General features: G+C 41.9%; 8 protein-coding genes across 12 annotated transcripts; 6 read left to right on the plus strand and 2 right to left on the minus strand.

The window, feature by feature from the left end:
• On the plus strand, positions 5,237-8,299 carry LOC8074828. The gene is made up of 3 exons (XM_002441731.2): positions 5,237-5,710; positions 5,947-7,117; positions 7,737-8,299. Exons 1-2 carry the CDS (start codon positions 5,638-5,640, stop codon positions 6,294-6,296), a joined length of 423 nt encoding a protein of 140 aa, XP_002441776.1. The 5' UTR covers positions 5,237-5,637; the 3' UTR covers positions 6,297-7,117; positions 7,737-8,299.
• Positions 6,688-8,299, plus strand: LOC110429589. Its single transcript, XM_021445733.1, has 2 exons — positions 6,688-7,058; positions 7,774-8,299. Exons 1-2 carry the CDS (start codon positions 6,698-6,700, stop codon positions 7,923-7,925), a joined length of 513 nt encoding a protein of 170 aa, XP_021301408.1. The 5' UTR covers positions 6,688-6,697; the 3' UTR covers positions 7,926-8,299.
• Positions 12,374-18,996, plus strand: LOC8074829 (cell wall protein RBR3). Of its 5 annotated transcripts, none has more exons than XM_021446297.1 (5): positions 12,374-12,779; positions 12,886-13,241; positions 14,594-14,910; positions 15,021-15,083; positions 16,079-18,996. In XM_021446297.1, exons 2-5 carry the CDS (start codon positions 12,967-12,969, stop codon positions 16,543-16,545), a joined length of 1,122 nt encoding a protein of 373 aa, XP_021301972.1. In that variant the 5' UTR covers positions 12,374-12,779; positions 12,886-12,966; the 3' UTR covers positions 16,546-18,996. The 5 variants fall into 5 exon arrangements, with proteins under 5 accessions (XP_021301972.1, XP_021301970.1, XP_021301969.1 ...); XM_021446295.1 differs by having other exon boundaries at positions 12,380-12,779; positions 14,594-14,898; XM_021446294.1 differs by having other exon boundaries at positions 12,380-12,773.
• Positions 21,079-23,612, plus strand: LOC8074830 (protein LURP-one-related 5). The gene is made up of 2 exons (XM_002441733.2): positions 21,079-21,442; positions 22,917-23,612. The coding sequence occupies exons 1-2, from the start codon at positions 21,158-21,160 to the stop codon at positions 23,424-23,426; spliced, it is 795 nt and encodes a 264-aa protein (XP_002441778.1). The 5' UTR covers positions 21,079-21,157; the 3' UTR covers positions 23,427-23,612.
• On the minus strand, positions 24,813-27,424 carry LOC8074831 (bifunctional bis(5'-adenosyl)-triphosphatase/adenylylsulfatase FHIT). The gene is made up of 4 exons (XM_021446428.1): positions 27,116-27,424; positions 25,777-25,923; positions 25,379-25,477; positions 24,813-25,293 (listed from the first exon to the last, which is right to left on the minus strand). Exons 1-4 carry the CDS (start codon positions 27,407-27,409, stop codon positions 25,177-25,179), a joined length of 657 nt encoding a protein of 218 aa, XP_021302103.1. The 5' UTR covers positions 27,410-27,424; the 3' UTR covers positions 24,813-25,176.
• On the minus strand, positions 36,109-37,190 carry LOC8067156. The gene has a single exon (XM_002442703.2). It carries the CDS (start codon positions 36,830-36,832, stop codon positions 36,320-36,322), a length of 513 nt encoding a protein of 170 aa, XP_002442748.1. The 5' UTR covers positions 36,833-37,190; the 3' UTR covers positions 36,109-36,319.
• LOC8067158 (protein LURP-one-related 8) lies at positions 42,284-43,426 on the plus strand. Its single transcript, XM_002441734.2, has one exon. It carries the CDS (start codon positions 42,425-42,427, stop codon positions 43,115-43,117), a length of 693 nt encoding a protein of 230 aa, XP_002441779.1. The 5' UTR covers positions 42,284-42,424; the 3' UTR covers positions 43,118-43,426.
• On the plus strand, positions 45,953-53,539 carry LOC8074832 (ankyrin repeat and SOCS box protein 11). Its single transcript, XM_021446678.1, has 10 exons — positions 45,953-46,094; positions 46,231-46,407; positions 48,719-48,858; positions 50,073-50,159; positions 50,295-50,420; positions 51,041-51,199; positions 51,561-51,662; positions 52,547-52,720; positions 52,811-52,890; positions 53,250-53,539. The coding sequence occupies exons 1-10, from the start codon at positions 46,010-46,012 to the stop codon at positions 53,287-53,289; spliced, it is 1,170 nt and encodes a 389-aa protein (XP_021302353.1). The 5' UTR covers positions 45,953-46,009; the 3' UTR covers positions 53,290-53,539.

Genomic DNA, 70,782 nt, shown 5'->3' on the forward strand with positions numbered 1-70,782 from the left:
ACAGTCCATTTCTAGAAGTAGCCTCTTGATACCTTGGTCCTTTGCTAGTTGCATTCCACTGCAGCACGCCAATGCTTCCGCTGCAAGCGGTTCAGACAGAACTGAAACCATTTGGTTGTGCCTCCACACGTTCTACCACCTTGATCATGAAGAACCACAAGTTGTCGTTGACCGATTCCCTTCATAGAAAGCTACTCCATTTCTAAAAAGAAAATCGTTTAGGACATGATTGTGCATACCAAGAAGTAGACGCTACTTTGCGAAAATGAGCCAAGAGCCTAGAACGACATGTTTTATGGGTACGGAGGGAGTATATCGACATTGCATTTTGTCCAGCCCGATGGAGGCCGCTCCCATGATTTCGGAGCCGACACTGAGTATGTTCCTTTCTTTCTCCGGGTGATTTAGTTGCCAGAAATCAAAAGTTGTGTCGAATGCCCACTGAACTGTTAGTCTCATTGGCAGCGATTCCTGTCCATGTCGTCTTCTATTTCTCGCCATCCACAAAGACCATAATCCGCGTAAGATCACCGCTGCAACTCTTTGTGAAAATAAGGCTGGGTCAATCAAATCCCAAGCCAAGTTACGGGGTGCAAGGTGGGATTTTTATATTGGAGATCAGCTTTGTATAACTCCAGAATGACCTCACCATTGTATATTCCAACAAATTAAAACATGTCTGATAGACTCCTCGTCTCCACAAACGTCCATGAAAAATATAGGAACGGAGAACTACTGCCACGTGACAGATTTTCACATGCGGTCGATTTTCAGAGGTCGGCAGGGTGCCCGTCTCTGCCATTTAGAGGCAGTAAAAATAGTTGAGCCAAAGATAACAGCCCAATACTCGTCCAAGAGAGGAGCTCCAGGCCTCCAGCTGCCGAATCGGAGACTGTAACTAGGGTTTTTAATTTTGGTATTACAAAAATTTCGGTCTCCACCAAAATTATTGAATTTTATGAAATTTGGCTGAAATATCGCTGACATTTTTTATAGGCTAGCACATGAAATATATTTTTTTCTAAAAAAAGTTAGATCTAAACAAATATTAGTTGATTTATGACTACACATGTATTGAGGGCCTGTTTAGTTCCTTCAGCCATGCCAAAAGATTTGGTACTAAATTTTTTGCACTAAAAGTTTTGGCATTGTGAATTTTTTATTAGGTGTTCAGATGCACCAAAAGTTTTGGCATTGTAGTACCATATCGAAAGGAAAAGAGAGGTAGCTCGCGGTCCAAGGCAATTTTGCACAGTTTTAAGCTTCAAGAGTCCCAAAAGCCAAAACTTTACAAGACCATGTTTTTGCATTCTTTGACAATGGTGTTTACATCCATTTTGTAAAAATTAGACTAAAACAACAAAACTTTTGTCAAAATAGAGGAACTAAACAGGCCCTGAATAGACGAATATGCAATATAAACAATAGAAAATATTAGTCTAGAGTTATATAGCACATGTATTAGTGTATTACAAAATTTCATATTTTTCTTTCGGCCAACTATGAAATTACAGAAATTTGTGAAATTTTGCTGAAATTTCAAACTCTAACCCTTTTTTAGATCAAGCAACTGCTCGTTTTTCATTAAGCAGAAAATAGTTTACATAAAAAGGGCGACATGGTAAGCCCAAGCTTACCAAAATCCTGACAAAGGAAAAACGAGAAAAACATGAACGAGCCACTCTCAAAAGAGTTCAAAAAACCTCCATGATCTACACTGTGCCTAGGTTTGGCGACGAAGACAGGGCGGATCACCGCTGATCCAACTCCCTCAATGGCTTGTTACCAGCCGCGATCCATAGCATCGCCTCCTCCTCAATCTTCTTGAGCAATTGCAGCGGCGTAGACGATGGTCAAAAGTTGGCGGAGTTGTATCGGTGGGAGGAAGGAGGATCGTATATATCTATTAATAAACAAGGTGGCTCGTAAAATCAGATCCGTAGTAGTGAAAGGCTACAGTTATTAATTAGATATAATTATTTTCTTGGCTCTAAAAATAGTTCTGCTTTCTTCCTTGGGCCTTCCATTAGTTTAGGACTTAAAGGTATTAAGTTAGGGGCAAAATGATGATTTTACTCCTGGACAAAAAATGAATTATTGCAATTTTTTATAATTACACAGTGCAACGTAGATGTCCACAACATACACGCACACTCACTCGTATAAATACACATATAAAAACCCTACCCCCTATAAACACATTCGAAGGACTGAGCCAACACATCTTGAAAATCACCAAGTCACCACATGTGTCTCGTTATCGACGGGAGACATCACCTACCACTGAAAGCATAACACCAATCACCTGTGCTAAGTCGAAGACTTGAATCTAGGTGGGAAGATTTCACATAAGGAACCTTTATATGTGTTTAATTTTAAGCAATATTTCACATGATTTCAGGTTGTCATAATTGCATAAATTAAACATCGAAGCATGTGAAATATTGCTCAAAATTGAACATAGACAAACTGAATTCTATACTAATTTATTTTTCACCCATGGATAAAATCGTTATTTTCCCAGACTTCGGCCTTGTTTAGTTCGCAAAAACTTTTAGTTCGGGTACTATAGCACTTTTGTTTTTATTTGACAAACATTCTCCAACCATGGAGTAACTAGACTCAAAAGATTCATCTCGCGGTTTACAAGCAAACTGTGTAATTAGTTTTTATTTTCATCTATATTTAATGCTCCATGCATATGCCGCAAGATTCGATGTGACAGAGAATCTTGAAAATTTTTGGATTTTTAAGTGAACTGAACAAGACGGTCATAAGGTCCAAAACTAACGAAAGGGTGAACTAAAAATAATACGCTCCACCTACGGCATAGGATGGGGCCCTAGACTTTTGGCGGCCTAGTGCGTCCACCCCGCTCATCCTGCCCCAGGCGCCCAGATGGCTCTCTAAAATGTTGTCTTAGTTTATTTGGCTGATAAGCCATGGTAAATAGTGGAGGACCCAACATTAGGGTCACTAGGGCTATGGCCTTAGTCTTAGCCCTTAATTATAGTGGGCAAATCATATTTTTTCTATAGCTAAGCACAATTAGCATTCATGTTTAATGCAATGGCCCTATTCTTTGGCCAATCCTCAGTCCGCCCTGATGGCAAAAAGTATTATGTTGTCTTGTTCATTTGGCTGATAAGCCATGACAAAAAGTATTTGCTGTGAAAGAAAAATCCTGCTGAATGGTAGACAGATTCAGCTAATAAGCTTAGTGTATTGGAGATATGAGAGATATGCTCATATATAAAAAGAATATTCATTGAATTGCTCTTTAAATGAAATAAAAAGATCATCGAAGAGTGTCCTCCATGTCAGACACAACAGGCAACGATTTATAATAACAAGCTCAACTGCTCAAGGATCATTCCTTTAGAACCATGTCTGTCCAATCCAAACTTGTAGAAGCTTCGAGTCTTATACTTCCCATATACTCCATCAACAGTGTTTTCTGAAAATTCTAAAACAATTTAAGAAAACACTCAAATGACATATATATCCATAGATTATTTCAATTATAGAGTTTCTCGTCAAATCGGGGCTTTTTTTAGCAAACTTTGTCAAATCGAAACATAGTTATTATGGACGGAGGGAGTATTTCTCAAAACTCACTCGCCGAGTTGCTTTGGAAGCTTTTCCTTTTTCAAATCAAATCAAATTAAATAAAAGGAAATCAGACTCTAAACCTCGATGACCAAACCAGCCACATCTAGCCCATATATGCAGCTCTAAAATTTCCAATCCGCAATTCCTCTCCTGCTCGCTGACCGGATCGGAGGAGGCATAATGGGCCGACGGATGGCCCAATTACGTACATCGGCCCAAGCTGGTTTGAGAACTCAGACGATAGTGCTCCGATCATTTTTATTATTATATTATTATTACTCCCAGGTACTTCCTCAGTCTCAAAAAGATCGTTATTATTGACTTTTAAATATTTAGTTTGACCATTCGTCTTATTACAACTTTTTATATAAATATCGTCTATTTTGATATGACTTATTTGATGATTAGAGGTACTTTAATAATAATTTATCTATTTTAGAATTTGTACAAAAAATTTGAAGAAGACGAGCAGTCAAACATGACTGGTCAAAGTAAAAAACATCGATCTTTCTAAGACGAAGGGAGTACTCACCCGTATGGACACGTACACACACTCTACTCGTAGTAAACACCTTGAAAGGTTGAGATTTAGGAAAGAACAACATACTTTTGAATCCTAGATTTAAAAGATATGAGACTTGGGCACATCACCTATAACATAGTTAAATTCCAGTGGGTGGATAGGTTCCACCACAACATTTCTCAAAAAAAAAGTTCCACCACAACAGCTGATCGATCGAGCTATGCTCAATATAGGCATACGTGAACGCAAACTATGTTATAGGTGATGTGCCCAAGTCTCAATCTGTGACGGAATAAAAGCAGATCGAAATTAGTGTCACAATCTGTGACTGACAGGAGGATGGACGGAAAAGTATCCTAATCCGTGTGTTTTTTTTTAAATTTATTTATAAGTAGAATATGTTAGGGGGCTGAATGCCGCCTTCCTCCGCCTGGTTGCTCCGAAGGATCTCCTCCGACTAGAACCTCCGCCCGGGGAACCTTCGTGTGCAGCGGTGCGGAGATTCTGGGCAAGATTAATGTTAATGCATCTCTTGTGATACCAAGTGAATGTAGGGACCAAGTCAACGGCGGAGGTCGCGAGGAGAGAAGGAAGGAACCTTCGGATCTCCTCATGATGAAGGATGGCCGAAGGCAAGACGGAGGACGCAGTAGGGACGACGAGCCTTCGGTGCACCCGGGCCGAAGAACCTTCGGTATGGACAGGTCGAGGAACCTTCGTCATATCTACGCCGAAGGTTACGCGGCCGATCGAAGGATTCAAGCTTTTAACGAACTGGAGCCCCTGGCGAGGAGAGTGTGAAGAACTCGTAGTGTGAATTTACCTAAGTGACTTGTGGTTGGTAGACTGTAACATAGGAATATGCCAGTATATATATTCCTCTACCGTCACAGAGTATTTTTGTAATAATCTTAGGTCGGTTTCCGGGTCTTATATAAAGGGATGAAACCATAATCAATAAGGAGAGAGAGCATTTAGCGCATTTTTCCAACAAAATATATAATATAATAGTACTCGCGCATGCTGCGGAGCTTTGGTTATATATCGCTCTCTATTTCTGTGCTCCTTGTTTGGTTTGGTAGGCGTGCCGTACTGTCACTACTAGAGTGCTATAGTGACATGTAATACGAAAAGTGTGAAAAAAAAGTAGTCCATTCTTATTCCATATTCCCTTTACTGAGAGGGAAATGTCAATCGCTTTCATGAACTGGCACGCACAACATTTGTTCGGTCGATCGATTGCTCAGTGGGTACACAAATTTCTTCACCTCTCCAACCTTTTTCCTATTATATAAGAAATCTCTGAAGAATTTTGCAGTTCCAGACGCTTCCTTCCTAGAGCACTCGACTTTAGTGTTGAAACGAGACCACCATCGATCTCTTGAATGTAACGCATTCTTATACCGAATCACCACGTACGATCGACTCTCCTGATTTAATTTAGCTTCTTCAAATCCTTTTCTCATCACGAAACAAAGCAAAGCAAAGCAAACTCATTTGCCATGGCTAATTGTGGTGCTCCCATCATGCTCATCTCCCTCCTCCTCCTATCCCTCTCTCTCCAACAAGCTCAAGGTACGTACCAGTACAAATCGACTGTCCATCTGGTTGCATGTGTTCTTGATCCACATGTATATTAATCCAATGAGGTCTTGTTTGGATGTAGTCGGATTCGCATCAATCCACAAGTGTTGGGTGGATTGGAGTGGAACTTAAACTAAATTTCACCCTAATCCACTCCAACACATGTGGATTGAGGTGAATCCAATAACATCCAAATAAAGCCTGACCATGAAACGAACAACAAACAGGAGGCACGCAGCTGAAGCAGTCCAACAGCAGACGACCGTCGGCATCACCGGAGGAGGAGGAGGAGGAGGAGTACGTGCCGGTGAAGAGCGTGGTGTACCGGCGGCCATCGTCGTCGTCCGTGCTGCCGGCAACGGCAACGGCGACGGAGGCGGTGTCGTCGTACGAGCCGTTCGAGCTGTGCCAGGGGTGCCGTTGCTGCTCGTCGTCCAACGCGAGCAGCTGCGTGGACACGAGCTGCTGCTACGCCATCGACTGCGACCTCCCCGGCAAGCCCTTCGGCACCTGCGCCTTCACGCCCCACACCTGCGGCTGCGGTACCGGCACCGGCAACTGCACCCAGCCGTCGTGAACTCGTGATCCATCCGTCCTTTCATTCCTCATCGACCTTCTCGTCTATCTGACAAAACTGAAGGATGCTGCTGCTGTGCTGAGTGCTGATCAGTTGGTGGACGCCCGTCCAAATGCATCGGTTTTGATGGTACAATTGTAAACTTAGCATGCTTTTGACAATTACTTCTTTTTTTATACAATCCCCCTCTGTGTGTGTAGTTTCTGTTTTTTTTTTCCAGAGATTCTCGAGTTTGGGTCTGAATTTGATTACAGGTTATATTCATTTCCACATGTGGCTTGAAATTTTTTGGTTGATATAGCGGTAATGCTTGTATCCATGCGTCCGTCTCGTGACTCTCGTCCGGACGAGCCTTATCCATTCATTTAAAGACCTAACCGTTTATTCTGATCCACTCATTTATGGACCAAGCTCGGGTCGCATGCCGACTCTCGCCCGCACCGCCCACGCTGCCTCTACTCAGATGCCCTCCATCTGCGCCACACATCTCTAGCCTCTCTACTGTCCGCTATGGCTATCCCCCGCCGGCACCGCATGCGCGCGGCCGCCTCGCACCACCACCGCATGCCCTCGGCCACTCACCTCGCCATCCCACACGTAGTTGCTCCTTGCGCTTGTGGCTCGTGCGCCTCTCACCCCTTCCATCCTGCGTGATGCTGGCTTCCTCCCTAGCCGGCGGCGGTGCCCGCGCCTATCCCGACGTCCTCCTCTCCTACCATAGCATCCTCCTTAACCACCCTGACGGCTCCTTCTCCCGTACTGGTGCTCCTTTGTCCACCTCGGTGTCTTGGCAATCGATGATTTATGAGTGTTGCAGTAGGGTAATTCATATGTTGCAGAAAGGGAGTTCTAATATTTGGATGTTGTAATCGATGATTTTTGAGTGTTGCATAAAGGGAAATTTTGGATGTTGCAATCGATGATTTTTGAGTGTTGCAACAGGGTGATTCATATATTGCAGAAAGGGAGTTCTAATATTTGAGATTTTTTCTATTGTTGCAACAAATAGTATTAATTGTTGAATCGATGATTTTTTAGTGTTGCAATAGGGTGATTTATATGTTGCAGAAAGGGAGTTCTAATGTTTGAGATTTTTTTCTATTGTTTCAACAAATAGTTTTAATTGTTGAAATTACCTTTTTTCAAATGTTGCAGTAGAGAAAGATGTTTTGATTTTTCTATGTTTCATGTGTTGATTTTGCGATGTTGCAGTATTAATGTTTGAAATGTTGTAGTACTACTCCTTGAGATGTTGCATGACATTACTTTTCTAATGTTACAGTACACTGGTTTTTTATGTTACAGTATATATTATTTGTTGTACTATATGTTTTACAATGTTACTGTGTTTATATTTCGATGTTGTACTATGCAATATATATATATATATATATATATATATATATATATATATATATTTGTAATGATGTACTTTTGAAGTGTCTCGTGCTCCACATGGATGGGGAATTGGCGGCAGGAGCAACGCGGGGCCAGGCGAGGCAGCGGCACAAGGCACAGCAGCAGCAGCACGCGGCCAGGCGCAGCAGCGACACGCGGACAGGTGCAATAGCGGCGGCAGCAGCAGCACACAACAACAGCAGCAGCAGTAGCGCGCGGTGGCAACAGTAGTAGCAGGAGTGCATGGCCAAGTGGGCGCTGCATGTGCGACAGCAGCTTGCGGGGCGAACCTGCAGGTGCTGCATGTGCGACAGCAGCATGCGGGAGGGACGTGCAAGCGCAGCATGTAACCATGCATGTAAGTGATGGAGCGAGAGAGCGCTTGGGACGGAAAAAAAAGGCAGCCACTGAGCGTCCGGACACATCTGACGCGACGGACGTCCGAGCGCTAGTTATTCCCTAGAAATAATTAACTTTAATTTTTTATAATATCAATATGCTAATATAATTAAATAACAAATTTCATGAATTCTTTTGAAGACACTAAAAATCTGTAATTCAAGTTAGTGTGGAATTAGTTATTGATATCAAGGGCTACTATGTATGATGATCCACTCGATTTTCTACATCGTTTCATTATCGGCAGCACTGGTGCATACTTGCCAGCGGCATATTTATTTAGCAATAACAAACTACTCAAGATCTAATTTCATATTGATGACTACCGACTGAATTAGATTATAATAATATGAGTTTTGTTTTTAATACATTAATAACTTGGTGGCAGAAATATTTATTTCTCGTTAGTCAAAGGTATGAAGTCCAAAGCCTATATATTTTGTTGTTTTTATTTTTTATTTTTATTATAATTATTTATCTATCTCTTTCTATATTTATTAGTTTAATGTGTGAACGTGATAAATAAGGACATATAACTAGGAAAAAAGAATCAGAAAAAAAAATCATGTGTATGTATGTCTAGTTTTGAATCCATACGAGATCTTTTCATCTACAATTTATAAACACCCTAATTTGTTTTCCGTTCACAATCAAGTTTTTATATGGCATGCAACACTTAGGCGAGGAAGAACGAAGAGATAAGAGGAGGAAGTAGAGCTTGATGTCAAATCTGATGGGCAAGAAAAATCGATTGGTAGGCTCCAAATTAAAACACCCCCGGTGCTGTGTAGACAGAGATTCTTTTTATTATCGTGCTACTTAAGAGAATAGCATAGTTGTTCTCGTTTGATGCATGCATACAACGGTCCACAGGGTGTAGTTGATCGATCTACTCTAATTTTGCATCACGATTGAGGTTGAGGAGATGGCGCTGGTGGAAGTGGGCATTTGGGCCTGCATGTCGCACAGTTTGACCTGCACTCTTGCATCCTCAAGTGGCAATTCTCTTTCCGAGACGCATCCGGACAGCAGTAGCAGGTCGTCCCGTTGACCGACAACCTTTCTCTCATCTGATGATGACGTGGAGTTGATGCTGCTGCTAGCGGTGATAGCACGTACACTCTTGGAATCCATCAGTTGATGACGGCCTACAGTATCTTTTCTTTTAAAAAAAAATTGATTGTCATATTATAGAAGCAGCAGCAGCAACAACAACAACAACAATTGTCATATATGATTGTCATATATAGTGTATACTGCTCCTCATCATATTTATGAATTAAATTAAACTATACAAAGGCGTACTTACATTGTGCTTGCACTGGTAGGGGTCCAAAAAGCATAGCAAACAAGAACATGGTCGTCGTCATCATGCTATTGCGCCTCATGTTAATTAAGATCCGAAACTCAAGGCCGGAAATGAACAACGATTGATTCAGCGAAGAATGGACTTGAACGATGGGGAGAAATTCCTGGCCTCGCCTCACCCTAGCTTAATATATATATGGTGGAACGTGCTGCATGCTGGGCACAGATTGAAAGCTGCGGATTGTATCTATTAGCTGCTATATACTCCCTTCCGTCCCCAAATAAAACAACTCCTAGAATCCGTTTAAATTTATATAGGAAAGAGTAATAATATCAATGGGATACTAATTTAATATCATAATTTTGATGGGTTTTCTATAGATTCGGTCAAAGGCTAAAAAGTTTGACTTAAGATAAATTTAGGAATCTATTTATTAGGGGGGGGGGGGGGGGTAGTTAGGCGACAACTAACATTAGCCACAATTAGCTAGCTAGTTTGGTCCAAATAGTAAAATAGTTATTAGTTATGTACTCAGCTAACAATTAGCTAAATTATTAGCTAGACATGTTTGGATCTAGGGACAGCTAACTATTATCTAACATAAGGTAGCAGCAGTCAAGCACAAGAATGATTTAGAGATCGAAGTACTTAACTAGTACTAACAATTTTGATCAAAATCTAGAGTAAACTTAGGCTTACATGCATGCATGGTCTAAGGCTAGGAGCGCCCCTATTCATGAACGGTAATGATAGGACACGGGTGTCTGTTCTATTCGGACGCCGCGCTAGCAGGGGCGGGGGCGGGTTTCTTGCGTGGAGAGTGGAAGTGGTTCCTTTCTCCTCCGTGCAAGGGCAGACAGTGTCGTGTTCTCATCTCTGCTTTATTCTTTTTTTCTTTCTCCGTACGGGACGGGTGGGGGCAGGATGTGTAAGAAGATCTAGCGTTTGGACGCTAGCACTTGGATCAAACGTCCGGACGCTAGCAGTACCGATCCACAAAACGTGCTAAGATGATTTACGGTCAACATTCCAGTAATCTTACATTGAGATACATGCATGCTAGCTGAAGAAGTACCAGAAGAAGAAGATGCAGGTGAAGAACATAAGATGCGAGCTGAGAGATCCTGGTGTCTGTCCTTTGGGCCAAGCAAGGAGAAAGGAAGGAGTAAGCGGGCTTCATTCCAGGCCTAATGCCAAGTTCACTGGGCCAGATTGGCGTTGATTGGTCCAAGTTGTAATTTTCGTTTTTTTTTTGTGTTGGAACTTGGAAGAGGAGAGTCGTTCTTGACTGGTACGAACACGAGTCCAAAACTCCAAACTACCAAATACTACTCTATCGACAATACGTAATCCAAAGACTGATATATATAAATAGGATTGCTCCACTCAATTTCTATTCGTCCTTTCACCCAAATCCTACTTTAAGATACACTAGCCTGAACACGCGCCACATGGACTAGGAAGCAGCACGCGGACATAGGGGGTGTTTCATCGCCTTTTATTTTTTTTTAAAAAAAAATCTAGATTTTAGTCTATTATTTTTTATAATAAAACTAAATATCATGTAAAATTGTTGGTAAAAATGTGACTATTCTCTATTTTGAATTTTGGCCTTAAAAGGCTAAAAAACTCAAAAGAACCTCAAGAGGCTTTAGGCCTTGTTCAGTTGGCAAAATGAAAAATTTTGTGGACAATGTAGTACTTTCGTTTGTTTGTGGCAAACATTGTTCAATTATAGACTAACTAGGCTTAAAAAATTCGTCTCACAAATTACAGACAAACTGTGTAATTAGTTATTATTTTTATGTATATTTAATATTCCATGCATGTGCTGCAAGATTCGATGTGACGAGGAACCTTGAAAACTTTTTGGATTTTTGGGTGAACTAAACAAGGCCTTAATGAGAGCAATAAATTATGTATTTTGTATGGAACTCAACATAAACATGAAAATTTTAGTATTTTACATTTCATCATTTCAAAAAAAAATAGTTTGGATTTGTATTATACGGAGAACTAAACATACCCATAGTTTCTAATAGTAACAAAAAAAGTAGATAAAAAACTAATTATGAACAACGCTAAACAGTGCGGAATAACAACGTGAACAATGCCGAACCGTGAGTGAACAGTATCGAACAGTTTTTGTTTTTTAAATACAGGTGCTAACTCTGTGGATAAGCTTTCAAAGATAAAATTAAGTTCCATATCAACGAGTAACAACGTCAAAACCTTTTATGAAAAGTAATATCATTGTGTCCGTACGGGTAACGAAGCAATTACCCCAAATCAGAATTACCTTGGCAGCCGAAATGAAGCTATGCCGTCAAGAAAAATATAATTTTCTTGGTAGTGTGGTAAACCACTAACATAATTAACGCTACACAAAAAATCCCTTTGAGCTGGCTCGACAATTTGTCTTAAAATTATTTCGATCGAACTTCTTTTTTTAATAAAATAAAAATAAGTTGATTTTAAATGACTTTTAAATGTCGACTCGACTCAGTTGAGTTATGTTAATTTCGAACATTTACAAAAACATGCCAATGTTGAGTTACTCCCTCCACCCACAAATAAATACACGTCTCGCTTTTTAAAGAGTTAAATTTTTAAAATTTAACTAAAAATATATTAAATAATATATCTATAAATAATTATATTATAAAAGTATATTTATTATTCAACCTAATGATACATATTATTATATAATAAATATTAGTATGTTTTTTATATATTTTGTCAAACTTAAAAGAATTTAACTTCTTAGAAAATAAGACGTATATTTGTTGATGGACGAAGGGAGTACATTAATTTTGAAGAAAGTTTTTATTACAACAAATTTCGAAGAAAGTTTAGAAAAACATGGCAATTTTGAAGAAACTTTTTTTTTGAAAAAAAAAGAGTATACTTGGTTCGTTATCCAGTTGAGTGTATTTTTTGTTTTTTCCTGAGGTCAAACCTGCACCCGTTCCTTATTTGGAGCCCCTTCGTTTCGTCGGCTCCACCTCCGGCTCTTTTTACGCTGCCGGCCGACGCCGACGCCGAAAGCCACCGTGCCGGCCGGAAGCGCAAAGACCTACCCCGCTCGTTGTCCAGCTCAGGCCCGAGCCCTCGCTGCCGCCGTCGTCACAACCAACGGAGCCCAAATCCATGGATGCTTCCTCTTCCTCCCCTAACCCTTATCGTCGACGTCGCCCGCGCGTCTGAGGCCAAGTCCACGGGCCGAGGTACCGCGTACCCATCCCTGCTCCCCACCAATCTTCTCCTCCGCCATGGAGATCCGCCTGGGCTGATGCCTGATTCTACATCTGACGCTCCGCGGGAAGCCCTTGCCCCACTGGTGGTCGGGGGATTGTTCTGCTTTGGTTGAGGTATTGGTAGGAATCCTCCCGTTCTACCGGGTTCTCTTACCAATCCGTGGGTTCTGTGCGACAAATTTTGTTCCTTTGCTGAAAAAACATCTGTCCGTCCGTCCGTCCGCAGGGCCTTGTGGAGGAAGATTGGGGCGAATTCCGTTGGTGTTCTTGTGGCCCTGGAGGACCTCTGACGCATCAGTAGCGAGCCATGGCTCCCTCTCCAGCGATGGACGTTGAGGAGGAGGGCGCCGGCGGTGACGCCAGGAAGGTGGTGGTGATATCCGAGGCTGCCTGCACGAAAGCTGCCCCTCCGGTGGTCCATCCTGAACCTGTGGAAGACGTGGGAGGTGGTACCACCGAATGCTCGAGCTCGTTTGGCGACACCTGTTCTGGATTTCAAGATGTGGCAGGCGATGGTGAACCAGAAGTGAATTCTGTCATGTCTGCTCGTGCCAATGGTGGCAGGCCCTGGAAGCCGCCTAGGTGAGTGTTCTGTCAGCTTGTCGTGTGCCCTGGTGCTGTTGGTGTCATTATTGTGCATGCGCTCATGGTTTGTGGAAAAATGAATTGGTGTAAGATTGTGCTAGAGCACTAGGCAGTTAGGCGCTTATGTGAGCTCTGCTGCATTCAGTTTCACTTTCACCAATAAGAGACAGAGACATGCTTCACATTTAGAATTACAGTGTTTAGTTTTCCCGCTTCCGCGCTCCTGTGATAAGATGGAAGGTTGTAGTGGGATTTCAACTGTTATACTATGTTGTAATTGGTGAATCTTCTTGTGTGTGGTAGTTACAAGAAAAGTAGGACCAAGTACAAATTATTCAGTAATGTAATGCGGAGTCTTGTATGCTTAATTAGTACCTTGTTGCTGAATTTGTCCTTTTCTGGGCCACATTTCAGTTACCATTTATTTATATATAAAAGTTAGCAGGTGATAGTAGCACCTAGATTAAAAGTCAGGTATAATTTCTGCCCAATTCTTCTAATCACGATAGAAGCAGGTGTCAATGGCCAGGAAGTTATGTGTTCTGTCCTAAGAAATGCCACACCACTTATGACTATGACTAACACAATTGGAAAAGGCAATTACCGGATACAGTCTTCTATTTGTTAGGTTTCTATTTAAAAAGACAATTAGGCAAATGATAGCTTCTTCAAAAGTATTGTAAATTTATCATGTTGGTTTTTCCACTAGGACTTTGGTTAAAGCAACCTGGTAGATTGATTACTTGATAAACAACATGTCTTCATGTGTAACATGTGTCTGTCAATCCTGTAGACTGTAGTGGACAAAAATACTAAATATCGACACAAGCACCAGTATCCTTCTGGTTAGAGAGAAAGTCCTTGGGGGTTAGTACTGCCTTTGTTTCTTTTTGGAAAAGTTCACCTAGGTGTTTTACTAAATGCTACTATATTTTAAGCATGACAGTCGGAATTGCAAAAGAAGTTCCTAGCCTGGGATTCGAACCCACACCAGCATTGATGATCTTTATTTTAATGCTGTAGACCATTATAGGTTCATTTTTGTTTGTGTTGGGAGACATTGTATGTTTTTTCATGCTTATTGCCTTTCTTTGAGAGTAGGGTTTTTATTTCTGTTATTCATGCTTTAAACTATGATGTGTAGCCAACTAGCCATGAACAAGGAAACCTGTGCTACTCTTATCAGTGCTTCAAAGTATTAGCTTACGTGTCATTTTGTGGGCATAGCTAGAATATAATTGGAGCAAGCAGCTACTTTCTATATTCTTATTACATTTTGTTGTAATGTTTTATTCTGATATGATATCTTTTATTTTCAAATTTTGTGCTATGTGATTACTCTTGATAAGGAAAAAGGTGACGGCTGAGTGGAGGAATTCTATTCGTCCAATTCTGTGGAGATGCCAGTGGTTAGAGTTGCGTATGAAGGAGCTCTCATCTCAAGTATCAAAGTATGACAGGGAGCTTGCCCTAAACAAGAAACAAGAACAATTACAAGCAGCAAGCAAAGCAAATGGTTCTATGTCAGAATCTATGCTGATTCACAAAGCTCATGGAAACAGTATCATGAAGAGGAGAAAGCGGAAGAGGCATGAAGAAAATTTGGATATTCCTTTATACATCAAGAAGCACCAAATATTGTCATACTACCATGGTCTGACATCCAGTTATGTCGTCTTCTTTTGTGTAGGGATAGAGCATCAATTTATTCATGGCCGTGTCAATTCTGCACCGGGTTTTGTTGTCAACGACAATAATTCTTTCAGTATTTTGCAGATAAACAAAATAAGGGAGCTGAAGCTGATGGTCTCTTAATTGATGACGATTGTGGTAGTACAGGTATGGATGTGCCTATCTGGTCAATTTTTTCAGTGAAGTTATAATGTAAAGCACGGTATTGGGCAAAGTTACACCATTAGATTGAATTAGATCTTAACCTAGTTGTGTGAAAAAGCTTGCTCTTGTTAGGAATGTGTTTATGTTTTAGCTGAGGCATATGCTTGTGTTTTAATTGAAGATCAACAATTAATTAGTCACCAAATCTTTAACCATATGAATGCTATCAAAGAATTCTGAGATATCTAATATGACTTCGGTGCCACAGGGTTCTTAGTTCTTACTATACACTCCATCCCATTGTTTTAGTTTTCATTGGACTATACCAGTCTCCAACACATACCTTTGATTTTTGCTTTATTAGTATATGTTAGTAAAAATATCAAAATTGTAATTGCTTGAAAGCACATTGCATGGTGAATCTACAAATGTCATTTCAGTCTTAATGCCTACGTGTACTTGGTCAAGGTTTAGTTCTTAAGTATCTAATCAAATATTCTCTCCATCCAAGTATATAGGGTGTGTTTTATTTTAGCATAGTGTTCAAAACAAGGCTTTTTATATCAAAATTAAACTTTGACCATTATTTTCTATTTCACAATATAGTAGTAGTGTTTACATCAACAGCTATAAACGAATATAGTGTGAAAGCACTTTGAAATATGAATGTAGCTCTATAGTTTGTGCTCACATATTTTGACTAAGCGTAAGTCAAAATATACAAAGTTTGAAATTTCCAGAAACATACATACCCACCCTACATAATTTGAGAGGAACTAATTTGTATAGCCATATGATAAAATGTGTTCTGATCCTCTATGATTTTATTAGATCTTATGGTAGCATTCCTATTTTAGGGTAGATCAATGAAGGACATACATAGCTAGTTGAGGTTTAGTTAAATTGACCATGCAGAAGCAATTCATCTTTATTCTCAGCCTAGCTAATTGTCATGCAAGAACTATCTAATCTATGTACTTGATTCATTCTAAATGCAGTTCCTATCCGAGGCGGACTTGACAGTGTTACATTGCTTGATTCCGAGAATTATGATGTGATTTTTGAGCAACTCTCTTTAAAGAATATTCTCTTGACGATTGATGCGGTTCAATCTCGAGTTCATCTGCTTCAAGGTCGTCTCAGCAAGGCTCATTATGAAGGAAGAAATTTGGCATTTTCTGAGGGCAATACTCATGTCAGGGTGCCTCAGAAGAGACAACATACTCAAAAGCGCTCATCTTATACAGAGTGTAGATATACTAAACCACAGAAAAAGAAGAATCTAAATGTTTTGCTCAAGGATGATAATGGACCAGCTCTTTCAGGGAGGCCTCCTTTGCCTGACAGAGAAACTGATACTCATATAAAAGATACAAATAGGATTGCTGAAGAAAGAAGTGGAGAGTGCAAACACTCGAGGGAGAAAGCCATAACAGTGGACCTTCTCCTGGGTTTCATTGTTTGAATTTGGGTTGATGCCCGTAGAGTTGCTACTTAAGCATTGGAATTTAAATCCTCATATTATGCACAACTGCACAATAGGCTTTGACTTATAAAGTCCCCTTACTATTTCTAGTGAAAATAGTCTGACATTATACTGCATCTGAAAAAATAGTGTAGGGATGACCCCTTACTTGCCTACGTTTAAATTTAAAAGCGTAATACCCATGTAAACATATGCCGTTTTTTTATTGTTATTTTTTTTAAAAAAGTATAAAGAGATTCTGTTTCCCCACAAGAACCTGGAATTTGTAGTCATATGATTATATCTTGGATAGGAGGTATGGGGCTTAGAATTTATTAGGATGTTTGATTGCTTGTAAATCGGATCAATCCAGAATTCAATATCTAGGGTGTGAGCATTGGTAGAAGATCCCTGGTGAAATTTGCAGGTTATAAAATTGAAGCCACGAGGAGGGTAACGTGACAAAGCAATTCATTTTTAACTTTGTTGTGCAAGCAAACAAATATTAGTAGTTTAGTAAGTTGTGTTTCTATATATGACAGTTTTGGAAGCTTAGTGATAGTTGTGGATCTTTGGTTATGCCATATTGACTATTTCACTGATTTTGAACCATTTCCCAGAAAATGGTTAACGTATTAGCTTCTTGGGCAATACATTTGCACTGGCATTTACTTGTCTCTTTTATTTTTGCAGAACACTGACGATATCCTCATAGACAATCAAGCAACCAGTGATGTCTGTCAGCAGTTTAACAAGGCCAAGCATCTGCCTTCTGGAACTTCTTCCAAAGAACAGAACATTTCTGCTCCAGTGGAAGTGAAGAACACTTGTGCTCCAGTAAAAGTTTATAGCACTTGTGTTCCAGTGGAAGGTGATACCACTTGTGCTCCAGTGGAAGTAGATATGACTTGTGCTCTAGCAGCAGGGCAAGAATCATCTGTTGAGAAGTCAGCCTCAAAGGAGCCTCTCTCTTCTGGGAGCAAACAGGAGCTGAACTCTAAGAAAAAAAGGAGGAAGAAAGGCTCTTTGTTTACCAGGAAGAAGCAGAGGAACGAGCCGTCCAAAACACCTACTGCAAAGGAGAAAACTGAGGGCACGCCATCAGCTGCAAATACCCAAACTGAGAGCACGTCTTCTGCTGTAGCAAAGCAGAAAACCAAGGGCACATGCTCTGCTGCAACAGGACCGCAAACCATGACACCTCGCTCTGCTGGAAAGAAGCGCAAATCTGTAAATGAACCTTCAGTGAACTCATTCTCAGCATTGACGGAACAGAAAACTGGGAAGCCATCCTCAGCAATGAAGAGGAAAGAGGCATCCAAAACACCTGCTGCAAAGGAGAAAACCGAGGGCACGCCGTCAGCTACAAATACCCAAACAGAGAGCACGCCCTCTGCTGTAGCAAAGCAGAAAACAAAGGGCACACGCTCAGCTGCAACAGGGCTGGAAACCATGACAGCTCGCTCTGCTGGAAAGAAGCGCAAATCTGTAAATGAACCTGCAGAGGCAAAGGAGCATGGATCTGGGAACTCATTCTCAGCATCGATGGAGCATAAAACTTGGAAGCCATCCTCAGCAGTGAAGAAGCAGAAAACTGAAAAGTTGTCCACTGCTGCAAAGAAGCATGGATCTGGGAACTCATCCTCAGAATCGATGGAGCAGACGATTGGGATGCTTTTCTCAGCAGTGAAGAGGCAGAAAACAGAAACCTCGTCCACAGCTGCAAAGAAGCATGGATCTGGGAACAAGTCCTCAGCATCCATGGAGCAGAAAACTGGGAAGCCATCCTCAGCAGCGAAGAAGCAGAAAACTGAAACCTCATCCACAGCTGCAAAGGAGCATGGACCTAGGAACTCAACCTCAGCATTGAAGGAGCAGAAAGCTGGGAAGGGATCCTCAGCAGTGAAGAAGCTGGAAACTGAACACTCGTCTGCAGCTGCAAATAAGCAGGAGGCTGAAAGTGCGTCCTCAGTGAAAAAGAAGCAGGCGACTGAAAGCTCATCCTCCAAAGCGAAGAAGGCAGAGACTGCTGCGAGTGCCCCCTTGAAGCTGCAGGTTGAGAAGGCTATGGTGGTGGCTGTAGACAGGAGAAGCCAAAGGGTCCGTAAGCCCAAAGTTTTTGCTGAATGAAGAAGTAGAGAGACTTCCTAGGGTCCCTGATGCATGTGTATGTATCGCGTGCGCTCGCCCCAAAATTCGGGTGGCAATATTTTGTTCCTATATATAGGAAATGCTGGATCTCGCAGCCTAAGTGTACATATTAAGGGTGAAACCGTGAAAGCAAGTCACCCAAATAGTAGGTAGGTCAGTAGATCAGTATGTTGGTTGGTTCTTTTTAACCCTCTCTCTTAGTCTCTTGGTTCTGGGGTAGCAGACTAATAGTATCATGCTGTGTAGCCTCTATATAAAAAAGAAAAAGAACTGAGAATTATTGCAACTTGGTTTGCTGCATATATGTGCCTTCACTTTATGGTGCCCCGGGGGTTTGATCTTTCCAATACCGCTTTGATATGGATTCATCTTTGCAGCTAAACGGCCTGTGCTCGCGATTTCTCATGGAGTCATGGAATGGAAGACTGATATATAGAAGTATGGTCACTTGGCAGGGTGAGGTTGCAGCGATGGGTGTGGGTGGTGACTGGTGAGTGGTGACAGGAACACTGAGGCCTTGTTTAGTTCCGAAATGAGGCATTGTTTAGTTCCAAAAAGATTTCGGTACTGTAGCATTTTCATTTTTATTTGACAAATATTATCTAATCATAGACTAATAACTAGGCTCAAAAGATTCATCTCGTGATTTACAGGCAAACTGTGTAATTATTAGTTTTTATTTTCATCTATATTTAGTGCTTCATGCATGTGCCGCAAGATTCGATGTGACGAGAAATCTTGAAAACTTTTTAGATTTCGGTGGGAACTAAATAAGGCGTGAATACTCTTGTTCTCCACACAAGGACCTTCTTGTCTATGGCCATGTGAACTCTGAGCGGCAACGTACGCGACGCCGACCTTGATGCCGTCTAGAATATTTTGCTGAAGGCATCAATGGTTAATACCGATCCATTCACAAAATTGGTCCAAACAATGTTCAAACAACCAGGGTGTTCAATTGTTCCAAACAATTTTCAAACAACCCGGGTGTTTGACAGGTGTTGATAACTTGGCATGGTGGCAGGTGTTGGGTCAGCCCAGGAAGTCAAATTAGCAGCGAATTCTAAAGTGAGCCCAATCAATTTGGAATTTGGGCTGCAAGTATAGTTATATTGCTCCTGCGCCTTCATCAGGAAGAAAAAAAAAGTAAAAACATTTTGTTTTCTAAAAAAAAAGCACTTGTAAACTATGGGACTATACATCTCTATCTTTTTTGTCTCAATTTTGTAAGTTTTTTCAGATTGTCCACTGTCCTCGATGACTGATCGGTGTGGTTATGGAGTGGACAACATTAGGATGAGCCACAACAAGAATTGGGGAGTTCATTCAAACACTTCCTAAAACCTGCAGGTCTTGTTATATATACCTTAAATATGTATAGTTGCACTGAGATTACTTGTGTGTATTTGGGGGGGAAAAAACCCAACCCTCTTGAGTTTCAAAAAGGTATGGTATATTTCCTCGTTTTGTTTTTTCCAAAAAGAAAAGATGGTCGGTTCTATATATCTTTGATCCCATCTAAATATCTAATATAACGGAACGGTTTTAACATGTTCAAGTCAAACCGTCCTTTACTCGAGATGACAGGGTGTGACATAGTCATCTTGTCGTCTCAAGGCTACAAAATGATACACGCGATCACGTACGGCACAAACTATCAAGTACACATTCGCAGACCTAGCTTGTTGTTCTTCAAAGTTCAAAGCACTCGCGCGTGTTTAAAGTTTAAACCATACAAATTAGAATATATATACGCTGTTTAGTAAACTATAGTCTATAGTATAGATATCGATCTGTCTATGCATGTGCATTGAACGTAAACGCTAGAAGCTAGGCCGGCGGTAGTCGGAGCCGTACTCCGACGACTCTCTCTTGCTGTCTTGCACCGGCATGAGGTATTCAGGTGGGGGATCGGATGGGCGATTCTTACGTCTGGTCGTCGTCCAGCTCCAGCACGCACGGTAGGCATCGCCGCATCGGCATCCAGGATTCATTTCAACAAGCATCCGTATACGTACGCCATGCCAATAAATCCTGAAAGCTAGCCACGGATGGCGACTCGATCGCATGCATTATAATCTGGCCTTGTTTAGTTTCATTTCTTTTTGCAAAATAGATATTGTAGCACTTTCGTTTGTATTGACGAATATTGTCTAATCATGAACTAACTAGGCTCAAAAGATTCGTTTCGCAAATTACATGTAAATTATGCAATTAGTTATTTTTTTATTTATATTTAATGCTTCATGCATATGCCGCAAGATTTGATATGATGAATAATCTGGAAATTTTTGCAAAACTTTTTGAAAACTAAACAATGCCACCTTTTCACTCAGACACCTGCCTGCTCCCTCACGTCAGTCCTATATACCCTCTCTCCTTGCTCTCGCCACAGGTACCACGCAACACCACCACCTTCAGTTCTTCCTCTTCTTCTTCATCATCCATCGATTCATCAAGCATGAGTACACGGATACACCCTTCGTCTTCGGACGCCGCCGGCCGTGCCCGTCGTCGCCGGGCTGCGGCGGCGGCGGTGGCGGAACGGGAACGTCGGCCGGCGGTGTACACGGTGTGGAAGAGGTCCAGCATGGGCTTCCAGGGCACCGACGGCTTCTGCGTCTACGACGACGCCGGCAACCTCGCGTTCCGCGTCGACAACTACTCCCGCCGCCGGAAGCTCTGCGCCGGCGAGCTGCTGCTCATGGATGGCCACGGCACGCCTCTCCTCTCCCTCAGGCCACAGGTACGTATGTACTACGGTGATTTATTTAATTACTAATAACCTTATTACGTACGTACGTACGTACGCAGATGATATATAGCTACATAGGATACACGAACTATTTCGTCAACTTTGAAAAGTTTATATATAATCACTCTCTTTATTGCCTTAGCTTGCTTGCTTAATGAAAGAAAACGGTTCTATTATATATTGCAGACTATTATTATATATGCACATCCAACAACTTGTATATACGTGCACTGCTTACAAAGTTACAATTTTTTTGCCCAATTTTGTTCTATTCCTTAGAAGCCATGCAAGGGATCGATCGATCGGATACGTAAATGTAAATTTGGTTTTACCAGTCCTTAAACATTGACTGAATAATTAAGCTGCAGTCCACATATGCATGTTGTAATCACGGATTAAACTGTCACACTTTCCATTACTGAGATGATAATCACGCTACCCCATTTCTCACTTTCTCAGAAAATGACTGCCCTAATTTTGTCCAATATGGGCAATTACTCCAATTGCTTCAAAGATGGTGACTCGTCAGAAGAATTATTTAGGCCAACAAATAGGATAGAAATGGAATTACCGACAAAAACAACCAAACAAAAAAAGCTTTCACATGGAATAAAATCTTTTTTGTGAAGAAAGCCAAAGCCAAACAACATAGATTTTTTTTATTACCTTAACCCAGTAACTTTTTTCGTAGCAAGTTGCAAGGCCACTCAGTTGTGCCAAAAGCAAAAAAAATGATCCTGAAATAAAAGTCCTAAACATTGGTCTCTATTCTTAATTTTTCGCCATCGGTTTTTGACTAAGCAAATGCACAACTGCAAATCAAGTATCGTTTATGATGTCCATTTTTCTCTGTTCATTAATGTCTCGGCGCAAGTACTAGGTACGGTGCAAACAAGATTAGCCACTGTTGGAGCTTGGTCAAACAAATTTTTAGTCCACGGACACTAACGTCATCAACTTTACAGTCCTTTCCCCCCTCTTATACCCCTAAAATGACAGCCTATTTGTCGAATAAACTAGTCCCCCAGATTAATCAAACACTTTATTTGCTTGAGTTTATCAGCCGAATCTGCCAGTCATTCAGCAGTATTTTTCTCTTACAATAAATCAGCCAACAGTACTTTCTATCATAGCTTATCAATCAAACGAAAGATTTCCTTAGTCGTGCATGACAAGATTCAACTTGGGCCAAGTGAAAAAAAAAAGAGAAGAGATTAACTACAAAAAAGAAGCAACCGAAAAGTGATCATATCGGTGTCTTACTCTTGCCCCAATTAAAAACATTTCCTTTGCACACTTTTATTGCAACATCGATCGAAAGCACAAATTGACATAACTTGTGGTCTGTAAATTTACTGTTAGTTTTTTACTACTCAAAAGCACAACTTGTCAATTTTAACTGCTGTGTACTCAGCAAAACGACGGCGGCTAGCTAATCAGTGTGAAAAAAAATGGTGTCTAACAGCTTCTCAGCCTGCACGACCGATGGAACTGCTACACGGCAACGGAAAACGCCGCCGTCGACAAGAAGGCGTCTTCCACTTCGCCGGCGCAGCATCAAGTCTTCACGATGAGCAGGTGCTCAGCTCTGCGTAGCAGCAGCGACAACGCAGAGGTCCACATGTCATCCTCAAGAGCAGGCTCTACTGCTGCTGCATCGTCATCATCGTCGTCTTCTACCTTCAGCTGCAAGCACCCGCAGTCCGTGTCCACCGCTCCTCCCGGCTACCGAGTGGAGGGTACCTTCTCGAGGCGGAGCTGCAAGATCCGGCATGGCAGCGACGGCAGGGAGGCGGCACGGATAACGAGGAAGAGCGCCGGCGTCGCGTCCAGGCCGGTGGCCACGCTCGGGGACGACGTGTTCAGCCTCGTTGTCCAGCCGGGCGTCGACGTGGCCACCATCATGGCGATCGTCGTCGTCATGGACAGGATCTGTCGCAGGCCGTACACGCCCATGGTGTGCTCTTCACAGTAGGCAGTTCATGGCGAGATAGACAGACAACCATGTAAACTGTAGCAGTAGCAGATCATGCAGAAGTGTTCCTTCCCTCCAAGAGTAAGCAGAAATGCGTAAAAAAAGTTTTGATTTGAGGAAGGTAGGCATAGAGACAGTGTGACCTCAGGATGCAAAAGGACAGGAGAAAATGACATGCATTTGCTAGCACCTAGTGGAGGAATGAGGGTACCTGAAGAAAAGCACTGAATTCTTGCCGAGCAACCACTTCTGTCAATGCTGCATCTCCTGATCAGCAGCATCTGATAGTGCATACATATCCCCCACAGCAATTGTCTGATTTTCAGCAACGCCATAAAGCAACAGTCTGGATTCCCACCACAAAAAGCAACCACTTGTCTGCACATGTCAAGTACGCCAGGGCAAGCACACAATTGTAACCAGAAACTGGTTGTTGCACACTTGCAGTCGCAGGTGACCTAGCCCAGTGGTAATGTCCTCTGACAGCGACAGGAGACAGCATACCAACACCCTAACCCTGACCAGTAGACTAGCCATTTGGCAACATGTAAACTTCCATCGATACAAATGGTGCCAGACCACGATTTATGAGTCATGACACAACCCTTGATGAACTAAGAGTTATTCAGATCAGGGCATCCTGTCATGCCAATGGACAATGCCCTCCAGCAAGGGGCATCCAATCCAATAAAACAAAGATCAAAATCCTGATACCAAGCGAGCAGAGCACAAGAGAGAGGATGAAAGCGACTAAAGTCAATGAAATCCAAGACGCAAATCGGTAAAAGTGGGGGGTTGTAGATCTATCCAGTTACAAGAGATGTGCTCACGCATGCGTAAAGCAACGCCAAGTGTTAACATTCAAGACAAAGCAAAGCCAGTGCCCTCTTTACATTATTATATCACATCAATTGTGATCAACGGACCATAACCTCTCCACCAAAAAAAAAGTTCTCAGGATAAGACAACAATAAAGACAGAGAACAAAAGGTGAAAAGCCATGATCGATGTTTTTTAAAGTACTGCTACAAAAGGATGTAAAGCTGAAACAATCAGCATGATTTCAATCAAAACAACTGAGTTGTCAAGAACTTACTGTACAACATAAGCATCAGCAGGGGGTATGGAATAAAGTTTAACTAGACCTACAACAGCTAGAGATGATCATAATCTTGCATTCACAAATCAGATTAACTGATATATGGACAGAAGCATCACAAATAAACAACTTATTCAGTGAAAAGACTATTGTCTGCCAAGATTCTCCTAGCACAGAACAAAACATAATGGACAGTTGGCACTAGGAATAAAACTTTAGCTCGCTACTAAAGAACTAAACACAATCTTTCTGTCCTAATCAATTCTGTTTAACAGTAGATGGACATCTAATTTAACTAATCCTGCATAAACTGCTGTCAGTGTAACTTGTGTCTAATGGTACATCCTCTCTTACAATTCCATAAAGAAAAAGACTGCAGTAAAGACATAATTCTTCCAGAAAACAGTTGAAGCTTTGTAGTACACACATAAAAATAGTTTCTAATCTAAAAGGTTTGGCACTAGGAATGCATTCCTTGCAACAAATGATTATTTCTCCACAGTATAGAACATAACACCAGAACTGGACACCATGACATTGTCAGTGCGCAATCATAACTGAACTGCGACAAGGAAGAACCAGTAGCAAGCCTTATTCTAGCAAACAGTCAGCTCAACTTAGAAACTAACCACTATATTAGACCATGTAATTCTAGGAGAATAGAGCACGGTACTCATTGGCCTCATGAGCCATTTCTTCCATGGTTCTATCTTTCCTCTCAATGTCCAGGTCAAGCTTCTCCTTCAATTCTTTTTCTTTCACATCAATCTATTATAGCAAGGAAAAGGGTAAGCTTTGTTTGATTGGATATTGTAATAAAATAATCAGATTGATAGAAAAATGGGTCACGAACCGCGTCATATATTTCATCATTTTTCTCAAAATCCCCTTTCTTCCTTGGGATGAGGTGAATGTGGACATGTGCAACTGTTTGGCCAGCTTGAGGACCATCCTGATAAGTAATATCACTTGTTAATAAGAAACTTCATGGCATCATCATAGAATATAATATAACAAAGAGAAGTCCATAACAAGCTAATCAATGGTATGAATAGTAAAAGAGCAAAATGGAGTTAGCATAGCCTATTAGCCTGTATGACATAGTATAAACATATATGATATTTTCCACAATATTCATCAGATTTATGTTTTAGACAACCCAATTGGGCACTTTATATACTGTATAAATTTAGTATTGAGTAATGAAAGGATGGGCTGACTACAACAGTGAAACTGAAGCACAGACCATACCTGGATAGCAAAGGTAAGTGAAGATGCTTTGTGGTACTGCTCAAGACGCGCACCAACTTCCTTTGCAGTAACCCATAAGTCACTGATCTCATCAGAGCTTAGATCAGCAAATCTTTTCGCTTCACGCTTGGGGCACACAAGAACATGTATGTATTGTCAAGGAAAAAATGATGCATATAGAAGAACACATTTTCCTCAACATGTGATGTATAAACTTTGAGTCCAAAAAATTTATTCATGTGGGTTTATGAGTTACAGCAGCTTTGCACCAAATGACAACACAACAAAAACTGAATCACAACCCCAATCACAAAGTCACAAAAGATGTTTTTCTTTAATAAAGTCAAATTGAGCTGCAGCCATACAGTAGATGGTCTCCATGGAAAGATGAACCAGATATGAAGTCAGTGGCTCAACAAAAGTACAAAACAGAGTCCTTCTCACTAAATGAGTACCTAAAGCAAACTTGATCCCCCTAGATAGACTTGATAATCATGTCTAAAAAGAAGAGAACCAATGCAAAGGTTAGATGAAAAAAAGCTACCGCTCAGTTCCTTTCATATTTGTTTGAATGTTCTTCATGAACTATACTGAAGTGAGCAATCATTAGACAGTGCTCTGACAGAGGAAATGGCTGCACAGGCACCTGAATAGTAAAAACTGCAAAATTGCCTGAAAATAACTTCCAATAAAGTACAGTACCAGCTTCGCTGAAAGAAAAGGATATGACCTGCATAAGAAAGATTTGTATTGTTAAATGCAATGTCTCTGAGAAAAAAAATTGAAATGCAATGTGGTGGTTTAGGGATATGCAAAGCTTAAATGCAATGTCTACAGGAAGTACTAGTCAGTAGCCTCAGGTTTCATCAAGAGAATATCTTGAATGGGACTGCCATAGCTTGTCCTGTAGGCAGGGTCATTACCATGAGATTGAAGGAACTTGGTTGGGATTCCCAATCCCAGCCAATCCAGAAGGTAATGCCCAAGATCCATTGATCCTTGCCTACTGAAACAATCCCCTATTGGACCAGTAAGGGTGCAGTGGTACACTGTTGCCTTGCCGAATTTGTTAGAAGCAGGGCATGATTCTCAATACACAAGTTTTAGTTAGCCTAACTTCCATCAACCACATTTCCGCGAGAAAGCTGGAATTTTTTTTACTTTCCCCCAGTTGACGACTAATCTTCCAGCAATGAACTTCCAAGCTAAAAAAGAAAAATGCTATGGTGCAGTGAGCTCGGGAGTGGCTGCGGCTAGGCGGCTACAGGAACGAAGCAAGCAAGAACCATGGAAGGCGAAGTGGAAAGTGAGGGAGCATGGGTAGATATATCTGTTACCCACCGGGGAGCAGCGGGCGGAGATTGACCATGGCGTAGGAGAGGGGCGTGGCGTGGAAGACCTCCCTGGCGTCGATCTTGTAGGGCCCGAACTTGTAGGAAGCCTCCATCCCCGGCGGCGGGAGTGGGGAGGACCCGGACGAGGACGAGAGGGCGCGCGGGTGCGGCAGGCGGCGAAGCAAGCGAGGCGGCGGAGGGAGCGGGAGTGGGAGGAGCAGGACGGCACGGCAGCGCAGCAGCATCTTCTTCTGGTCCACGGGGAGACGGAGCCGGCAACTACAGATGTGGGCTTTCATGGTGCTGGGCTCGCTTTCTGGAGGCCCATTTTGAGCTCACGGAGCTAGTATGATTTTTTTTTTATCACACCATTACTTTTTTTTTTTGCGAAGAATCACACCATTACTTCATAGTCGAAATGGCGTGGAAGCATCATGAATTCATGATTGTTCCACTTCAATTTGAGATACTTGATCGAATGCCGTTTGTCTTGGGTGCATCAGGTTCCAAGTTGCACACTGCTTCATCCACTCTGGATGGAGTAGAGTTGCATGCTAAACGATGAAGGTCTGCATGCCAATTCTGTAATTAGTTCAGCAAAAAGATTCGATTCTTATATATGCAGAGAAATTTAATGTAAAAAGCTGGACTACATTGTAGAATGCTAGACCAAATGGAAATAGAAAATGCAGATTGTCAATCCGAGCTGTTTGGAGAAAGGATAAATCTCGAATTTAATTTTTTTTGTCAATCATGAAAAGGTTGGTTACATCATTGGGGCACTCCCTACAGAAGCATACAGTCAACCATTCTATTAAACTGAATTTGGGCTGAGAGATGTGAGCTGTCTGATTGGATTCATCAGAGGCTTTAAGAAATGTGTAATCATGTGTATGATAATCTTCTCTTTTTGAGATGCACAAATGGATCAAGCATTAGTTCTCCTAAATATAGCACCCTATGTCTCATCTATATGTATGGCGATGCTGCATTTTTCTCATAAAATAAAGATAAACCAAACCGACAAGTATATATACAAACCAAATGTAATTATAGACAATTAGACAACAAAACCTGCACACTTAATTTTCCGACCCTAAATGACAGAATTTTAAAATGCCAACATCACCCTTCCTTCAGGAATAGGAAGTGCTCAACTAAGAGCAAGATGTCCCATGACTCCTGGCTAGTGGCAACTTGCAGCAGCAGGGATGATGCATCCTGGCTGTCAGTAGGCTAGTAGCTCAGAACCAGATAACAAAATTTATATCCAACTTTGCACACATTCAATTAGCATGCTGCATCACGTCTATAATTTTTTTAAGATCCGGATTGAATACCGGCTTGCATTAATAAGATAGAAGCAGAGTTTCAGCGCAAGGCTCACCTCTTACTCCCTATCTGAGCAGACTGCCAGTAGCCCAGTAGGGATAAAAACTCACAAGGTAATTACTCGCTGCGGTACATGGCAACCAGAATTCAAAAACTTTTGCTCCTGCAGGCTTTCACAGATAGACCTCGTCTTCGATTTCAAAGAAAACTTCATCTGTGGTCTTCTCCTTTTGCCTGAAAATCCAGTCATTCCACTGCCTCCAAATTGTCCAGATGCCTAAGACTGCCAGGATGTGACCCACCTTTCCATTTATTTCTCTTGCTATCTTCAGCAACCAGTCTTACAAATAAGAGGATGAGGACCATGTTTCCAGGTTAAGAATCAGACAGTTGCTCCAGTTGCTAATCTTCTTCCAAATTCTTAGAAAGGGCATTCCAGAACCAGATGTGTTTATCCTAAGATATATGCTCCATGCTGGACAGTTTGCCTACTAATGAGAACTTTTTGTTCAAGGCGTTAGTTTTGAAAATAACTTTTCGAGGACAAAATTAAATTCGTTGATACAGGTATAGAACACCAACGTTCTCAGATCATTTTTCAAAAGGAAAAAAAAATTGATGCTGGTTCAAGCCATCAAAACATGCATCTTATTTACAAGAGAACAAATATGCAGTAATGGAATCAAACAAGCATTGATCTTTGAGACACAACAATCAATACATGCTTAAAAATAATAAATGCATAAAAAGAAGATCAGTTATTTAACAACTTACGAGGTAATGCCAAATTGGTTAACACAAGCTGAGAACTGAGTAACGATTGCAGCAGCTCCGAAGAAATTGAACCTACAGAAACAAAGCAGCTTATGGCATGAATGGATTTTGGGGTTAGGTGGAGTATGTAAGACCATCACTCAAGTGAAGATGCAGGTTTGTTTCATGGCATTGGTATTTTCAATGTAATATAGGGTTCAGTTTCCAATCCTATAACTTTTTTTGTGGATGAAGAGAATTTCCATAAATTTCAGTGCCACTAACTAGTCCAATATTCCAAGGAAAAGAAGTACTCTTACAGCCTATATATTACTATTGACTAGCATATGCCCGTACGTTGCTACGGGAGTAAAATTTCAATACACAATAATATAAAAAACTATGCCTAACATACTATTCTGATCCACTTGCAAATAAAAAAGCACAATTTCTAAAAAAAAATCATCAATTCGCCATATTATTATCAATATGTACTTTTTTTTTATTTTTTCTTGGCTGCCGCCTGCCCTGGCCCACCCCGGTGACTCACTGCGTCTCGCCAACGCCCGCCGCGCTGGAGACGTCGTGCTCGAGTTTGGCCCGGGCACCCGCTCGCTCACCGTCACGCTGCTACAGGCAGACGCTACCAACTCCACTGTCGAGAAGGTCTGTAACATTTGCTTTGCGTGTTGTTTCCGTAGCTGGGCTGTGTGCTAAGTGCCGTTTGCTGAAACTTATAGAGACCTTCTGAAACGAATTGGAATTATGTGAAATGGTTCAACGTGTTTGGGTGAAGAAAGTGGGCGATGCAATACTATCATTGATGAGTCAATAACTGTGAGTTCCCCATTGTCAGTCAGTGATGTTGTAACATCGCTAAATAAATTAGAGAACATTGTATATATTAAGGGAACATCACTAAATACATCATAGAACATCATTTGTATATTACGCGAACATCGCAAAAAAAAACACCATAAAACATCATCATGTATCATGTATAGTATATGAACATAACATCTCATAAAATACAAAAATTTAAAAATAAACATTTAATAAATAAATAATTAAGTAATACAAAATATAAAATAAAAATAACTATAAAATACATAAAGACAAAGATAAAAAGGGTAAAGAAAGAAAAGGAAAAATAATAAAATATAAAAAAAGAAATAAGACAATCAATTAATTAATTATAGTAAAATAAAAAAGATATATAAAAAATGAAGGGAATAATGTAAATTAAAAATAAACAAAAAATACAAATACAAATAAATAATTAAAGTACGAGCAAAAATAAAATAATATAAATAAAGATATAAAAGTTGGAAAGAAAAATTTAAAAATTCACATGAAACAAAAAAATTTAAATTAATTAACAAAAGGAAATACAAAATAATAAGAAAAGGAAATGAAAGAAATAAAAGGAAATAAAAGAAATATACAAAATAAAAAGAATAATAAAAAATCAAATAAAACAAAAGGAAAAAATGAAGCACGAAAAGAAAAAAGAGATAGGAAAAGAAAGGAAAAGAGAAAGAAAAAAAAGAAGAAAATGAGAAAATATGAAAACAGGAAGTATAAAATTGAAAAAGATAAAAAAACTTACGTACATGAGAAGAATAAGAAAAAAGAAAAAAAAGAGAGAAAAGAAAACAAGAAAAAAGAAAAAAGAAAGAGAAAAGAAAACTTACTTACATCTGCAATTCCCGTCCGGTTCACGTGTTGCGTACTTGCAATTCCCGTCCGGTTCACGTGTTGCGTACTTGTGTGTCAGATTTGAGCGTGTGGGGCCCACCTATCACGCGCAGCTCACTGGAGCGAGAGGCACGTTGAAGGGTGTTGCCGTCTCCTGTTTGATATTTTTAGGAGTGATAAGAAAAGGAAATGAAAGAAATAAAAGGAAATAAAAGAAATATACAAAATAAAAAGAATAATAAAAAATCAAATAAAACAAAAGGAAAGAAAATGAAGCACGAAAAGAAAAAAGAGATAGGAAAAGAAAGGAAAAGAGAAAGAAAAAAAAAGAAGGAAATGAGAAAATATGAAAACAGGAAGTATAAAATTGAAAAAGATAAAAAAACTTACGTACATGAGAAGAATAAGAAAAAAGAGAGAGAAAAGAAAACAAGAAAAAAGAAAAAAGAAAGAGAAAAGAAAACTTACCTCCTGTCCGCTTCACGTTGCGCTTGTGTGTCAGATGGGAGCGCGTGGGGCCCACCGCGCGTGGGGCCCACCTGTCGGCGCAGCTCCCTGGAGCGGGAGGCACGTTGAAGGATGTTACCGTCTCCTGTTTGATCTTTTTAGGAGTGAGAATAAGAAAAGGAAATGAAAGAAATAAAAGGAAATAAAAGAAATATACAAAATAAAAAGAATAATAAAAAATCAAATAAAACAAAAGGAAAAAATGAAGCTCAGCTCAGTTGTATATTTTTTCTAAACTCAGCTGTATATTTTTTCTATCTTAACGAAATGACACTCAAGCTCTCGTACGTAGTTTGAGAAAAAAAATAATCCATATCACTTTTCTTCTAAAGGCAAAGTTCTTTTTTCTCCAGATTTTCCAGAAGCTGCACAACAGTACAAAAATACACCAATATGAAAGGTAAACCTAAGGCGGCAAATTGGAAATATCTTAGAACCCACATACAAAATTTCCTATCCTAGTTAGTTGGAAATCGCTTATGATGTAGAATGAAGGACATTATCACAAAACAGAAATCCATACTGTCACTACCAAAAACTACACTTTATTGCGTACTTAAAATTGACAAGTGCCAAAGAAAACAGTAAAGGTGCTAATTTGGTTTAATGGGTTCAGCTGACGCCATTGAACTTTTAGTAAATTCCATAGAAGATCATTGTTGAGGTACTAATGATCCCCATCGACTTACGGAGCTAACCCCAATCCCCTTGACTCAAAAAAAAAAAAAATCCCCTTGATTCCTAGCTCCCTCCCTGGAAGTAAATATTGAGCAGGATTGTAATTACAGATGGACATCTTGAATTTAGCTCAGGACTTCTTCAGTTCTTCCGCACTTTTTTTAGGAATTTCTAATATTCTATTGGTTTCTTTCACCGTCTTCATATTCAGAAAAAGCCCATTAAATATAGAAACCCACGTGTTTACATTACAGTATTCAAGTGAACATGGAGGTTTGTTTCAAGACATATTTTCAACATAATATTGGGATCAGTCTCCACTCCTAAAACCTTTCTGGATGAAATCATTTCCATGGATTTTAATGCCACTAACTAGTTCAATATTGCAAACAAAAGTAGCACTCTTACAGTATAGAGAAGAGAGAGGGCCCTTCATTCCGACCTTCACATGTATGAACTGGCAGTCAATTCCTAATGCCACCACACAAACAACAGTAAAGTTCCACTGAGGTTGTGCAAGCAAAACGGATTCACCTGTAACCGTAAATTTCCCAACAAATGTGCAGTCATGGAATCAAACGAACATTCTGATTGTCTGTTAGACAAGACAATGAAAAGTTCTGTTTGTTCAGTAGTAGTGATATCCAAGTTCATTGGGAATAGATCAATCCTTATTCCTTAGTATACTTGGTGAAACAAATTAATAAAAGTTCCAAGCACAAAACAGAAAAACACATGCTTTGGTGACCGAACAGCAGATAACTAACCAATGTGATGTTACATACTTAATGGATAAAAAGGACATCAGTTATTTAACGGCTTACATGGTAAGGCCAAAATGATTAACACAAAGCCGAGAGCTGAGAAGTGACAGCTCGCTGCAGCGTGAAAGAAATTGAACCAACAGAAACACAACAGCTTATATCAGAAAGTGTTTAGGGGTTAGGTGTATGTAAGACTAGCACTGTTCGGATCAGCAACGGTGCCAATATATTGCAATACAGTGACTCACGAGGTAGCATGAAAACACATCCATTGGTTCCAAGTTCCAACGCGATTGCTAAACCAGTAGCTGGTTAAATAACATAAGAATACAATCACCAGTTTCGAGATGTGACAACGAGACGATAATTGAATAACATAGTGTGTGAGCAATCAGCAGAAACCACTAGCAAATTAAAGTATGTCAATAACACCAGGATCATGACTACATCTATGTCACAGTGCTCCAACTCAGGGTAGCTGGATCGGATTAAAGATGTCAATGGGGGCCCGCGACCCGCGACCCGATGGGTATTTACTCTATTAGGGTATTAATATAGAGTGAAACCAGTACCTATGGGTACACAAACGGAGCAAATCCTTCACCCATTGGGTACGCGGGTATGGGGACGTTCTAGTAGTCCCCATACCCATTTACCCATGGGTGAAAAAACCCAGCCCAAAACTAAAGAAGCCCACCAGCCACCAGTCCACCGGCAGCCCATACACTGAAACCCTATGTAGTGCTAGCAAAGTACTACTCTCTACTACGTGATTTGTATGGACAATGAACTATTATGGTGTTGTGACTAGTGGTTGCAGCAGAAATTATTATGTTGGTATTTGCTAGGTATATGGTGAGGTGGCTATGTGACGATGCTTGTGAATGGCTATATGACGATGCTTGTGAATTGCTACTACGTGACCGGTGCTTGTGAATTGCTGATGTTTGGCGGGTATGGGTGACCCGCCGGGTCTAATTTACCCACCCGGGTATGGGTCTGGGGAAATTCCCCCACCCATCACTCTATATGGGGATACCCGTGGTGTCATATTGTTGTCACGAGGATGGGTCTGGAGAGTTCATACCCGATGGGGATTTACCCATTGCCAACACTAGATCGGATCTTCGATCCTCTCTCTCACAAACGCACCAATCTCTAGTTTTATTTGTGCATCTCTAGTTTTATTTGTGCATCCATTCACGGTTTATGTGTCCGATCCTCTCTATCACACACACAGCAATCTCTAGTTTTCTTTTATTTGCGCGTCCATTCACGGTTTATGTGTATAAGACATGAAACATGGTTGGTTCCTGAGTCCTGACCAAAACAAAATGAGGGAACAAACATTGTTCTTTACAAGCATTTTATTAGTGGTAAAATTTTCAAAAAAATAATGAATAAGCAAGAAAAGAACATCTGCAATTTTAAATGATCATGTATGACATTCTTATATATGACTACATATGTAATACTGACAAGCGTAATTTCTCTAAAGTAATGTTTGATTACAGTTCTTATTCTTTGATTTTGTAATTCTTAACCTTTTCGATTTCCACAGATCACTTTTCTTCTGAAGGAAATGTTCTTTCTTCTCCAGAGGCTGCACATATGAACAGTACAAAAAACACCCATATGAAGGGTAAATCTAATGCAACAAGTTAATATCTTAGAACCACGTACAAAATTTCCTAATTAGATGGAAATTGTGTATAATGTAGATTGAAGGACATCATCACAAAAAAAGGACATTATCACAAAACAGTAAATCCTCACTGTCTCAATCAAATATACTACACTGTATTGTGTACTTAAAATTGATAAGTGCCCAAGAAAACAGGGAAGATGCTAATTTGGTTTAACGGGTTGAGCTCACCCCATTGAACTTTTGGTAAATTCGATAGAATAGAAGATCATTGTTGAGGTACCAATGACCCCCACTCACTTATGGAGCTAACCCCAATCCCCTTGATTCCCAGCTCCCTCCATGGAAATATTAAGAAGGATTGAAATTACAGATGGACATCTTGAATTTAGCTGATTATATTCTTCTACACAAAATCCTACCTAAATGTCAACGTCTAGGATGGACTGATAGATTTTCATCTGAAGGACTTCTTCCTCACCTTTTTTTTTCAAATTTGAGAAATTTTTAATCTTCTGTAGTTTTCTTTCAGTCTCAGATCCAGAAAAATGCATTGAATATAGAAAACCTATGCATTTGGGTGACATTGAAGTGAAGATGGAGGTTTGTTTCATGACATTGGTATTTTCAATGTAATATAGAGTTCAGTTTCCAATCCTATAACTTTTTTTCTGGATGAAGAAAATTTCAGTGCCACTAACTAGTCCAATATTCCAAGCAAAAGAAGTACTCTTACAGCTGATATATTACTATTGATGAAGGAGCACAAACACAGCAAGAGTCAAGATCAAGACATAGGGAAGACAAACAAAGAATTAGGCATGTAGCTGATCCAATTTTGGGTATGGCAGAGGATGGGGCTTCCTTCATATTGCTCTTGGTCGTTAGCTCGTACTTGTTGATTCTCACTCACACCAAGTTGCAGACAATGTCCTATGACTTGCCTGGTCATGAAAAAGAAGAGAACCAGTTCCAGTAATGCCACCATATCCTAAGATATATGCTCCATATTTGACAGTTTGCCTACTTATGAGAGCTTCTTGTTCAAGGTGTTAGTTTTGAAAATAACTTCTCGAGGACAAAATAAAATTTGCTGATACAGGTATAGAACACCAACGTTATCAAGTCATTTTTCATCAAAAGGAAAAATATTTATGCTAATTCAAGCCATGAAAACCTGCATCTTATTTACAAGACAACAAATATTTAGTAATGGAATCAAACAAGCATTGCGATGGTCTTTGAGACACAACAATCAATACATGCTTAAAAATAAATGGATAAAAAGAAGATCAGTTATTAAACAACTTACACGGTAATGCTGAATTGGTTAAAACAAGCTGAGAACTGAGTAACGGTTGCAGCAGCTCCAAAGAAATTGAACCTACAAAAACAAAGCAGCTTGTAGCAGGAATGGATTTGGGGTTAGGTGGAGTATGTAAGACCATCACTCAAGTAAGACTAGTACTGTTCTAATCAGCAACAATATATCCCAATCAGTCGGTTCACGAGGTAGCGTAGAAACACCTAACTTGTTTTTTTTTCCAAAAGCAATTGCTAAACTAGTAGCTGGTTAACTAACACAAGAATAGAATCACCAGCACACCATTAAGGCAAGATGTGGCAGTACATAAGACAATAATAATTGAATAACTAGCAAGTGTGTAGCAATAGCAATCAGCACAAAACAAACCACCAGCAAATTAAGGTATATGTCAACAGAACCAGGATGATGGCTACATCTACATCACAGTCGGATCTACACTCAGCTCTCACACACACGCACACAGAGAGAGACGCAGACACAGATTTTTGCTTGCTTGATTGCTTGTCTAGTTCTCCACCACCGAGGCATCCACCTCAATTTCGTCCTCCGCATAGCCCTGGGCGTTGTACTGGTGGATGAGGGCCTGCTCGTAGCCACGGACCTTGGCATCCACAAAAGTGGTGAGGGCATACAACTGGCGGAACTCGTGGGAACGCTTTGACAGCTGAAGGGGAGTGAGGTCTTCGATGGTCCTGAAAGGCCTAGCCACCATGAGATGGATGAGCGCCTTGGGCAACCTCTGCTTCACCACCCTCTTCCTCTCCTTCACGGGCCTTGCAGCCTCCTCCTCCTCCGCCGCCGCCTTGGCCTTCGTCTCCCGCCAGTGGTCCATCCAGATATCCATGCCTCCCGGGACACGCTTGAATCGCAGGAGACGAACAGCCGCCAACGCCTCCTTCTTCGCCTTCAGGATCCCGTAGCCCTCCGACGCGCACGCCAGGTTCTTCTTCGTCTTCGTCGTCTTCAGCATCATCCCCTGCCCCTCCGACGATCTCCCCTGCAGCTTCCTGGCGCCCATCGCAGCAGGCGTGAGCGGTGATGGATCTCCTCCCTCTGGTACCTCTCGAAACAGAAGAGAGCTGGATGGCGGCGATCGATCCCACCAACGGAAGAAGAAACCCTAAAGTAGGGAGAGGGAGTGGCGCCCCGGCGGGCCGTTGGCAGACGAAGCCGAGAAGGAGAAGGGGAACGCGCGCCGTTCCGATTCCGATTCAGGGCGCGCCACGCCCCCGCCTCCCCCGCCTGTTTGTCTACTTCTGACAAGAGGGCCCAAGGGTGAGTTAGTTTTTATTTATATACTTTTTGGCAAAAAATTGGCGGCATAAAAGTTTTGCAAACACCCCCCAGCCCCGCACCCCCAACTAAGGCCTTGTTTAGTTTCGAAATTTTTTGGTTTTGGAGACTTTAGCACTTTTCATTTTTATTAGACAATTATTGTCTAATAATAGACTAACTAGGCTCAAAAAATTCATCTCGCGATTTACAGGCAAACTGTGCAATTAGTTTTTGTTTTCGTCTATATTTAATGCTTCATGCATGTGCTGCAAGATTCGATGTGATGGGGGATCTTAAAAAATTTTTGGTTTTTGGGTGAACTAAACAAGGTCTAAGGGGGTGTTTAGTTCCCCTATAATTGCTCTGTGTCTGTACTTCGTATTCTGTAACATACTGAGACCTTGTTTAGTTCCAAAATATTTTGGGCTAAATACAAATTTTTTTTGCTATTTTGCATTTTGGAAGTAAACATGTCCAAAATATTTTGGCCCTAAACTTTTTGCAAAATTAAATAGGAAATGGACTTGTTTAGTTCTTTTTTTTTGCAAAATGGACATTGTAACACTTTCGTTTGTATTTGATAAATATTGTCCAATAATAGAATAATTAGGCTCAAAAGATTCGTCTCGCAAATTACATATAAACAGTGTAATTAGTTATTTTTTATCTGTATTTAGTGCTCTATACATGTGCCATAAGATTCAATATGATAGGTATCTGAAAAATTTTGCAAATTTTTTGGGAAGTAGACACCAAAACCAAAAAAATTACGTTAGAATTTTGGTGGGCTGCTCAAGGTTTTGGGGTTTTGGGTTTTTTTGCAAAATACTTTATAGGCCTGAACTACTGATTTCGCAGACTAGGTCTTGTTTACTTCCACCCAAAAACCCAAAATCTTCCAAGATTCTCCGTCACATTGAATCTTTATACGCATACATGAAGTATTAAGTATAGAAGAAAATAAAAACTAATTACATAGTTTGGTCGAAATTGACGAGACGAATTTTTTGAGCCTAGTTAGTCCATGATTAGACAATAATTACCACAAACAAACGAAAGTGCTACAGTGTCACGAAATTTTTTCCTTCATGAAGTAAACAAGGCCCTAGTGGATTTGCCAGAGCTAGCTGTTCCTCTTGTGATTCTATCCGGATTTCTATATATCCTACTCCACTGCTGTTTTCGTTTTCTGTTTCAATGCAGGTGTGCTGAATTGCATGCAACCAGGATTTCGATGACAGAACAAGCGCCAAAGAGATCACTACAATCGCAAGTCTCCTTACCATTACCAGTGTGGTCGACTCAACTACTTTGCACCTGACATTCTATGCTCCAACCTGCAGATAACACGCTGTCCTTCGGTTGTCCATAGCAATAGCACGCGAACTCTGAATCACCATTACTCTGATGGCACTGGGTGTTGTTCACCATCACTCTGTTTTTCGTTTTTGTTTCAGAGTTTCATAGTCTGTCAGTCTTTCCGTTTCAGTTTCAGTAAATCCACTTCGGCAAAGCATTTCATGGACTGACATTTGTGCTTTGAAACAAGATGGCAGCACTCCCTGATTGCTCTCTACACCACAGACGATCTTTCTTAGAACCTGGAGCCGATGTGTAGTGGCACTGAACCAAATTAAGCTATCGGTCTGGTGGAGCAGGACACAAATGAAGCTGTTGCTTTCTTCCTGCAGACACAGACCCTGTATGGAATGGATTGGCAAATTTCAGTTATAGAGAAGAGAGGGCCCTTCATTTTTTTCCCCTTCAAATATATGAACTGGCAGTCAATTCTACTGTCACCAAGCAAGTAAAAGAGGTTGTGCAAGCACAACAGATTCACTTCACTTATAACAATAAATTTCCCTACAGAGATGCAGTGATGGAATCAAACAGGCATTCTAATTGTTGATAGACAAGACAATGAAAGTTGTGTTTGTTCAATATAGCTACATCGAAGTACATTGAGAGTATTGGCCTTGTTTAGTTCTGAAAAAATTTTGGATTTCGCTACTGTAGCATTTTTGTTTATTTGTGGTAAATATTATCCAATCATGGACTAACTAGACTCAAAAAATTCATCTCGTGATTTACAGATAAACTGTATAATTAGTTTTTGTTTTTGTCTATATTTAATACTCCATGCATGTGCCACAAGATTCGATGTGACGGAAAATCTTGAAAAGTTTTTGAATTTCAGGGTGAACTAAACAAGGCCTTATTAGATAAATCCTTAGTGTACTGAACGAAATTATATGTTGACCCCCATTCCTCCCCTATAGTTCTCCACGGTGACATCCTCCTCATTGTCAGTGACTTCAGTTTCATCCTCTGCAAAGCCCCGGGCATTGTACTGGTGGATCAGAGCCTGCTCGTAGTCACGCATCTTGCCATCGATAAACGTCGTCAGGGCATGGAACTGACGGTATTCATGGGAGCGATTTGCCAGCTGCACGGGGGTGAGCTCTTCGATGGTCCTATACGGACTTGCCACCATGTGGTCGATAAGCGACTTGGGCACCCTCTGCTTGAGGACCTTCTTCCTCTTCTTCGCAGGCCTGGCCGCCGCCGCCTCCTCCGCCGCCTTGGCCTTAATCTCCAACCAGCGATCCTTCCAGGTATCCATGGCCCCCGGTACATTCTCCAACGCCACGAGATCTAGAGCCGCCATCGCCTCCTTACGCTTCTTCAGGATGCCAAACCCCTGTGACGCGGTCGCCTCCTTCTTCCTCACCAGGATCGCCTTCTTCCTCTTGAGCTAGAACTTTGTGAAATTAATTTTAGTTTTTGTTTATATTTAATACTACATGGATACGTCTAAAGATTCGATGTGATGAAGAATCTTTAAATTATTTTGATAACTAAACCAGGCCTTAGCTCCGCTCGGCTACACTCATATGGTTGCGGTCAGTGCAGTCGAGCAGGCTCCTTAGCAATGGTAACAAAAGATCGTACTTTTAGCGGAAAGAAAAGATGAGAGCATAGCCAAAAGAAAAATATTCTTATGGTGCTCACGCCCACACATTTTTTTCCCACACTATGTTTGCACAAGTTCTAGCTGGTGAGTTGTCGCTGCCAGTGCCCTTGCTCTACATTTTCCATGATGCTTGACGCCTTGTTTAGTTCGCTCCTTATTTTTAGATTAAGGGAAAAACCATTATGTCCTCTAATATCCATGTATAATAATGTTTCTGTTTTTGTTCCATTGAAACCAACATCATTTCTACACAACCATAAAGCCCAGCACATCGCCGCCATACCCACAAATATTTCATTCCTAATCATCGGAGAGAAAACTTTTTAACCAAAAACCAAACAAATAGTCTGCACAAGCCAGTTGTTGAATATTGAAAGTGTAATAAATACTGAGTTCAAACGAATCTCGCAATACAACAATCGAAGAATAGGTGTTGAGTAGTTTCCTCTTAACCACAAAAAATAACCTTAGTGCACCCTTTACAACCCTTATTAGCCAAATTATCCTTGGTTTAAACTACACTTCTTTTTACACACCAAACAAAAAAATCTTTTCCTTGGAGCATATCATTTTCCATAATATGTGACTACGTTGAAAACAGACCACTCTTACTTATTTGCAATCTATAAACGACCTAGTTTTCATTCAAAGTGGTTGGCATTACTATAGATACTAAATCAACCCCCCCCCCCCCCCCCCAACCTTCTGCCGATCAAAGACCTCCTAAACGAGACATTCAAGGGTGAAGCATTCAAAACATGGGATACATTGATATTCTTTCTTCTCAAAAGTTTATAAGCGGACGTTTGGATGGGGATTGGGATAGGGAAAAATAGAAATGGATTGGATATATTGATATTCCCACTTGGTAAGTCTTTCTTTTTAGCGTATATATGTAGTAAGCATCTATCTTCTAAATCTGTGCTAGTGACGGCGATTGTGTGCAACACAGAAGAACATTAAGCAATGCAAACACACATGCACTGGCGCAGCCACTGCCCGGGCACCCGGGGCGGGCGGCCGGGCTTCTCCCTAAAATTTAAAATGATTTTTTTTATATTCATATAGAATTATGTAATTTTACTAGTTCTAGTATATATTGGATTAGAGATCAAAGAGTGGCTAGCTTTACTAGTTCTAGTATATTACTATTGGAGTAGCATGCTCTTCTCCAATGCAAGAACGTTCACCACTTCTAGTTTTACTAGTTCTAGTATATTACTATTTACAAAGTGAAGTGACGCTTAAACTCTGATCTCTCCTTTTGCTAGCTTCACTTGGATACAACATTATTGTGTGGAGGACCGGAGGGCCTTAGGTAGCCAAAGCAATTAAGCATCATTTATTTTGCAAGTAGAACATGGTGGGGTCGTCGATGGATCCAGTACTTCCATTCCACTCGTAATCCAGGTTAAATTTGAAAATATAGTATCTACCTAGTTTAAGTACAAAAAGAGCAAAACGCTGGCTAATAAATAAAACAATACCAATAATACTTCATATAGGTTGCCAATAATACCTACCATGCATATCATATCATGCATCTTTTGATATAGTCCCTCAATATGCACTTGCCATTGCCATGCAAAGTCAACCTCTATGGTTCGCAATAGCAACCATGCTAAGCGCACGATTACCCGTTAATGCATGCCTAGTTCTCGTTTGTTGATGCCACCACCATGTTGTCTTACATGTCACGAACCCATTTCTGACTGACAATCTTAAGCTCAGTCTCTATACGTCAAACCCAAATCGTTATATCAAAACCTAAAGGTCATGACCCAAATGCGATCACGTAAAAAGCAAAAAAGGACATATCTAACTGAACTTTATAACAAATAAGAACATGGGCCGCCTGATGAACCTGTAATTGATTCGCAATGAAAACAGCTTAATTTCTTTGTTGGATTGCTTTATTATTTTTGCCGACCATGCATTATCAACTGAGAATAACTTTGTATGTCAATTGCATGATGCGACGAAACAAAAGTGGACGGAGCATTAGTACAATGACAAGTCGGTACGCGGCTGTACGTGTGGTGGCCATTAGCAAGAATCAATTCTCCTTCCACCCAAATGCTAGCTGAATGAACAATACCTGTCAATTACCAGCTACTACTCAGGCTAGCTGTATATTCGCCGCTTGACACTTTGACAGTTCCGACACCCACCCCAGCCAGGGGACTAGCAGAGCAGACAGAGGCCACAACCACATGCGGCCGGTTCGCCGTCCCCGCCGCGTCCGCGCAGCCGCCCACGCATCCCCATTCGCCATTTGGCTGGATGGTATAAATTCCCCCACACGTCTCCTCTCAGTCACCACCTCCAAACAAGCAGAGACAGAGGAGAGCAATAGTAGCAATGGCCAAGGTGCACCCCAACGCCGCCGCGGTGGCGGCAGAGCTCGGCACACCAACCAGACGAGCGGCTGCCGGCCAAGACCAAGAACCTGAGCCGCCCACGACGGCAGTGCTGACGGTGTGGCGCAAGTCGCTGCTCTTCAACTGCGACGGCTTCACCGTCTACGACGCCGACGGCGACCTCGCCTTCCGCGTCGACTGCTACGCCAGGCGCCACGCCGAGGTCGTGCTCATGGACGCCGCGGGGGCGCCGCTCCTCACCGTCCGCCGCAAGAGGCTCAGCCTGGCCGAGCGCTGGCACGTCTACCACGGCGACGCAGCAGCCAGCAGCAGCCGGCCGCCTGTCCTCTCCGTCCGGCGCCACGTCGGCGGCGGCCTGCGCGGCGCCTCCGGCGGTGGCAAGACGCTGGCGCACGTCGTCGCGGCGTCGTCCTCCTCGGCCGACGCCGGTGGCGGTGAGGCGTTCGTCGTCGAGGGCTCCTACGGCCGCCGGGCCTGCGCCGTGCGCGACGCGCGCGGCGACGTCGTGGCCGAGGTGCGGCGCAAGGAGGCCGTGGGAGACGACGTGTTCAGGCTCGTCGTGAGTCCCCGCCTCGGTGCGCCGCTCGCCATGGGGCTCGTCGTCGTCCTCGACGAGATGTTCGCCGGCCGCGGCTCGGCGCGCTCGTGGCTGCGCCTGCGCGGGTCGTGTTAGGATATACTGGTAGTAGAACCCAAGGGAGCCCACATGTCAAGGCAAGTCTCTTCTATCCTACTGATGACAAGGCTCCGACCCCAGCTGTCAGCGTCAGCAGATTTTATAATGCAGGCTGCAGCTGGGCCAACCCAAAGTATATATATGCCGTATCATATTCTGCATCCAGTGTATATGCTGTATATTCGCGTGCTTACATGTAGACTAATTTTATCATCACCATGAACATGACAAGGCGCCTATATATTTGGTGTTCAACTTCATGCACATGTGGAATGGTGAGATATGTAGCACGGATCTGCTTGGTTAGACCTACTGCCTCCGTTCAAAAATAAGTATGGTTCTCATTTTTTAGAAGTCAAACAGTCTTAACTTCAACTAAATATATAAAAGGTAATATTGATATTTATGATCTGTAATTAGTATCATTTATAGATCGCTGATCGTATTTTTATAATAAACTTATTTGAAGATATAAATATTACTAATATTTTATAAATCTAGTCAAACTTAAGAGCTTGAGCGACACGAATAACATATCAACATATAGTTTGGGACGAATGAAGTAGTCACTGTTTCTATTTTTATTATTGTTGATATACTATATGTTAACGATGTTATACTTACAATGCACTTGCACGATTCAAGAGTCCTTTGGATGTGGTTTCTCATTGATATCCTCAAATATGAGCTTTTTTACAATAGTTGAAAAAGTATGGGTTGTACTTTCAAGTACTTTGTTTTTTTAATTGAAGAAGTGTACTCTAAAGTTTTAGTAACCAGCTTTGATGAACTAAGCTTTAGACCAAAAAATCCAATCATGCCCTAAATAAAATAAATATCATGTGAACCGTTGATGTATGAACAATGTCCTTCTGAACTTCAATTTGGACACTTAGAATTTTTTGAACAAAAAGAGATTGAAGATGATTTATTGTAGTTTTTCATGCCAACATTACCGGCTCAGTTTTTTGAAGATGCTCATCATATACTCTTATAAAGCTAAACCCCACTAGATGAATTTTCTCTTCATGCAAGGTGTCCACATCATTCCCCACTAAGTAACTTACTAAATGTTTTATCTCTTCATGCAAGATGTCCACATCATTCCCTACTAAGTCCATGTCATCCCATATTAATTATAAAAAATAACCATGTCATCTATATCATGTAAAATGCTTTAAATCTTTAATCTATTAACTTACAAGTAATGTACATACACTATTTGTTTCATCATCGATTCCTCTATAATGTAACAAAATATTAGTTTTTCTTCTATTAACTTAGCAAATTTTTACCTGATCTAATACAATAAAATACATACAAGTAAAATTCATACACATATATACATATATAATATACTGAATACCATATAGTAATGCTATATATATATATATAATATTTTTTTAAGAAAATCCTGCAGCAACGCGTGTAGAATTCACCTAGTACATATAGAAGTTTATGTACATACGTTCATAGAGGTGGGTGTGTATGCGTTATAAGTGTCTGCATTACTACAATAGAAAAAAACTAGCCAAGGTATCATATAATTGTTTTTCACAGTCGATGAGCTGCCCTCCTATATGTGAATTCTGGCTCTGCCTCTTGTTTAGTTCCCAAAATTTTTTGCAAAACTTTACAGATTCTCCATTACATCGAATCTTGCGGCATATGCATGGAGCATTAAATATAGATAAAAGAAATAATTAATTACACAGTTTATCTATAATTTGCAAGATTAATCTTTTGAGTCTAGTTAATTTATGATTGGACAATGTTTGTCAAATACAAATGAAAGTTCATTTGGTTCTTGTAATTGTTGTAAGGTTCTCGAATAGAACCAATGGCCACGTCGCCCGAAATGTTTCCGTCCGTTGGATCTTCCGATCCGACGGAATAGAGCCCTCCCGCAAGATTCTATTAGAAATAGCTTCTGATTATATTATGCAGATTCTACTAGCTCCGGGCAGCTTCTTAGGCCAGTCTCAATGAGGGTTTCATTAGAGTTTCATGACATTAAATATGCTGATGTGGCACTATATTAATGAAGAGAGAGATGGTAAGAGTTTCATGGGAGTAGAGAGAGTTTCATCCCCATAAAACTCCTATGCACTGTTTCCAAAATATTGATGTGTTAGAAACTGTGTCATGAAACTTCCATTAAGGATGGCCTTACGGTCCTTGATGTGGAACTAAACCAGGACTAAAGGAGAAAATCCAAAGGGAAAAGCTCGGGATCTGTTGCATTGCATGCATGCGAAGACCGGAGGGAGAGATTTTTTTTTTGAGAATTTCAAACTTTATTAGGGCACTTACAATGCAGACACTATCATAGAGTCTAAAGTTATTTATTACCTCGAACAATGTGAATTTGGAATCTAAATAAGACTTGGAGTCTTATTTTTTCTACCTCTTTCTTCAATAAATATGCTGCCACATCAGTAAAATACCATAAATGATATGTAATTAAGTGTCTTGGACTCTGTGATAGAGTCTTGCGTTGTGAGTGCCCTTAACCAATGTGAGAATAAAAAATACTCAAAACCGAAACGCCTCCGGAGGAGGAGATGAACAGACGGCCGGCGGACGTGGAGTGGACACGGGGAAATTAAACGAAGCGAATTAAATTGAGATGAGATGGGGGCCTCTCTCCAACCGAAACGCCTACCATGCACGACGTACGAGCCCACGACCCCTCCGACGATTCGATTCGATTCGATTCGCTTGCCTCCCCTCCCCCTCCCCGTCCCGCGCGTCTCTTCCTCTTCCACCACTAACACTACATATATAACCGCCGGCTAGCTCCTCCGATCCTCCATCGATCTATCTGTGTCTTCCCCTCCCTCCACACCAACACCTGCCTGCCTCTCGCTCACATAACAGCCGGCAGCCATGGCGCCGCCCCTCGTCGGCTGTAAGCTGCACCGTCATCGTCTCCTCCAGGCGGCGGCCCATGGTGACCTCCGCCGCTTCAAGAGTACGTCCGTCGTCTTTCATTTCATTTCATTTTGTGCTCCGTGGAATTGAACGAGCTAACACTAACAGGGCGCTAAGCTAGCTGATTTAATTAGTTTATTAGTTCTGCTATTCGATCGTATAGTATCTGCATGCAGGGATTGCGAGCGCGCTTGACGGCGGGAAGGGCCGGATCAGGGAGGCGGTGGAGGTCGTCGTCGACGGGAACGGCGCCGGAGCACTGCACGTCGCCGCCGCACACGGGAGGACACGGGTGTGTGCTTACCTCGTAGAGGAGCTTCAGATGGATGTCAACGACACTGCCGTCCTGTCAGGTGCTATGCTCTACTCCATCTTGCATTATGTCCTACTCTTTACTCTCTAGCTACGATGCAAGGTACGTGGCAAGCAGTATGCTGAGGTGGATTTATATTTATTTCATCCGGGGACAGGGACGGGCCGGGACGCCACAATGCAAAGAATTCTTGGAATTATACACATGAAACTAGCAGGCTATATATAAGTAGGCGCCATTTTGGCCGGAACTTTGTTCCATTATGTTATCTTTTTTAAAAAAAGTAGACCCTGCTTTGGAATTATATATAAGACATAGAAATGGAATGAACATACTATATTCTTTATGGAATTCATACACATAGCGTCACATGTTTTTAACCACTATATATACAACGCGAATGGCTTCTGAATCCGATGAGTCTACTTCAGTTTAATAAGTTATATCTAATTCCAAATTCCTCTTGTGTTGCACGTACTTTGAAATCAGCCTCTCATTGTTCATTATTTCTTATAACACAAATTTTTTGAACATGGTTGTGGGCTTTACATAAAATAGGCACACATTTCCAAGTATTTAAGATATTGTTTTCATATAGTATTATTAATTTGTACGCTTATGCACATGAAAACTACAAATACATACTCACCAAATGCAAAAAAAAAAGTCTATGCAAATGCATCATGCTGTTTTTCATGGACTAGTATGTTTATTACCATGAATATAATGCAACTTTTAAGGCCCTACAAGTGGTGTCATTTAATCTCTCAACATGCTCTTGTTATTTAAAAGCTTTAGATTTCTATTTAGTTTGTGTACAAAGCATGTCGTCATTGAAAAACTTGCTGTGGATGTTTATTTGTTACAATGCAAGGAGATTTGATTTATGAAACTTTATTGTGATGATGATTTTGTAGGTGATACACCTCTCACCTATGCAGTTCGTTCCAAAAAAAATGTGGATGCTGTGAGGTATCTTCTAGATCATGATGCTGATCCAAATAAGCGTGTGCATCATGGGTGTACCCCACTAAGTATCGCAGTTGGAAAAGGTACCACATATTAAGCATACACATCTCATTGTTCTCATGTATTATATCGATCTGGTATGTCATTACTTATGTATTCTAGCTAATGTTAAATTCTTTAGTGTATGCATGGTTACAATATTAGCTTTACCAACATTTTAATTCCTATCCAAACCCATAAAGTATCTAACTTGGCAAGAGAATAAAGCACTGTTTTCAGCTAAACCTTCTAACACTATGACCGTTGGGTTCATTTGAAATTTTATAGTGTGTGTAAGTCACCATTACCATCAATAGTTAATTTCCTTAATGAATTAAAACATTCTTTCAATGTTTGGGTACATATAGGTAGGACACCAGCTTAAACATCATTATCTTCTATTTGATTTAATATGCCGACCGAGGTTCAATATAATTGAATAACAGATATGTCTCAATGAATCCATATGAAACATGTAAATAATAGCAGGTTGTTGCAAAACCAATAATAGCTAAAAAATGTACTCAAACAAGTATTATTAATTTTTTCTAGAACAGCGTAGAAAAACTACACATCATTTCATTAAGGCAGAAAAAAATGTTACACCGGTCAAAGAGACCCAACTCATACACACCATCCCTTGTAAACTAAGCTATAAACTCGCCACAAAAACTGCAGAAATGACTAAATGCCACGGAGCATTAATTGTCACCATTGGCCTGTAAATTGTCACTGGCCTGTTGATGACCGTTCAAAAGAAATCCTTGCCGCTTTTTATCAATAGCTTTGAGAACCCATTTCCGAAGGTCCATGGCTATTAAAAGATATATAGGGATAGCAGTCAGCACCACCTTCACTAACACTAACCGTCCTGCCATCTTCAAAAGAGAAGCCTTCCATCGGAAGATAAACTGCCACCTTATCAACTAGAGGTAACAACACCTCTTTAGTTGATTTACCAACTGAGAGTTGGAGGCCGAGATACGTATAAGGAAAAGTCATTATGGAACAAGAGAGGATATTAGCCATGAGTGCCCCCTCATCATTAGAACAATGGATATGTATCTGAACTCTTGGACATATTGGTTCTAAAGACCGGTGTCATTTCCAAAGAAATCAAGGAGGTGTCTAATTAATCATATCGCAATGGTATATTTTGTTCAACTTAAGCGCATGTATTGTACTGCATTATGACTATAGCTTTAGTTGATGCTAGTTATGGATCTAGTGGCATTTGAAACACGTCTCTATGTGCATGCATGTTTGGTTATATGTGGATGTGACATTTCGAGCTCAATGGTTCATTAAACCTTAATATTCGTTTATATATATATTTAATACAGGAATATGTGTAATGGTAGAACTCTTGCTCTCAAAAGGAGCTGATGTTAATTCTTTGTCTTGCGGCGGGACGCCACTGCATGTTGCTGCAATGGAAAATCATGGTGCTGTTATGAAGATTTTACTAGACTACAATGCAGACGTAAGGTTTATGACATGCACAATTGCATAATTCTTGTCTTCACATGCTGATATGGTTACCCATGTCATCAACTATACTAAATTGTTTTCATCCTTGTTTATGAAAGAGTGGTTAGTAACTTTTTACCAGCAATTTGTTAGTGCTATGAATATAATTGTGGTCATTTGGTTTGACTAATTAATCTGTATAATTGGTACACCTATTTGATGTTTTTGATTTGATTTTCTTTAGGTCTTCTAGAACTAGACTTATACTTGTATCAATACATAGTAATAAAATGATACTTTTATAATAGTATTTCAGAAGAAAAATTTAGGACTCCCTCAATTTCACAATGCTTATCTGGTCCACATGGCTTTGCGGCAAATAATGAGGAAACATTAATGAAGTTATGAAACTTGTACTTGTTTTTAGAACCAAAACTTGTGCTTATTGAATAGAACAATAACACATTTAATAAGCGTAGCATGATCCATTTCAGTTAAGCTTCGTTTGATTTGTTGTTCTTATGTAAACAAGATGAACACTATGAAGCAATGGTGGTTATTATACAGTTTTAACGTAACAAATCTTGCAATATATTTAATTTTAACCATGCTGTCAGTCAAAAAAATTAAATGGAAGTATATGGCACTTTATTTTATTTTATGGGGTTCAAGAATTAGTTAAGTTAAAACAGAAGAGTATCGCAAAAAAAAGTTAAAACAGAAGAGATGCACAAGTATACAAAAAGGGTTACCTTTTTTGTAACAAATTTTTAAGTACTTGTCGTGTGATTCGCAGATCAGCATGTGCTTTGTAAGCCACTCAAATCATTGCTGCCAATTGTAGTTATCACTAACGCACTCCCAAGAACACCAACACTTGTTTGGCACTCCAACGACACGCCTTTCTGATTTGAATGGTGCAGGAGAACCAAACTAGTGGGCTGGGGTTTCATATTTGTTGTTTATTCAACAACACACCATGAACTATTCTTTGATTTATTTCTGAGATATTTGTCAATTTCATAGTGTTATTTTATTTCTGTGTTGGGATTTTGGTTTTTGACCACCAGTGATGACTGACTGTAGTGCTGCTTTAACAATGTACCACTGAAAGGAGTTCCATATATACCATAACCGTGGCTCAAACCACAATTTTCCATTGTTGCTTGTAACTTGTTTGCAAACTTTCATCTGTAAAAGTATTAATATTTGTAAATCTATTGACAGTGCAACAAAGAATTTTTCATCCTATTTACTCCTTTGTTCACTGCTCTCCGTGCTCGCTCACTGAACTGTGTCAAGCATCTGATTAAGGTAATAAACATTTCGTACACTGATTCGAATTACATGGAATTCCTGTTGGGAATGAAACACTAGTGTCTACCAAGGTTAATTTTACAAATAAACACTAGCATTAGTTTGAGGCATCTGTAACATTTTCTGTATCAGGCTGGTGCTGATGTGATGAAGGGCATTCACAAGTTTACCCCCTTAATACTCGCTGCATATGAGGGCTTAACAGATTTTTATGAGTGTTTATTAGAGGCTGGTGCTGATCCTAACGTTCCTGATGATGTAAGTATCTGTGTTTATTTTTACAGTTTCTTATTATATTACATGAAGACATGTGCATGGATCTTGGGTATGTTCTAGATATAGGAGTAAGCTTGCTTAGGATTGAATTTTGTCTTTTATATTGTTATTATTTATATTGTTATTATATCAGCTCTAGACCTGATTGTGCAAAGCGATTTTAAAATTAAACGTTACAATAACCAATACAATAAGGGGAAATTGTGGGACTAACACAGTTAATGCTTTATTGTGTTACTTCAGATCCTCTTCAGGTCCAGTTCACCTGGACTTTATTAGTCCGGTAAAATGTTATGCTATTCCATTGTTATCTTGGATTTTAATTAATCAGAAGTTTAATAGCTACTGTTTCCTTCTTTTTTTTGTTTACTCTACTGTCATATTTCTTTACTTTTGGCTTGTTGGGTTCATCTTTAGCTAGCTCCAGAGTTTGGTTAATTGTTATTGCTTGGGTTATTTTTTTTTGGCAAAGCTGATATACCACATGCTTGAACTGTAATATCGATGTCTCCATTTTCCATAGCATCCTTTGCTACAGGTTGATATGTTATTCCTATTTGCACTGCTCTGCAAGTAATAAACATTTGTGTCGTTTGAAACAGTCTGGACTCCTGCCAATAGAAATTGCAGCCTTTCAAAATAGACGGAAAGATGTTGAGATCCTTTTCCGCGTAACATCTCGTATTCCGTCTGTGCATGACTGGAGTGTTGACGGTGTACTTACATTTTTCAAATATGTCAAATCGTTTCTAACAGATCAGGTACTGGCTAAACCTTCATTGTTGCATTAAAGATTATGTCATGATGGCTAAATTCTTCACATGAGGGTTCCCTATTCTGCAGATTCTTGGATAGATTCCCCTAAGTAGGAAGAAATTTTTTGAATTTAACATACTGCTGTCAGGCCTATTTGTGAAACACACTGCAATTGTTTATGAAATATCAAGTAATTAAATTCATCAAGAACTGCGTGTACCTTAAATGGGATGATAAATTTATCATATGCCTTATCTCAATATATTGCATCTATTCATGTTCTATTCCACCCATCTTCAATTTGGACAAGATGTGATCTGGTCACAGGCTCCTTAAGTCCTCAGCATTCAGTATACTTTCTTTCAGGATGACCCTATGTACAAAATGGATCTGGCTGATTTGAAGTTAGAAGGAAGCAAGGCATACAACGAAAAAGATTATTCTACTGCAGTAAAACTCTACTCTGTGGTATGTTGCATGACGCAGTTGTTTGTCCCCACTCTATCGGTCTATCCTCGGAACACTTTGGTGGCTAGCACCATTTTGAAACTACATACTAAGAATTCAAAATAGGGTATAGACAAACATTGTGAAAGGGAGGGTGTATATAGCAATGTAGTAACCGCTTGCAAAATGCTGTCATATGACAAAATCATTTCCTGGCACACCACCACCATGCTAATATTATGTCACATGCATATGGGATAGGCCTTATTGTATTTGGACTACATCAATTAATCAAATGGCCAACCAAATACCTAAGACTACTATGTTTTGCTGTGCACAAATCATGGGTGCTTTGTATGTGCGCTTGGTGGAGTAGTTTTTGTCTGGAGTGTCGGTTGGGGTTTTGTTTAGCGCCTTGGTAACCAGTTGTTACCATTTGCTTGCGCACTTTGTACTTTGTGCGTTGTTGTTTAGTTTGGCTGGTTGTTTGAACTTTCTCCTGCTTAATGAAAAACGTGCAATGGCGTGGTCTCGAAAAAAAAGATCTGCATCTAAACCATTTTTCTGTCCCTAGATCAATTACTGCATTGTGAATTTGAGGTAGAATCTGAAATAATTATGCAATAAGTCTGAGATTTCACTATATTGGATCTGAAATAGGCCAAACTGTGGTTCTTGATTCAGTCATTGGTGAGTGAAAGTTTCCAGGAACAGGTTTTAAACCAAATCTGCTTCATATCAAAACCAGATCATATCCATTTTACCCTAATTATTTGGATAGAACATGATTATCACACCAATTTCTGTAGTACATCGTTAGGCAAAAAAGTGCACCCATGCTTATTTAAGTGATGGAATTAGCATATATATTATGTGTTGATTGTTGTTGGTTTGATATGGTGTAGGCTATAATGAAAGCCGATTCTGGTGATGCGACATTGCTTTCGAATAGGAGCCTGTGCTTTATTAGAATGGGTGAAGGAGACAAGGCTTTGGTTGATGCTGAAGCTTGCAGGGCTCTGCAGCCTTATTGGCCAAAAGCCTGCTTCAGACAAGGGGCTGCTCATATGCTCTTGAAGGTGAAGATTTATTAAGAACTTTTAACTTAGGGCGCTTATATTGAGGCAGAGAAAGTCCATTTCTCTGATGACACAACAAACTCTGTTCAGGACTATGAAAAGGCATGTGATGCCTTTCTTGATGGCCTGAAGTTGGACCCGGCTAATGATGAAATGGAGAATGCACTAAGGTACCTATCCGATCCCCTGCTCTGTCTGTCCTTTGTTCTGATAATGGTCTTAGTGTATATTGACAAATTAAGCTTCATTTCTTTTTATTAACAACACCCCCCCAAGTGCATGTCGTAATTGGTCTCATCTATATATGTAGTTTCATATTATTAGAACATGCTTATAAAAACTTCTTATAGAAGATGGCACACTATTAGTTGGATGATGATAAGCTGAAGTAGTTTTTTTTTGTTATTAGGTGGTCGATACATGATGATTGAATTGGATAATCCCCATATGTATTGTATTGCTAATTAAGTCAGCCCGGTCTGCTCACTTTGTGTGACATTGTAGCTAACCTAATAATCTGATTATGCAGAGAAGCTTTGAACTCCTTCAAGATATCTCGTGCGACATGACAACAAAGCTCTTGGAATCGTCACTTGCCCACAAGAATATTAATGCAAGACTTACATGGGGGTACGGCTTAGTAAGCAATTACAAGATATATATTTAGCTATCTGTCCCAAACATATGTGTTTCACCATTGCAAGTTTCTTCTTTGTACGAAGTAGATATGCTGGTTGGCCGATGGCGACATGCATGCATATGGCTCTGCAAATACTGATCGCTGTTTTGATTTGAGTAGGAGGTTTTAAATTGGGAATATGTACTGTATGTTGTGGCGCTTATGTTTTTTTTTCCATACTCAGTTACAAATGTAGACGCCCACATACGAGAGCAATGGGCACTATCGCCTACCACTGAAAGAATGACGTCGTTAGAATAAATCTAGAAAAATTTGAACACATGTATTAGGTTGGGGACTTAACCTAGGTGGACAAGTTACACCTTAAGGAACCCAACATGTGTATGTGCTCGATCGATCAAGACTATGTATTTCTAAAATGAATTAGGATCCTACATTATACTCTTAGAGTGGAGCCTAGCCCGCACTGTCTTTTTTATCACGAACTTGCCTGTGTAAAAAATAAAACAATATGTTTAAGAACACCTTAGTAAAATGAGAACTCTACCCCAAAAGAGGTTGTATTGGGGAGCCTCAATATTTTTTAGGCTCAGAGAAGTATTACTGCAGTAGAATGAGAACTTAATCTCAATAAGTCCCCTTACATGTTAGAGCAAGAAGTTCGAGATAGACGACATTATTTTAGAATGCTGGATTGAAAAACTGTCCAAGCCCCATTTCTTATGAAAGATTACCAATTTCTGTTCAAAGTTTTTAAAATTTGATTGCAAGACACAAATAGCTCTCATCTATTGTAGTTACTCTTAAATACCAAATTCTATGGCTTCCTTTGAAAACCCCTAAAAAACTGTAATTTTATTTAATAAAATCTTGTCAAGAAGAAGTTATCTATCGATATGTCAGATTGTAATAGAAGGATTGACAAATTTGTTTGGATGAACTAGATAACAAATATCTCAAGGTTTAGATCACTATTTGATTAGTTGGACCATTGGTTGAACCAAGGTCTAATATGAGAGCTTTATTCCTAATCAAATCTGAAATGAATGAGGTACTTTGTGGTATTTTTTACACGAAATGATCGGCAAAACCGCTGCCAAGTGATAGACGATCAACAACAAGAAATCTGTACATGGTGACTTTGTCCACCTCAAGTTCTATTGGCTTAGTCTCATGGAGTGGAGACTTAGGGCTTGTTTGGCACAGCTCAACTTCACTAGTAAAGCTGTTTTTTTTAGAAAATAGCTTCATGAGTGACTTTCTAGATGCAGCTGAGCTGTTTTGGAGAAAGTGTTTGGCAAAATAGCTTCACCAACTACTTCATACATAGTTTTTGTGAGAGGAGGGGAAAAATAGCTTCACCCATGAAGCTGTTTTGAAAATAAGTGTTTGGCAAAAAAAAAAACAGCTCACAACAGCTCATGAAGCTGTTGTGAGCTGTACCAAACAAGCCCTTAGGCTCTTCGTGTCTATGAGTTTATAGAGAATGAGTGCACTTAAGTATTCGTGGGCGTCTATGTTTGTGTAAAAAGAAGAAAAATGCAACGAAGATGACACGGTAAATGATGAACCAACATTTGTGCGAAAGATAGTGTAGTTTCCTTGCTCGATCGGCCAGTTGGTCCATCGTTTTCAGGCGGTGAACTTTTGCACTTTTTTCTAGCCTGCTAAATAAATGGATGAACTTGTTCAGGAAATAAATTAAAGTGCGTGCAATTTTGTTGCCTGTTATTCTCCGTGATCCTCGGTTTCTCTTGTAGCCACACTTTCTAACTTACCCTGCGCGTCGTCCATCAGTATAGTACCTCCGATGGTGTACTCTTTTTTATTTTTCTAAGTATGTGTGGGCCAAATTTGATAACATTTTTTCTTGAGAAAACTGAACTGTCCTGTGATGCGGACGGAATGAAACCTGAAAGAAGCTGCTTGCATTATTGTCCGTCGTCAACTTGGAGTGCGTACGTTCCGCCAAGAGTCAGCTATTTTTTCGAAACGGTGGGTATAGGAGCTCTGCCGAAGCCGAACTTGAAGGGAACGAAACACTATACAAAACAATTACACACAAACGTCAAGTAACAAACTGCACAAGAAACTAAGCTATGCCTCAAGCAAGCAGGGAGGTACAGATGATCTCACACCAAGAGTCAGCTCTGTTCACAGGTTATGTGTGACACCTAAAACAAAACAAAACGTGTCAACAAGGGACCACGTACGTATGAGTCTCACACAGCTGGTGGTTTAGTTCACGTTCAAGGATCATAGACGATCCATGCGGTCAACATCCACTACTAGAAACACGGGTTTGAGGCTTTGCCGAGGGCCAATTCTTGGGCACTCGGGGCAGCTCAGGAGCCCTCGACAAAGTCTGGTCCTCGGCAAAGAGGCTTTTGCCAACGGCTAGCTCTGGGCAAAGACAGGCCCTCGGCAAAGGCGCCCTTGGCAAATTTGGCCGTTGGGTCACGGCGGCCAAGACCCCGTCAGGCTTTGCCGAGGGCCATCCGTTAGACCTTCGGCAAAGTTTTCTTTATCCAGTGTTTGGACCCAAAAATTATTTTTATTTTTCTAAATAGTCTTTGCCGAGGGTCTCCGGTCTGGCTCTCGGCAAAGATTTTTTTTTGTTTTTTTGTTTTTTGAGCCTAATTTTTTTGGTGCTACAATACATTATTTTGAACCCAAATTTAAAATTTGGTCTAATTTTGACTTTTTAAATATATTTTCTTAGTTTAATTCTTTTCTTTGTTTCAAAAAAATGTTATCCATAGTATTTGGTGTATGTTGAGTCCCTATCTAGGAACTCGCATCTTCTTCATGTAACATGACGAACGACTTGTGGAAAAAGTGTTTTAGAATTATATAAAATCCATATGAAGCCCGAAAATCACAAAACTTGTCGAGGTGTCATGTCATTGCATGTGTAGGCTATGGTAAAAATTTAAGAACGTTTGGAGCAAGTTACAACATTGGATGTCTAAAACCCAGACATCTCCACATGAAAATACTATATTTTTTAAATTTGTATTTTGTCTATATATTTTGAATCTATTTCTAATATATGTACTAGTTAGTCTTGGTCATTCTTTGTGTTTGTATGTGATTGAACCAAGATGGCGAGCAGACGTTCACGCCGTGAGACGCCCTCGGTTTATGGGAGAGACCGCCCTCTCCTTTGAGGTGAGGGGTCGTCGTTCCGGGCAGCGTCCGTAGGAGGTGACGAGAGGAGGACCAGGGGCAGCCGCCGTAGGAGGCAGCGGTCTCCTCCCTCGCCACGTGAAGTTGTGCTAGAGGAGGAGCATGTAACAGAACCGACCAAATTATAAGAGATTAAGCCTAATAGTGACCATTTGCATAGTCGAACTATCACGCTTAAGCCCATATAATCCCGGTAGTCCGTGAAATCTCGAAGGATTTCAAACCACACATCACCTATACAGCCAAGATCGTAATAAGTTTAGCGGTCGCCATCCACAAGCACATCCAGATTACAACATTCATAAAATACATCGGAGTGCTTAATAGTTATTACAAACCAAGTTCTTCAAGTAGCGGAAGCTTCATAGTTTGAAATTACAACGCACACGATAAGTCTGATACAGTGCCATAGTTCGGTCATTCCCACAAAAGCAAAAGAAGAGACGGAGTGACCATCGCCCTTGGTCTAGTCATCACCCATAGCCGGGTACAGACAGAGGATGCAATAACCATAGTACATTTGACCATCTGCAAAACAACATGGGAATAGAACCCTGAGTACGAGAAGGTACTCAGCTAGACTTACCCGTCATAAACTTAAAATAAAAACTCATCAAGGATCATGAAGGCTATTTGGTGGGGTAGCTGACAACCATTTTGCAAAGACCGCAAGGTTTTATTACCCAAACCTACATAAATCTTTTCTTCTTTTAATCTGCTCAAGTTGAAAGTATCATTATCTATTATCTAGGTTTGCTCCTGTGCTATTACAAGCAAGTATGAGACTATGATAGTACCTCATCACAGCAGTCGTAAACCCGTTTCATTATAACCCAAGTGTTCCATAGTCCTTACTACGAGGACGAAGCTCATGTCAAGTGCTCACTATCCAGGAGCGATGGCGATTCGAATCGATTTCTAACCAGCTGGCGAGGTATTCCCCACACAAACCACACTCACTGATCAAGCGAGCTACAGATCACCGTATTACACTATCCAGGACCAATTCGCGGGTTCGGCAGGCACCGCCAGTACCCGAGGACCGTTCCGGCGACCGAGGTATCCAAGGTATACCAAGGTTGCGCGCCGCGCCCTCGTCGTTCTCCTCAACCACCACCAATACAGCGCATGGCGGCTCGATTCCCGGCCCGGATAGTGTTCAGGCTTCGCGGTCGGAACGACTTATCCTTCCAGCTAAGTGTGGGGCATGCGTTCAACATGACAAGAGGGCCGTCAACGATCGGTCCTTAATCGACACAGGCAGGGGCACCATGGTCAACCCACCATAAGACCCTGCCCGGTCTCCAATTACATTCCACACTTGGTTATTTCTTTCCCCAAGCAACCACTGCTTAAACAAGCAGGTATCCACCTATATCTCGCAGGTGACAGGACATCACCCGACTTCTACCGGACTAAGCAAGCTAAGCATAGACTCCGCGCCTGTCTACATAGGACAAGGTAGATGAACGAGTAGGGATAACAAGGAGTACATATGCAGCAACGGTATCAGGCAACTCCTATCACTTAATATGCAATACAGTAGAACAGGTATAACACTTTATATAAGTTAGCGAGAATAGAGAGACTTAGAATGCTCCGGGGCTTGCCTTTCTCAAACGTGCTAGGTCGGTGATCCGGACACTCCTGCAAATCCTCTCCGGGTTCCTGTGCTTCCGGAGGTTCCTGCTCCTGAAGCTCCTCGGGTTCCTCGGTTCCCACCTCGTTCTCCTGCGAGCCTGTATGATGCATACATGCTCATGAGGAGAGTGCGAGATGCCCGAGTGGATGCTTACATGAGGGAGTACCAAAGGAGTCATGTTATGATGCATAGGTAATGCACTTGGTTATGCTTATTACAAGGTAGTCAACATCATCCAAGAATAAACAATTGAATCAAACATTTATTACAATCTCTTCTATAATTATTTTTCAAATGAAATCAGCAACCTACATGATGCTTCAAAGATACACCAAACCCAACTTAGTCCATTCAACCCACATACACAACCATTCATAATTTTCTTTATTCATTTCTAAGCCCATTAAAAATCACATGCAATTCTGTTCATCAATAAATTCCAGACAAATTACAGGAGACTACTAGCTAATCATAAAGTCTACTGTAATTTTTTCAAAATTTTTGGTTACTTATTTTGAGCCACAAAAATCACAAGATTAATAGATAAGGCCAGTATAATCACCCTACTGTGATATAAGTGTCAAACAACAGATTTCATATTTTTACAATTTATCTAATATCATAAGAAATACCCACAAAATTTTCCAGATTTATTGCATGACCCATTTAATTATTAAAAATCATAAAGCACTGCCATGCAAGCATTTAAATTGCCATAAATTCATTTATACACCAAATAATATGTAACAATATTTTCTCAGTGAGTAAACACACATGCAGAGCCAGCAAAACAAGTTTCACATTTTTCTGAGCCATATTTCATTTACTATGCATTTTCCAAGTTTAACAAAATCATGGATAAAATATATTCACACAGAAAAGTTGCTCCAACATGACATGCAATTACATCAAACTGTAGATCTGGAAATATAGAGCACACCAAAATTTATTTCATTCAATTTGGAGCTGTAGAACTCAAGATATAGATTTTACAAACTTTAAATCAATTTCTGGAAAACACTTTTTCAAGAAAACCGACGAAAAACGCTACGCTCACCCAGATCTACACCCACCGGGGTACCCCTGCGACTGACAGTGGGTCCCCGACCCCACCAGTCAGCGAGACCGAGAGGGAGCTCACCTCCGACGAGCGGATCTCGCCGGCGGTGAGGTCTCCGGCCACGGGGTGAGCACCAACGTGCTCCCCGCAGCAAGACGCACCCAACGGTACCCTTGGATCGACCAGAGGACGACCGGAACACCTCCGGCGAGCATGCATGGCGGCACGGCGGCGCTGCTCGCCGTGGCCAGGCTGCTCCGGCGCGGTAGAGCGTGCGCAAACGCCTCTCCGAGCTTCCTCACCTTCCTACCGACCTAGCGCAACAGAGAACGAGCGAAAAGACGCAGGGAAACGCTAGATCCGCCGCGGCGGAGTACTCCGGCGAGCTCGGGGTAACTCCGGCGAGCGATTCATGGCGCTCGACGGACTCTCACCTCGGTAGAACGTTCGCACGAGCTTACCCTAGCGACGGCGAGTGCCCTGGTGCTCTCGGCGTCGAGCTTGAGGCTCTGGTGTGGCCGGCGACGAGCGGCGGAGCTCTCTCCGGCAATGGCGCGCGGAGGAGCGGCTGCTGCGGCGCGGTTCGAGCGGAGGAGGAAGGAGAAGGAGGGCGCGGGGGACAGAACGGGCGAAATGGTCTGGGAGCTAGCGCCGGCGTCCCGACTAGGGGGGTTGGAGGCCGGCCGCGGCGCGTCCAACGCCGGCGTACGGCCGCCACGTGGCCGGCGCCGGGTGGAGCGAGGCGCGTCCGCGCGCGGGAGGGAGAGGGAGAGGGGAGGCAGGCCGGGTCGCTTGCTGGGCCGAAAGGGAAGCGGGGTTGGCCCAGCAGCGCCTGCCCCTTTCTCTTTTTTTTTTGAAATTTCTTTTCTCCAAATTCTTTCTAAATTCATTTGGACCAATTAAAAATCATTTTCACCTCTTGCTCCCAAAAACAAAGTTGTTCCAAAACAAAAAATCTACCACTTTGCTTTAACAAGCAAGACCAAATTCCAAACAGAATTTGAATTACAGGTTAAAACTCAGTTCTAGGTTTTAAATAAATTCTTTTTTGGATATTTTTGTATAAATTCCATTTCTCAATTTCCATAGCTCCAAAAATTGCACAAAAATGTTCTTAATTCTTCTTACACCTAAAGCAACCTAATTTGAATATTTCACTATTTTAGAAACAAGTATCATATTTTTAACATATTTAAACTCATGAAGTGAAGCACATCAAATCATAATTTGAAAAGAGTGTCATGCTCATGATGCTTATGCTTGATGGAATGCTTATGCATGGCTTTGGTGAGACTAAGTGCATGCTTAACACCTAGGGTGTTACAGCCCTTCCCCCCTTAGGGAAATCTCGTCCCGAGATTTTGGGTTACTAACCATTTCTTATGAAACTTTGGGTAAACTGTTTTTAAGTAATCCTCTGTTTCCCAGGTGGCATCCCTATCGTCATGATGACTCCACACCACCTTATATGTTCTGACAATTCTATTTCGGGTTACTCGCTCCTTGGTATCCACGATTCCCACTGGCTGCTCTTTATACTCTAAGTCTGCTTTTATTTTGATCCCTCGGGGTTCAATTCTTTGCTCAGGCACTTTCAAACATTTCCGTAGTTGCGATACATGGAAGACCGGAAAGATCGAGCTCATCTCTTCAGGTAGCTGAATCTTATAGGCCACTGGGCCTTTCCTCTCTAGCACTTGGTACGGTCCCACATATCTGGGTGCAAGCTTGCTTCGAACTCGGAAACGTTGAACTTTCTTCATCGGCGTAACCTTGAGGTACACATAGTCACCTATGTTGAATTCAAGTGGCCTTCTTCTCTTATCAGCATAACTCTTCTGTCGTGACTGTGCTGCTTGCATATGTTGCTGTATAATCTGCACCTTTTTCTCGGCATCATTCACAAAGTCGATACCATAGTATCTTCTTTCACCAGGTTCAACCCAGTTTAACGGAGTTCGACATCTTCGACCATACAAAGCTTCAAACGGGGCCATCTTGATGCTCTCTTGATAACTATTATTGTAGGAGAATTCAGCCAAAGGTAACCACGATTCCCATGATCCCTTGGATGATAGCACACAGGCTCTCAGCATATCTTCTAACACTTGATTTAGCCTCTCGGTTTGACCTGAAGTCTGGGGATGATACGCCGTGCTTCTTATCAGACTGGTCCCCAAGCTCTTATGCATGCGCTCCCAGAAGTGAGCGGTGAACTGCGGTCCTCTATCCGATATGATAGTTTTGGGAATACCATGCAATTTGACGATCTCAGCCATATATATATCAGCATACTCGGGAGGTCTGTATGTGTTCTTGACTGGAATGAAATGAGCCGACTTGGTTAATCGATCTATGATTACCCAAATCGAGTCATTCCCCTTCCTGGTTGTCGGTAAGCCGGTGATAAAGTCCATACTGACCTCTTCCCATTTCCACTCCGGAACCGATAACGGTTGTAACAGACCTGCAGGTTTCATATGGATGGCCTTAACTCTGCAACACGTGTCACAACGGGCCACATAAGCGGCTATTTCTTTCTTCATCTTGGTCCACCAAAAGTGGGGCCTTAGATCTTGATACATTTTGCTGCTGCCAGGATGAATAGAAAGCTTAGAGAGATGGGCTTCATCCATGATGCGATTCTTCAACTCCCGATCTTTCGGGACCACTAACCGCTGTTGGAACCACAGTACCCCCTTCTCATCAACCCGAAACTGAGTCTTTGGGTCATCTTCGATCTTCTCTTTGATGTGGAAAATACCCTTGTCTGTTTTCTGACCTTCAAACTTGACTCTCGAGTGAACAACTGAGTTGTATATGACATAAGACCTCAGGATGCATAAGATTGAACCCATCTTCAAACAACGGTTGAGCCATTTGATAGTGCGGTTTGCGACTCAAAGCATCTGCGACCACATTAGCTTTGCCTGGATGATAGTGAACTTCCAGGTCATAATCCTTGATTAGCTCTAACCACCGTCGTTGCCTCATATTCAGCTCGGACTGAGTGAAGATGTACTTCAAACTCTTGTGATCGGTGTAAATGTGACACTTATTTCCTAGCAGATAATGTCTCCAGATCTTCAAAGCATGTACCACCGCTGCTAACTCAAGGTCGTGCGTTGGATAGTTGACTTCATGCTTTCTCAACTGTCGGGAAGCATAAGCTATCACCCTGCCCTCTTGCATCAACACACACCCCAGGCCACTCTTCGATGCGTCACAAAACACATCAAAAGGCTTCTCTATATTAGGTTGTGCCAGAACGGGGGCAGTGGTTAGCAACTTTCGCAAGGTGCGGAAGGCTAACTCACACCCTTCCGTCCAGACGAACTTATGATCCTTTTGTAGCAAACTTGTCATTGGCTTAGCAATCTTGGAGAAGTCAGGTATGAAACGACGATAATACCCGGCCAAACCAAGAAAACTTCTAACTTCCGAGACAGAAGTTGGTGCCTTCCAGTCCATGACTTCCTGCACTTTTGATGGATCTACGGCAATCCCTTTTTCAGACAAAATGTGCCCTAGGAACGGAACTTCCTTCAACCAGAACTCACACTTGCTGAACTTGGCATATAACTGATGCTCTCGTAATCGTGTCAGCACGATTCTCAGATGTTCGGCGTGATCTTGCTCATTTTCTGAATATACCAGAATATCATCGATAAACACCACAACAAACTTGTCCAATTCTGGCATAAAGACTGAATTCATCAGATACATAAAGTATGCAGGAGCATTTGTCAACCCAAAGGACATGACAAGATACTCGTACAACCCATATCTGGTGGAAAAAGCAGTCTTCGGGATATCTTGCGGACGAATCTTGATTTGGTGATACCCAGATCTCAAATCTATCTTAGAGAACACTCTGGCCTTGGATAACTGATCAAACAGGATGTCAATCCTTGGCAAGGGATACTTATTTTTGATTGTCACTGCATTGAGTGGACGATAGTCCACGCACATGCGCAACGACTGATCCTTCTTTTTCACAAACAACGCTGGACAACCCCATTCCGACGAGCTGGGCCGGATGAACCCTTTTTCTAGTAACTCCTTCAGTTGTTTCTTCAACTCTGCGAGTTCGTTTGGTGGCATCCGGTACGGCCTTCTAGATATTGGTGCTGTACCTGGTATCAATTCGATTACAAACTCCACCTCCCTATCTGGGGGAAGTCCTGGTAATTCCTCGGGAAACACATCGGGGAACTCACAGACCACTGGGATCTGTGGTAAAGGGACCACGTGCGTAGCACAGGAGATGCTAGCAAAGTCAAGACGACGGGGCAGAGGTACTTGAAAAGAGTTACTGCCCTGTGGTTCCCTGAGAGATAACATCCTCTTTCCAGTATCTATGACCGCATCCCATTCTCTCATCCATTTCATGCCCATGATAACATCCAAAACTAACCCAGGCATGACCACTAGATTTACCCGAAAGATTCGGCCACTTATCTCCAGGGTTGCCCCTCGGACCACTTTATTGGTCAACACATCTGCCCCTGCTGAGCTGATGCGGTAGCCATAGCCCAGATCTATAACTGGTTGATTATGCTTTTGTGCAAATGCTTGACTCATGAAAGAATGCGACGATCCAGAATCAAACAAAACAACTGCAAGATGTTGGTTGACAGAAAACATACCAGCTGTTACCGGTTCTCCTTCCGGGATTTCCTCAATCGAGGTATGATGCACACGAGCTGGATATGTTGGCTGCTGCCTCTTGGGGTAGGGACATTCCTTAGCAAAGTGCCCCATCTTGTGGCAGTTATAGCATGGACCCTTGGGCGCATTGTTGACGGCAGGTGCTGCAGCTTGAATTGCCTTTGGCTTGGCAGGAGCTATCGCCACCTTGTACGGCTTCTGCTGTGTTGAATGCCCGGTGTTCCTTCTCTGCGGTGGTCGGAACCTAGCACCCGGGGCAGGAGGACGATACTGCTGTCGCCCTGTCACTGGTGCCCTGGACTGGGATGATCCTGCTTCAAAAGCCCTTTTACGTGACTTGGATGCACTGTAGTTGTTGTTATTGTTCTCTTGGGTCAGGCAGTCACTGATATAGGCATTGAAAGTAGCCCTGGCCCCTGTACCCATGGTCTTCAGCATTTTTGGATTCAAGCCCCTCTGGAAACTAGCAATCTTCTTGGCCTCCGTGTTCACAAACTCAGGGGCATAGCGAGCGAGATTATTGAAGGCATGTAGATACTCTTTCACAGATTTCGTTCCTTGGGACAGCCTCATGAACTCCCCAACCTTCATTTCAACCACACCAGGAGGAATGTAATTTCCCCGGAAAGCGGTGGTGAAGCGGTTCCAGGTGATTGGTGTCCCCTCTGGGTAGGTGGTACGGTGATGGGACCACCAAATCCCAGCGGGTCCTTGCAACTGATGTGCCGCATACTCAGCCTTGAGTTCTTCTGTCATTCGGAGAAGACGAAATTTCTGCTCCATAGTGTTGATCCACTCATCTGCTTCGAGCGGTTCCAAGGCCTCCTTAAAGATTGGTGGCTTGGTATCCATGAAGTCCTTGAACGAACTGTACTGGTTGACCTCCCGACCACCCTGATTATCTCCACGACGGGTGTTGTCAGCTATGTTGCGCAAAGCTTCTTCCATGTTGCGCTGCATCTGTTCCATGTTCCGTTGGCTTCCCAGAAACTGCGCGAAAAACACATCCGCAGTGTACGGGGGAGGCGGTGGTGGTGGCGGTGTTGGTGCTCTGTCCTCAATCCGTTGAGACCCACCTCCGGATGTACCTGCTCCAAGGCCCGGATTGCTACCACCCCCGCCACGTGTTTGTACCATCTGCATACGCCAATGATAAGCAATCGTTAGGAGTTGCCATCAATCGGTAGAAAATGTGTAAAATCGTGCCATACTGAATTTACTGAGGGAATAAATTCACACAATAAACAAAGGCACAACAACTCATCATCCACGCACAACATCACTAACAGATTACTTAACATTCACGCAACAAGGTTCGCGTACATCCAACTTGCCAGCATACATACACTGGACTTTCAGCATCAACTCATAAAGTCTACACAGCCCAGATCCAAAAGTACATGACATGCCACGCAACATACATCACAAAAGAGGAAAGACTAGCTCTAGAGCCCTAGCATCTACTCGCTGTGGTCACTGTCCATGCCGGAGCCATCCTCATCCTCGTCACCACTAGCAGCTGCTCCTATCTCGGGATCCGCGTCCATCTCGTCCTCAGAGTCTAGCTCCGCTGCTCCAGGCAGGTGGTGAGGGTGGAGCTGGTTATGCAGCTGGTGGATCTCCTCATGCAAGTTCTCATTATACTCCTCGGCATTAGCTAGCTGCTGCTCTAGCTCTAGCTGTCTGGCCCTCAAAGTGTCCTCCTCGTGTCAGGCTTCATTCCTCTGTCCAAGCACATGGACTAGCATGCGCTCGCAGTTCCTGTGAGCAGTAGTCACCCTGTCCTTCTGCTCCCGTACTGCAAGCAGGTCCTGACTCAGCTCACTGTTCTTCTGGACTGCCTGGTCTCTCTCTCTGGTCACACGAGCCAACTCTGCCTGTAGCCTCTCGACCTCAGAGTCAAACTCACGCTGCAACTGACGCTTCTCATCCTGGACGGTGAGAAGAGACCCGGACAAGCGACCCAAACAACGCTCCAGGCCTCCATAGGTCTTCATCAACGCGTACATGGCACTCATAGCTGCACTGTCACTGTGCTGGTCCTCATCCGCACTCCTCTCTAGAGCATTCACCTCGGACTGATCCCACACCGCAGTGTAAGGGTCACCCCGGGGAAACACCCCAGCGAAGGCGTGGGCCAGCTCCTGTGGAAACCTCTCCAAGAGGTCCCTCAAAACTGCGAAAGCTGCCCTGCTGGCACCGTGGAAAGGCGTGACACCTCGGGACTCGTACACCCAGCCGCCCCAAGCAGGGTCTCCTCCACTGGTAGGGACAACTGCCTCAATCCCCACCAGGGTCTCGTCACCAAGCGGCTCCTTGTCCCAATAGTAGCGAGGCTCCCTTCCTTCGGGATACCCCATCGAACTGAGCACCCTCCAAAGCAAAGTGGGCATCCCAAACTCCTCTAGGAACTTGCTCTTATGTCGCGAGCTCCTAGCTGCCAACGGACGGCGAGGGGCCCGCCCACCAGTGGACTTGCGAGCCGTGAGCCTAGTGCGTGCCATCTGCTGCAAATGGAATACCGTGGGTAAGAGCGAGGATTACCTTTAATTATTTTATTTAGAATTGGGACAGATTAAATTAAGGGGGAAAGTAAGCGATGATATGAAATGAACATGATGCATGCACGAACTTACGATCTCACAAACTTAGAAAACAAAGGTTAACACTAAGCGGTATACGCGGTGGCACACAACGTTCTCCCATAACATAACTAGCGTTCTAAGCGAGAACGTGGTTAGGGTACCTGCAGAAAACTCATTTCAGCCCACCCACAGTATGGTCGTGCATAACAAAATTTAAAACTATACACTTCACATACACAGACACCCATCCATGCGCGTGACGTGTCACTACCCACATCATCGCCCTAACGACGGCATCGCCTCTCAGGACGGAATTCCCAGCATGCGGTACTGTTCCCAAGACACACCAACATGTGTGCATGACACAGTACCGGACAACACTTCCCTAGACCGGCAGTGTATCCGATCATGCTCTCACAACTCCCACTTACCATGGCGTAGAGGAAGAATTGATCCATACATTACCACTCAAATGAATGGCACTCATACTATTTGCACGCCGTATGAGCGACGAAATAAAAATATGATGCATTAACCCCCAAGTCAGTACTTAGCTAGCCACCTTAGAGTCCTTAACTGGGCATAAAGGATATGACCATGGCACACTAGATAATTTTCCCAAAACTTAGTTTAACACCTTGATCATTATTAATTAATTAATAAAATCTTTTACTAAACCGGTTTAGACTTTTGTTTAAAACATACTTATGAACAATAACTCGCTAAACCTTGCTCCGATGCCAGCTGTAACAGAACCGACCAAATTATAAGAGATTAAGCCTAATAGTGACCATTTGCATAGTCGAGCTATCACGCTTAAGCCCATATAATCCCGGTAGTCCGTGAAATCTCGAAGGATTTCAAACCACACATCACCTATACAGCCAAGATCGTAATAAGTTTAGCGGTCGCCATCCACAAGCACATCCAGATTACAACATTCATAAAATACATCGGAGTGCTTAATAGTTATTACAAACCAAGTTCTTCAAGTAGCGGAAGCTTCATAGTTTGAAATTACAACGCACACGATAAGTCTGATACAGTGCCATAGTTCGGTCATTCCCACAAAAGCAAAAGAAGAGACGGAGTGACCATCGCCCTTGGTCTAGTCATCACCCATAGCCGGGTACAGACAGAGGATGCAATAACCATAGTACATTTGACCATCTGCAAAACAACATGGGAATAGAACCCTGAGTACGAGAAGGTACTCAGCTAGACTTACCCGTCATAAACTTAAAATAAAAACTCATCAAGGATCATGAAGGCTATTTGGTGGGGTAGCTGACAACCATTTTGCAAAGACCGCAAGGTTTTATTACCCAAACCTACATAAATCTTTTCTTCTTTTAATCTGCTCAAGTTGAAAGTATCATTATCTATTATCTAGGTTTGCTCCTGTGCTATTACAAGCAAGTATGAGACTATGATAGTACCTCATCACAGCAGTCGTAAACCCGTTTCATTATAACCCAAGTGTTCCATAGTCCTTACTACGAGGACGAAGCTCATGTCAAGTGCTCACTATCCAGGAGCGATGGCGATTCGAATCGATTTCTAACCAGCTGGCGAGGTATTCCCCACACAAACCACACTCACTGATCAAGCGAGCTACAGATCACCGTATTACACTATCCAGGACCAATTCGCGGGTTCGGCAGGCACCGCCAGTACCCGAGGACCGTTCCGGCGACCGAGGTATCCAAGGTATACCAAGGTTGCGCGCCGCGCCCTCGTCGTTCTCCTCAACCACCACCAATACAGCGCATGGCGGCTCGATTCCCGGCCCGGATAGTGTTCAGGCTTCGCGGTCGGAACGACTTATCCTTCCAGCTAAGTGTGGGGCATGCGTTCAACATGACAAGAGGGCCGTCAACGATCGGTCCTTAATCGACACAGGCAGGGGCACCATGGTCAACCCACCATAAGACCCTGCCCGGTCTCCAATTACATTCCACACTTGGTTATTTCTTTCCCCAAGCAACCACTGCTTAAACAAGCAGGTATCCACCTATATCTCGCAGGTGACAGGACATCACCCGACTTCTACCGGACTAAGCAAGCTAAGCATAGACTCCGCGCCTGTCTACATAGGACAAGGTAGATGAACGAGTAGGGATAACAAGGAGTACATATGCAGCAACGGTATCAGGCAACTCCTATCACTTAATATGCAATACAGTAGAACAGGTATAACACTTTATATAAGTTAGCGAGAATAGGGAGACTTAGAATGCTCCGGGGCTTGCCTTTCTCAAACGTGCTGGGTCGGTGATCCGGACACTCCTACAAATCCTCTCCGGGTTCCTGTGCTTCCGGAGGTTCCGCTCCTAAAGCTCCTCGGGTTCCTCGGTTCCCACCTCGTTCTCCTGCGAGCCTGTATGATGCATACATGCTCATGAGGGGAGTGCGAGATGCCCGAGTGGATGCTTACATGAGGGAGTACCAAAGGAGTCATGTTATGATGCATAGGTAATGCACTTGGTTATGCTTATTACAAGGTAGTCAACATCATCCAAGAATAAACAATTGAATCAAACATTTATTACAGTCTCTTCTATAATTATTTTTCAAATGAAATCAGCAACCTACATGATGCTTCAAAGATACACCAAACCCAACTTAGTCCATTCAACCCACATACACAATCATTCATAATTTTCTTTATTCATTTCTAAGCCCATTAAAAATCACATGCAATTCTGTTCATCAATAAATTCCAGAAAAATTACAGGAGACTACTAGCTAATCATAAAGTCTACTGTAAATTTTTCATAATTTTTGGTTACTTATTTTGAGCCACAAAAATCACAAGATTAATAGATAAGGCCAGTATAATCACCCTACTGTGATATAAGTGTCAAACAACAGATTTCATATTTTTACAATTTATCTAATATCATAAGAAATACCCACAAAATTTTCCAGATTTATTGCATGACCCATTTAATTATTAAAAATCATAAAGCACTGCCATGCAAGCATTTAAATTGCCATAAATTCATTTATACACCAAATAATATGTAACAATATTTTCTCAGTGAGTAAACACACATGCAGAGCCAGCAAAACACGTTTCACATTTTTCTGAGCCATATTTCATTTACTATGCATTTTCCAAGTTTAACAAAATCATGGATAAAATATATTCACACAGAAAAGTTGCTCCAACATGACATGCAATTACATCAAACTGTAGATCTGGAAATATAGAGCACACCAAAATTTATTTCATTCAATTTGGAGCTGTAGAACTCAAGATATAGATTTTACAAACTTTAAATCAATTTCTGGAAAACACTTTTTCAAGAAAACCGACGAAAAACGCTACGCTCACCCAGATCTACACCCACCGGGGTACCCCTGCGACTGACAGTGGGTCCCCGACCCCACCAGTCAGCGAGACCGAGAGGGAGCTCACCTCCGACGAGCGGATCTCGCCGGCGGTGAGGTCTCCGGCCACGGGGTGAGCACCAACGTGCTCCCCGCAGCAAGACGCACCCAACGGTACCCTTGGATCGACCAGAGGACGACTGGAACACCTCCGGCGAGCATGCATGGCGGCACGGCGGCGCTGCTCGCCGTGGCCAGGCTGCTCCGGCGCGGTAGAGCGTGCGCAAACGCCTCTCCGAGCTTCCTCACCTTCCTACCGACCTAGCGCAACAGAGAACGAGCGAAAAGACGCAGGGAAACGCTAGATCCGCCGCGGCGGAGTACTCCGGCGAGCTCGGGGTAACTCCGGCGAGCGATTCATGGCGCTCGACGGACTCTGACCTCGGTAGAACGTTCGCACGAGCTTACCCTAGCGACGGCGAGTGCCCTGGTGCTCTCGGCGTCGAGCTTGAGGCTCTGGTGTGGCCGGCGACGAGCGGCGGAGCTCTCTCCGGCAATGGCGCGCGGAGGAGCGGCTGCTGCGGCGCGGTTCGAGCGGAGGAGGAAGGAGAAGGAGGGCGCGGGGGACAGAACGGGCGAAATGGTCTGGGAGCCAGCGCCGGCGTCCCGACCAGGGGGTTGGAGGCCGGCCGCGGCGCGTCCAACGCCGGCGTACGGCCGCCACGTGGCCGGCGCCGGGTGGAGCGAGGCGCGTCCGCGCGCGGGAGGGAGAGGGAGAGGGGAGGCAGGCCGGGTCGCTTGCTGGGCCGAAAGGGAAGCGGGGTTGGCCCAGCAGCGCCTGCCCCTTTCTCTTTTTTTTTTGAAATTTCTTTTCTCCAAATTCTTTCTAAATTCATTTGGACCAATTAAAAATCATTTTCACCTCTTGCTCCCAAAAAC

The sequence above is a fragment of the Sorghum bicolor genome, chromosome 8 (genome assembly GCF_000003195.3).
Source record: "Sorghum bicolor cultivar BTx623 chromosome 8, Sorghum_bicolor_NCBIv3, whole genome shotgun sequence".
NCBI lineage: Eukaryota > Viridiplantae > Streptophyta > Magnoliopsida > Poales > Poaceae > Sorghum > Sorghum bicolor.

Excerpts from the sequence above, each read along its gene's own strand:
- LOC8067158 (XM_002441734.2), top strand. The coding sequence starts at position 42,425 with ATGGCCAAGGTGCACCCCAACGCCGCCGCGGTGGCGGCAGAGCTCGGC.
- LOC8067156 (XM_002442703.2), bottom strand. The coding sequence starts at position 36,832 with ATGGGCGCCAGGAAGCTGCAGGGGAGATCGTCGGAGGGGCAGGGGATG.
- LOC110429589 (XM_021445733.1), top strand. The coding sequence starts at position 6,698 with ATGGACCAAGCTCGGGTCGCATGCCGACTCTCGCCCGCACCGCCCACG. Across the intron at positions 7,059-7,773 it reads CGGCTCCTTCTCCCGTACTG|GAGCAACGCGGGGCCAGGCG; the intron begins GTGCTCCTTTGT and ends AATTGGCGGCAG.
- LOC8074828 (XM_002441731.2), top strand. The coding sequence starts at position 5,638 with ATGGCTAATTGTGGTGCTCCCATCATGCTCATCTCCCTCCTCCTCCTA. Across the intron at positions 5,711-5,946 it reads CTCTCTCCAACAAGCTCAAG|GAGGCACGCAGCTGAAGCAG; the intron begins GTACGTACCAGT and ends AACAACAAACAG.
- LOC8074832 (XM_021446678.1), top strand. The coding sequence starts at position 46,010 with ATGGCGCCGCCCCTCGTCGGCTGTAAGCTGCACCGTCATCGTCTCCTC. Across the intron at positions 50,160-50,294 it reads GTGTCAAGCATCTGATTAAG|GCTGGTGCTGATGTGATGAA; the intron begins GTAATAAACATT and ends TTTCTGTATCAG. Across the intron at positions 51,663-52,546 it reads CAGTAAAACTCTACTCTGTG|GCTATAATGAAAGCCGATTC; the intron begins GTATGTTGCATG and ends GATATGGTGTAG.
- LOC8074831 (XM_021446428.1), bottom strand. The coding sequence starts at position 27,409 with ATGAAAGCCCACATCTGTAGTTGCCGGCTCCGTCTCCCCGTGGACCAG. Across the intron at positions 25,478-25,776 it reads CACTTACCTTTGCTATCCAG|GATGGTCCTCAAGCTGGCCA; the intron begins GTATGGTCTGTG and ends ATTACTTATCAG. Across the intron at positions 25,294-25,378 it reads ATGATGAAATATATGACGCG|ATTGATGTGAAAGAAAAAGA; the intron begins GTTCGTGACCCA and ends TTGCTATAATAG.
- LOC8074829 (XM_021446295.1), top strand. The coding sequence starts at position 17,449 with ATGACTTGTGCTCTAGCAGCAGGGCAAGAATCATCTGTTGAGAAGTCA.
- LOC8074830 (XM_002441733.2), top strand. The coding sequence starts at position 21,158 with ATGAGTACACGGATACACCCTTCGTCTTCGGACGCCGCCGGCCGTGCC. Across the intron at positions 21,443-22,916 it reads TCCTCTCCCTCAGGCCACAG|CTTCTCAGCCTGCACGACCG; the intron begins GTACGTATGTAC and ends GGTGTCTAACAG.